At 36.9% G+C, this 72089-nt stretch overlaps 2 protein-coding genes and 1 long non-coding RNA gene across 3 annotated transcripts; 1 reads left to right on the forward strand and 2 right to left on the reverse strand.

Annotated features, from left to right (window-relative positions):
* Window positions 1–21129: 21129 nt before the first annotated feature.
* On the reverse strand, window positions 21130–23488 carry LOC113781369. The gene is made up of 4 exons (XM_027327288.1): window positions 23386–23488; window positions 21725–22968; window positions 21581–21619; window positions 21130–21447 (listed from the first exon to the last, which is right to left on the reverse strand). Exon 2 carries the CDS (start codon window positions 22774–22776, stop codon window positions 21742–21744), a length of 1035 nt encoding a protein of 344 aa, XP_027183089.1. The 5' UTR covers window positions 22777–22968; window positions 23386–23488; the 3' UTR covers window positions 21130–21447; window positions 21581–21619; window positions 21725–21741.
* A 2952-nt stretch (window positions 23489–26440) lies between these two features.
* On the reverse strand, window positions 26441–43896 carry LOC113780371 (benzyl alcohol O-benzoyltransferase-like). The gene is made up of 5 exons (XM_027326178.1): window positions 43741–43896; window positions 30311–30751; window positions 27818–27843; window positions 26680–26850; window positions 26441–26528 (listed from the first exon to the last, which is right to left on the reverse strand). Exons 1-5 carry the CDS (start codon window positions 43894–43896, stop codon window positions 26441–26443), a joined length of 882 nt encoding a protein of 293 aa, XP_027181979.1.
* A 1983-nt stretch (window positions 43897–45879) lies between these two features.
* LOC113781576 lies at window positions 45880–49844 on the forward strand. Its single transcript, XR_003469635.1, has 3 exons — window positions 45880–46397; window positions 48830–48889; window positions 49668–49844. It is a non-coding gene; the product is annotated as an uncharacterized LOC113781576 (long non-coding RNA).
* The last annotated feature ends 22245 nt before the right edge of the window (window positions 49845–72089 follow it).

Genomic DNA, 72089 nt, shown 5'->3' on the forward strand with positions numbered 1-72089 from the left:
TTACACTTGAATCTTGGAACCTTAGTTTTGATATTTTTCTGTGAAATGAGTGAAGTTTTGGATATGTTTGACTCTATTAGTTTGAAAGAATGTGAATACTCTTGGTATCCTAAAGTTTGGACGAGAAATTTAAAGTTTTGGGAAATGAAAATCATTTATCCCTTTTCCTGATTTTCGTGCCAAAAGTGAAGTTGGTATTTTCTTTTGGAATTGAGGTTTACTTACCGTGACATGAGTCAAAAATGACTTTTGAGTTCTCTTTGAACATTATTCCAACATTTTAACGAGAAAAGCTCCAGAATTGAAGGATTGGTCACTTGAACTTTCTCAAGATAACGGCACGAAAGTTCACTTCTTGAAATCCCTTATTAATAGTAAGGAGCCAAGGACAATTCCCTTTCAAACCCTTGGCAGGTGGATCGTACACGGAGATGCACATTGGGGGCCCTTCCTTGAGACTTAGTGGTGCAATCAGTTACATCGAGAATTACTGGGAGTGGTTGGAGGATATTCTCGACAGGAGCAAACAAGTGCTTCATGAAAATTACTTTCTTGACACCTTATATACTTCACTTTTCACATACGATAGGAATCTCCATGTACTTAGGGCATTCTACGAGGGGTAGTGCCTGGATACTAATACCTTGCATACATCTGCCGGGAAATTGTCTCTCTCACTTTGGGATTTGCACAAGTTAGGAGGACTTCCAATCATCGGGGGTATCTATGAAGAGGTAATCCCATGCGCAAAGGAGCTAACTAGAGTTAATGAAAAAAAATTAAGGCACATTCCACAAAATTGCAAGTATTTGTTCGCGGTCTTGCATCACCTTCAACATGGAGAATCCAACAAAGCTGGAGTTTCTGCTAACCAATGGATTACCGTTTGGTTTAAAGGTAAAATGAGATACTCAAAACCAAAACAACGAAGGATAAAGAGGGCCTCTCGTACTCAAACGACCCAAAATCCGGATGAAGAAATTGGACAACCCCACAAGTTTTCAAGTCAAGACAATGGCATATTTGATACCATCGGAGTTAAATCTTACTTGTGAGAAGAGACCTATCTTGCAGCAATTATATCTTATTGGCTCTGTGTTTTTGCTTTATCAGGGGAGGATCTCTATTACATTAGACCATCTACTTTCAAAATGGCTAGTATGATGGCTGCCAATCGTAAGACTTGCCTTACTGTTCCTGTCTTGCTAAATATCTATCATGGACTCAATAAAATTTCAAATTCATCTACCCCAGGGTGTGCGCGTGCGGCTTTTTCGGTACACTACGTATGTGCTTGGCTAATGAATTACTTCTCTACCCATTATTTAACTCCAAATACCATGCCTGGACCAACATTGACCAATTGTTTTGGAGAGGGCGGTGCACGGTACTTTGATGAAAACAGTACTCGCGACCTCATTCATCGGGGAGACAAAGTAACTTGGGGGACGACTTCTCTTGTGAAGAATCAAAATGAACTTTTTGTTGATAATGGCAAGTTAGCGAATCCAGAACTAAGTTATTTTGTTAGCACCTGCTCAAATTACTTAGTTTTGCATGCTAATGGAGGCTTCCTTGTTGAGCTATATAGCCCCTATAGATTCGTGTGGCAATTCGGGTTTCATCAAGTTCCCCTACAGGAATTTGGAGCAGATGTTCGTTCCACAAATTACGACTTGAGTCGCATACTTTGGCGCACTGCTATCCGCAATAAAACAGAATCGAATGTGCTTTTTCCTAGTTATCCCTTGAATGCTAGCAAGCATACATCTTCAGGCTTTCAAACATGGTAGTCTATGGTGCATGATGATTGTAGACACCAAATTTTTGGTTTCGAATTTTATTTTTTAAATTAGTTTAATTTTGGATTTATTTGTTCAATTTTAGATTTATTTTGGTTGATTCCTGTCTCGTGTCTCTTATTGTATTTTAATTAGTTGTTTTTATTCAAATTCAATGTTTTCTTGAAAAAAAAAGGAAAAAGAGAAAAATGATGAAAAATGAAAAATGATGAAAAGAAAAAAAATGAAAAATTGCAATTTTTGCTATTTATTATTTCTAGTTTATTCATTTTTATCCGATGAATATTGTTGGTTTTCATTTAATTTTATTACATTTTTTATCTTAATTAGCATTTCTCCATTAGTTATTTTTTATTAATTAGTTATCTATATTTTTGTTAAGTTATTATTAAAAAAAAAAAAAAAAACCGCGGCATGCAAGCTGCGTATTTTCGCAGCTTGCAAAGGACAGATGCATGCCCATCGGATGGCCAAGAAAAGGGGTTGAGAGGAGATTGATTGCTGGCCATTGAGAGCAGGGTTTTAGGGTTGTGAACTTGATATAAAAACAAAAAGGAACAGCAGCCGCAAGAGGAGAGGATGGGGGAGAGAAAAACAGAAGGAGTTCTTTGGAGTGGACGGCTAAGAAAAACTGAAAAGCGAGAAAGAGCGAGAGAAAAGCAAGGTTGGAAGGGGCAGTTGACGGCGGTAGGAAGAAAAAGCTAAGGAAGAATGACGGCGGAAAAATCCTGAGTGAGTGAGAGCAAGAGGAAGAGTGAGAGAGGGCCGAGAAACAGAGAGTTTATCGAGAGTTTTCTGGGAAGAGAAAACAAAGGCAACGGGACAAGAAGAAACCAAACGGAAGGGGGTTGCGGCCAAGCAAGAGTGCGGTGACTTCAGGTCAAATCCAACAAAGGAGAGGAGTTTCGCCAGGGTATATCTCTTCCGGTAAAACCACTGTAAGGTTCTTTTCAGCCTTATTCTGTAGATAATTTTGAAAGCATGAAACTCTAATGAATCATGGGCTTGTTCGACATTGTATGGTTGTGTGTGTGAGTTATCATTTGGTTTGAGCCTATGTCAAGAATCGAGATGGTTGGCCCCCTCGCACTTGTGTATGATTATAGCCCAAAGCTAGGATCTTTTGCTGTTTGTGTGATACGGTTAGCGCAAAATGTTAGCTTTAAACAAGGAGATGACATTTCCATGGCTAGCTCATTCGAGAAGGCATCTGGGTTCTTATATTGCAGAAAGCTTCCAACTTTGGTTGGCGGTTTGTTTTAGACTGAGTTTTGAGGTAGAAATTTAGGATTATCGTTTGAGTTTGTGGCTTCTGTTCATGTGAGGAATGAGAGCAAAACCAGAAAACTGCAACAAGCTATTAGCTTTACGGTCTTCGTTGTGTCTGGTTCCTTAATGTTTCCCTGGTTGCCGTTTCTTTTATGGTTTTGCGATGTTGGTGATGGGTTTTGGCAATGAAAGGCTTAGATATCATGGTTTTTCCCTCTCCCCTTTGTCCCAAAGTCCAGCATGCGGATTAGGTTCTGGTTTGGGCCTTGGTATTTGTTGCATGAGGTTGCTAAAATCTAGAGGCACCAGAAATTGCAGGCGCTTCATCAGTTGCATGTCTACATTTCTGCTTAGCTCCTTTAGCTAGTATTTGATTGAAGTTTGATTAACCATGTCGATTTCCAGCTTCCTAATGTATAAAGAGCTCGCTGCCTATTCTTTCTTTGTTGCTGTCCTTTTGCTGCGATAATGTTGTTTCGTGCCTTTTGTTGCATTGTAAAGCAAGTAGATCAGGTGGTGGCTTGTTGTCTTGTACGAATTACATTCAGTTTGGGCTGTCAAATGTGTAAAGTTTGTTTGAGTTCTCACACACAAACATATCTGGGCTGAAATAGAAAAAGCTGTCGCATTTGTTCCTATACCTCTGCTGTTTCCTCCTCCACAGCAGCTCGTCAAGCGAGTTTGCCATCTAATGTGCTAATTAATCTTGTTCTGAAAAGGAAGAAATTGGATAAGTGTTGTTTAAGTTTGCATGCTTAGGGTCTAAAACACCTGAATCATGATTGAACACTTTGCTGAAAAGCAAACAAGCTGGCTGCCGAATCCTTTTGCATAAAGTTTATGTTTCCAGATATGCATGCCACCAGTTTCTTCTTTTTTCATTTTTGCTGCAATTTTTCACGCCTGTGGCAGCTGCGTTTTTAACTCTTAGTGGTTCCCACCAGAATCTGAGTTCATGTTTGATTATTTCTGGTTTTAATTTCGCATTTACTTCGGTCATACATGGCTGATTTCCCAGTCTCTTGTACTTTTAGTTTCTTTCCCACATTGTTGCTCCTATCCAGGTTGTAGTTTCTCTTTGGTTTCTTATTGTGCGGCAGATTTGCATGATGTCTTGCTAAGTTTTCTGTTTATTTGAGTGAAATTGGTTGCTTGGTTTGAATTTATGATATTGCTTTGGAAAAATCGAATCAAGGCTGTGATTAAGAAATTTGAGTTTGAGAAGAAAATGCAGCAGATTCCATTTCGTTTGTTAGAATACATAAACATTGCAGAAACAAGTCTCTTACGTGGGATTGCATGAAGAATAACTTTCAGATTTAGCACTTTGACCCCCCAAGTCTCCCCTCGTTCTACTATGACCCAATCAATTGCATGATTTTCTCAATTTGGTCCTTGATAGCTTGTAATTTTACAATTTCATTGCTTGTTTGCTTCAATTGACTACTATGCTTTGTTCCAATTGCACTTAAGTCATGACTTTAGGGGCTTTATGATCAAGTGAGCTTTGTATTTGCACATTTCTTTTAATTTTTCTCAATTAAAGTGGTACCTTGACCTTTTTGTTGTTTTGAAGCCATTTTTCTTTCATTTGGACACCATTCCAAGGGAGGTATAATTTCTTTTAGTTTTTTTTTGTCTCTCCCCTATGTGATCCAACGTGCTAAGTGAGAATTGCATGTCTACTTTGTTTTCCTTACTTTTCCTTAATGCCTTTCATTTATTTCAATTACTTTTGCTTTTATCAAAGTCATTCTTTTATGGGGTATGTGTATACCTCTTGGCTTGTAATAGATAGGGCTTGGCGAGCATTTTGTCCAATTTTCCCTTCCCCCTTTTGTTTTAGTTAGCAAATGTAATAGGTTCATTGCTTGCTTTTGTTGCTACGTGTTTAATCGCTTTATTAGGCCCTTGCATCTAGTCGAGCATGCTAAGTGTTATGTGCTACGTGTTTATAGATGATTTACATGCCTACTTGCTTTCTATAGTCATAAATGAACTTGATGGATGAATGTACGTCCACACACTAGTCCAACGCTAGTTGTGGCTCATCGTTCCGTATTCCACTAGTCCAACGCTAGTAGGAATTCATAGAAAGGGCTAGTCCAACGCTAGACCCAATAGGCCGTCCTCCTTTCGTTAGTGCATACTTGCATGTTCACTACATTTCATGCATTTCTCTTAGTTTTTTAGCATTTGGCATGCCCCTCCAACCTTTTCCCCCTCATTTTAGGCTTTTGCATTCTCATGCTAGTTATAGGGTCCATTTGCTTGAGGGTCCCCTTTTGGTAAGGGAAACGAGCGAGTGTGGCTACAAAATAGCCTTAGCACGCTAGTTCTTCCTTCTAATCAAAGGGAAAATTAAAGTCGTGGAATTAGGAGTCATTCCCGTACCCGACTTGATGCATTCCTCTAGGTTCATGCATTCTCATTCTTATCATGTCACTTCCTCACTCTTTTGTCCACATTTTTCCACTATTTATATTTTTCGCAATCCACATGCCATGCTCACACACTTGCCCTATCACTTATTCATTTTCTATTTCACAAATTGCACCCAATCGCACTTATATGCATTTACTACTATTGTATCATATTTTTCATCCACTTGCACACAAACACCTTTATTTTCCCAATTTGCACACATGCACTTGTCTTACATTCGCACACATGCATGTTTTCTTACATTTTCACACTTACACTCATATTTGAGTCCTCATTTGCATCATTCGCGACCTCCATGAGGGCTTTCCTTATTGGCCACCACAACTCATGTGGTTGGGACCAAAAAGCCTCATAAGAGACATTTAGAATTAGGATTGCATTATTCTCACATTCATTAGCCCCATCCAACATGCGACGCATACTTTGGGTAGAAAATTGGGAAAAGAAGGGCTAAGTCACGCAACTAGCTTTGGCTAGGGTAAGGGAGTGCCTTAGGCTTTGCCTTTGCCTTCTCCCTTATTAAATGTGACCCTCGATCCCTCGCTTTGGTTACGTAGACCTAAAAGTTCTTAAAAAGGGGTTTGTTTACTTTGCTTTTCCAAAAAATCACTTTTTGGGTGACTTGGTACACCCTAACTCTATACCAAGTGGCGACTCCATTTTTCATTCAAAAACCCTTTTTGAACTTCGTTTGGCCAAATCGTCGCATTTTCAAGTCCCATGGCCTTCTATTTTCATTTTACACACGTTCACATACACATCTCACACACTACTTTCACATACTCAAAAAGTGGGGCGCGACAATGATCATCTCCTCAAAGGGCGTGATGCTTTGATTTAGAGTATCTAATCAAATGGGGAGCAGAAGAAATCAAAAGGAAAGGAATTTGCAAACTTGAACAATCCTTCCAAGGTTGGCATTAGTCTTGAGATGAAACAAAAGGTTGTGAGAAGCGAGAAGGAAATTTTGAAGAGTTCAAACAACAAGGCTGTGACCCCTGAGAACCTTACCCCTAATGAAGAATTTTCGAAGGGTACTTCATTTCATCTTCCTTCAAACATTGTGAAGGCTATTGATCATAATTCTTGCAATTCACATGAGAAGAAGAGGAGCGAGCCTTTTGATGAAGAGGATGAACAATCCACCAGCACAAACCAGCATTGGAAGTGCAAGAAGTCCAAGGTAACGACTCTCCCTTTGGATAATATTGGTTTAGATCCTAAAGAACTCTTTAAAGATATTTCGGATATATCTGTGCCTGGTATAAGCCGTGCCAATATTGTAAGGACCCTCCTTGCCTACTTTAATTTAGCATTTGAAATTTGCTCGTTAATTTCATATTCATGATTTGTCTCATGACATTTTTCCTACAGTTGATTGATCAAGACTTGATCTTTATTGATGATGGAGAACCAAGCCAAGCATCAGTTGAAGGACCTACTGCATTTGAACTTTTGGCCAGACAAGTGGTTAGTTCTACCCAACAAAAGAATGCTAGTGAGAATTCCAAAAAGTCAGTAGAGGATGAAAATGTGATCCAGTAAATCACGCTATAGAAGGTAAAACATATGACTCCATCGGCCAAAAAGAAACTCAAAATCTTTGATCCACCATCGTGGCAAGTGTCTGAATTTTGCCCCCAAAGTGTAATCTCAACATGTCATAGAGACTACATTCAAATGCTGTGGAATAACTTGAGGGTCATGATATCTCAAACAGGCCTGGAGCGCATGCCTGCTCTTGAAATGAAAGCAAACGAAATCATGGAGGAAATGCAAATTTTCAATGCCACCGATAGCTCAAATTTGCAAGGCCTTTTAAAGGCTTTCTTTGCAAATGCAACTCGTTACGTCGCAATGAAATCTTCTCTCTCAAATAAAATGTCAGCTGAATCATATAATGAGTTGCTTTCTATGGCCACCCAACATCTTAGAGATGCTTAGTGTAAGGAGAAACAACAAGCGGAAAAGATCTCAACGCACATATTGAAACTTAAGGAGATTGATCGCGAGGAAGTAGAGTTGAGGAAGCGACTTGAGTTCTTGGATACTCACAGGAAGGAGACGCTTTCACTGTTACGAGAAAAGCAAGATGAGCTTACCCGAGTGCAAGGCGTGATGGTCGACTTACGAAATGAAGTTCGAAAGATTGAGAATTCCTCGCTTCTACTTGTTGAGAAGAGCCAAACTTTGGACAAGATGCAAGCATTACTTGAAAGCAACTGAAAGGAACTGTCGTCATTTGAATTCTAGGAATAGTTGCAATCTTTTACTTTGTTTCAAATTTCATTATTTGTTAATCGCTCAAAGCGTGTAGCTATGAGCACAAACATTTCATAATGAAACTTGATCTTTTTTTTTTCTTCATCATATTCTTGCAGACGTCCTCGTTTTTCCGTATTATTTTAATAGCCACCATTTTAGGCTATCAATCGTAGTACAAACAATTCCAGCTTTGCCTAACCTTGATCACACTTGAAAAGATAACTGTCCAAATAATTTTGATAATTTGAACAACACATTTTCAAGTGTATGCTGCAAAATAATTTGAATTGTCCTAAAGAGGAACTTTTTTTTTGCAACAAAAGAATCATCCGGGCAAAGACTTTAGTTTTATAGGGTTATAACTGAACTTAGAATTTATCCTCTAAACTGCCTACGTATCCCAGAAGGGAATCAAGTCACACGTAGTTCCTACCGTTCACAGTTTAGACTCTTGCGGGTCAGGAGTATCCATTTATTTACCACCTTAGATTTGATAGAGTGTTTCAGCAGTTTAACCACGTACTACACTATTGGTGGTTGTTATCCACAGTTTTAACTCATGCGGGTTTGGAGCAACATGCAGTTTAGACTCATGCATCATGGAGTACTTCATTTCTTTTTTATGGCAAATATAACTTCATGAATTTTTTATTTATAGGACCAACTTTTACGCCATCTTTGTCCACCAGTTTATACGCGCTATTCGTGTAGACTTCTCGAACAACATATGGCCCATCCCATTTGGAGACGAATTTGTCTTTAGTGCAATGAATCATAACTATTGGCCTTCGAACAACAAGCACCATGTCCCTGACTTTAAAGGAGCGGCGCTGAACTTTCTTAGCATTCGAGATTTTGTTGGACCTCCAATCTCTTTTCAGCTAAAACTTCCAATTCTTCAAGGTGCAGGCGAATATTTTCTTCCTCCGTGAGCTCTTCTTGGATAGCAATTCTCAAAAAGGAATTTGTTGCTCAAGGGACAGGACAGCTTCTACACCATAGACTAAAGCATATGGTGTAGATTGCGTTGGAGTTCGATATGTGGTGTGATAAGCTCAAAGAGTTTCGCCTATCCTTTCGTGCCAATCCTTCTTTGATTTGGCCACCATTTTCTTCAACAAGTTACACACAATTTTGTTGAATGCCTCTGCGAGGCCATTGGCGGGGGCATTATACATGGAGGACTTGCGTTGTTTGAGTTTAAATTTCTCACACAAGTTATCCATTAAGCTATTGGAGAAGGATTTTTCATTATCAGTGATAATGTACCGAGGAACTCCATAACGGTAAATAATATTCACACGAATAAAATTCACCACATCTTCCTTTCTAACTTGCTTGAGTGGCATGGCTTTGGCCTATTTAGAAAAGTAATCGGTCACAGCCAATATGTATAAATATTGACCGGACGACTTTGGTAATGGTCCCACAACATCAAGGCCCCAAACATCAAAAGGCCAAGAAACAACGGTCGAGTGTAATGGCTCAGGTGGTTGATGGATGTAATTTGCATGAAATTGACAATCTTGACATTTTTGAGCATATTCTATGCAATCTTTGACCATAGTAGGCCAGTAGTAGCCCATCCTTTTAATTCGAAAATGCAACTTGGGACCGGATTGATGAGTTTCACATATTCCAGAATGTGCCTCGTGCATTGTCCGATATGCCTCGTCTTCGCTCAGACAGCGCAACAGTACACCTTCAAATGATTTTCGGTACAGCGTATCTTTGTACAAGATAAAACGAGGGGCACGACAACGGATGTCAGTTCTCCTACATTGCTCCTCAGGTAATTTTTGATACTTGAGATAATCGACGAGGGGTTGTCTCCAATCTTCTTTGTCAATTTCATAAGTTGAGACCACATGAGCATCGCCTCCTTCAATACCCTAATCATCAACTAGTGATGGAACTACCCACTTTTGGCATATACAAACTTGTATCTCATGATTCGACATGGTAAGTGAAGAGACTAGCACAGCTAATGCGTCAGTTTGCTTATTTTCTCTTCTAAGAACATGCTTAATACTTGCACCCCCAAGCCGACTCATGAGTCGCGTTGCATATTTGTGATACGAAATTAATTCGGACTTTTTGACCTCATAACTTTCCAAGAGTTGGTTAACCACTAATTGAGAGTCACCATAAACTTGAAGTTCCAGCTGTTCCATGTCGACAGCTATTTCAAGTCCGAGTATAAGAGCTTGATACTTAGCGACATTGTTTGAACAATGTTGGTTTACAGTAAAAGAATATAACAATATCCCTCTATCAGGAGTTATGAATACAATACCCGCTTCAACTCCATGACGATGAGCCGCACCATCAAAATACATCTTTCATGGTGGACGAATCTCAATAAGGAGTACATCCTCGTCTGGTAGGTCATCATTTAACTCCCATTCAGCAGGTATCGGGTGATCAGTAAGAAAATCTGTCAGAATTTGTCCTTTCATAGCCTTTTGAGGCACATAAATAATTTCAAATTGTTGTAGCTGAAGATACCATCTCACTAGACGGTCGGATAGTACTGGTCTGCTCATCACGTATTTTATTAGATTCGTTCTGGAAATGAGCCTCACACTATGTGCTTGAAAATAGTGTTTTAACTTTTGTATTGCAAAAATAAGGGCTAAACACAACTTTTCAATTGGTGAATAGTTTAGTTCATTGGGAGTCATCATTCTGCTTAAATATTAAAGAGTAACCTCTTTTCCTTCATTATTTTCTTGTGCAAGCAATGCCTCCACTGAGCGTTCCTGGGCAGCAATATAAAGAAGTAACGGCTTTCCATGAATAGATGCAGCCAAAACAAGTGCTTTCATAAGATAAGACTTAATGCTGTTGAATGCATTACTACATGCCTCATTCCATTAAAATGGTACATCTTTCTTCATAAAACGACTAAATGATTGACACCTCCCTACTAAATTTGAGATAAATCTCCGCAAATAAGCTAATTGTCCCTGAAGACTTTTCAATTCATGAATGTCACGAGGTTCAGGCATCTTCAATATAGCATCAATTTTGGCCGGATCAAATACCTCGATGACGAACCACAAAGCCAAGAAATTTTCCCGATGTGACTCCAAATGCACATTTGAGAGGGTTCATTTTGAGTTGATACCTTCTCAATCGATCAAAAACTTGTCTCAAATCCTCCAAGTGATTACTTCTTTTTTTTTGATTTAACAACTAAATCATCCACATAACACTCGATATTTTTATGCAGCATGTCGTCAAAGATATTTTACATCGCTCTTAGATATGTGGCTCCTACATTTTTGAGACCAAAGGGCATTACTTTATAGCAATAAATAATTTTAAGAGTACGGAATGCAGTGAACTCCTCATCCTCAGGCGCCAGTCGAATTTGATTATATCCAAAAGAGCTATCCATAAATGACAGAACTTCATGCCCAATAGTTGCATCAATCATGAGTTCAGCGATAGGTAAAGGAAAATCATCTTTGGGACAAGCATTGTTAAGATCCCTTAAATCGACGCAGATGCGAATTTGCCCATTCTTCTTACACACAGGTATGATACTCGAAATCCATGTGGGATATTTAACCTCACGAATAAATCCAGTTTCAATGAGTTTATTAACTTTAATATCAATCAAAGGGATCAAATCGGGTCTAAATCGTCGTTGTGCTTGTTTTACAGGTCGACCTCCCTTTTTTTTAGCCAAATGGTGGACGACCATTTTTGGATCTAGACCCGGCATTTCTTTATAAGTCCAGGCAAAAATATCTCGATACTCTTACAAGAGGTCAACATATGCCTTCTCTTCGTTAGGACTCAGTGAAACACTTACATATATTGGACGCGGGTCCTCTGAAGTACCAAGATTGATCTCCTTTAGATCATCTATAGTGGCCTTAACACCTTCTTCCAATTCAGGTGGACCGTCTTCAGCATCTTCTTCTTCTTCAGGAGAGTCACCGTCAATTATAGTTATATGATTGCATGAAACAACACTCTCTTCATCATTCTCTTTTGATCTTGTGTACACCACGGTATGCTCCCTGACCTTCAACTTAGTCTCACATTTTATTACAAGATCTGTGCATATTCTCATTCTTGAAGGAATGATGCTACCAAATCTATGAGGACAATCAGAAGGTTCTTCAAAATTTTGCAATGACTTTGCCATTTTTCCTTTACTCTTATGAGAGTTTTGAGGTTTTTGTTTTCTTTGCAGTCCTAACCTCTTAAAAATAGATACCCGTGGAGTTTTATTCTCCGTTTTGTGAAAAGTTTGAATTTATCAGCTATTTGAGAAGACTCATCTTCCACAGTAATATATTAGCTACTAACTCTATTGATCTTGATGCGGATTGGTGTAGGAGAGGAATAGCCAAGACCAAATTTGGAACTTTTAACGACATATCCTTTTTCCTTCAACATCTTTTGGGTAGGATTTAACCCATGAATCATGTCACTAGTAGATTGAGATGGTGGAATGTTTATCATTGCAGATTCTTTGAAATCATATCCAGCCTTAGCTAGAAGCTTATAAGTAATAGGATCAAAACCTTCTCTGATTCTTGACTTTGGTATGGTGTCTTGTTTGATTTCAGGTTCTTTGCTCAAAAGATTAGACCTTTTAAGTGGAGGGAATGACACATTCTTTGTGTCAAGATAAGTCACAGGAAGAGTCAAATCTTTCAAAGCTTCATGCTGAATTGTAGGTGACTGTCCCAGTTTCATTCTTGACTTGGGAAGGCAGCGAAAGACAACTGATTCATTATTTGGTAATGAAACATCAGTTTCTTCATGAACTTCCTTTTTTTATTTTAAAATTATCACTTTCTCCCCTTTTGCACTTGAAGATTCGGGGTTCTGGATTTTGACCACGGATAGAGGTTGCTCAGACTCATCCCTCACGTTGTACCTTTTGATATAAAATTTGGCATCTGCGATATATGCTTCTACTTCAGTGAAGGGATTATCATCGATTTTCACACTTCTTGCCACCTCATTTCGGCAATATTTGAAACATTGATGAAGAGTTGAAGGTACAACTCCATTTTCACGAATCCAGGGCCTTCCCAATAGCACATTGTATGTGGTTTTAGTATCTATCACGTACAACAGTGCTTTGGACGACATGTCATCAATAACTATCTCCAAATTATGAATCAAGAAGCTCTTTCCCTCCCTTGATTGAAGCACTTGGAATCATTTCAGTTAGCTATTGGAGAGTTTATCAACAGGGATGCCAAATTCTTTCGGAATTTTTAAAAGAAGAATATTGACTGCGAAACCTCCATCTATCAAAATTCTATTCACTTGTTGCTCCTTTGCATAACCAATCACAAACAAATGGCGATTATGCGGTGCTGACACAAGTAACAAGTCTTCACTAGTAAAAGTGATACTTGTGACGTTCACCTCTTCATTGCCGATAGGCACACGACCTTCTTCATTGCCGGTAGGCACACGGGCTATCTCATAGAGAGATTCGCGAGTATCATCTTTTTGTTTATTGATATGATCTACTCGCGTTGTGTGACTTGCGACCACATCAACATCAAAGAATTCTTTTGGCATGAATTCTTTTAGAGTGACAGGAGTTAGCGCCATTTGCTTGAAGACTCGACTTCGTTGAAATTTACAATAGTCATTATTTTTCTTTATGTCCTTTTCTTTCTCTTTCCAGACTACCACACTTTTTGTTAAGGCCTTGTTCGCCTTATTAGATGGACAAAATTTTCGCCTCCTTCTTCGCGTGACTAGAGTCCATCCTTCATCATCCATATCAGACTGTAACGCTTTCTCATCTTTATATGCATGTTCTTGAAGAATTGAAGGAGCAACTTCTTGTTTGATTTCTATGGGATCGAATGATCCAAATTGAATTATTGGCAATACAGGTACGGTGATCTTTTCAACTTCCTTGGTAATCTTTTTGACCTCCATGGACTGAAAGGAATCAATGGACGTTTGGTTCAAGCTAGCCTTGTCTTCTTCAAGAAGAATTTTTCCTTGTCTCGCTAATTCCATTACTTTATCTTTGAAGACAAAGCATTTTTGAATGGGATGCCCAACCAAGCGGTAATACTTATAATAATTTAGATCATCAGTGTTCCTAACCTCATCAGGTCGCTTCATATCAGGAAGCGTGATCAAATTTATACTCAACAGATCGTCAAACATACCAGGGACATCAGAATCAAGGAAAGGGTATTCCTTATCTTGCATCTTCTTGAGAGTTGGTTTCCTCTTTCCTTGATCTTGATGTGCATTGATCTTCCTGTCTTCTCTCCTGGCAGTTTTGGGAACAATCTTAAAAGGCATTATACTTGTGGCCATAGCTTCCTTCTTTTCATTTTTGGTTGGTAGCTTGCCCTCTTTCTTCACTTCTTGCCTCTCCTTGGCCTTGTGAGGGTCAGAAACTGGCGGTTCTTGTCCATCAAGATTAATTTTCAACTTGCGGGCTTTTGTGGATAGTTCATCAAATGTTTCTGGTTGCACACCTTGCAAGATGTATTTGAATCTCCAGTGCATACCTTGAATACACATCTCGATCGCAGAAGATTCAGAAATTCGATCTTTGCAATTTAAGCTCAAATTCCTCCAGCGATCAACAAAATCCATGACAGGTTCATTCTTCCATTGACGTGTATTAGAGAGTTCAGTCATGCTGACAATTCTCGTTGTGCTATCGAAGCGACTAAGAAATTCATATTCTAATTGCTCTTAACTGTCAATGGTTCCAGACTCCAGATCTGTATACCAATCAAATGCATTACCCTTCAACGAGCGAACAAATTGCTTAACGAGCAAGTCACCATCAGTGCCAGCATTGTTACAGGTTTCCACGAAGTGTGCAATAAGTTGTTTAGTGTTACCCTTGCTATCAAATTGTTAAAATTTTGGAAGTTGATATCCCGCAGGCATCTTCAAACTTTCCACTCTAGCGGTGTAAGGTTTGATACAACCGCTATATGACTTGGTACTTCCACCAATCTTGTCCTTGATTGTACCTTCGATAAACTCTTTCAGATTACCAACGTGAATGGTGCCATCGGAGGAGATTGAAAACTCCTTCATTGTTTGTGGCTTGGTATCCTCTTTTTCATTCTCCCTTGATGATGAGTCACATTCATCTTGCATTTTGGCTTTTTGTTTGGACATACTAAGGCTATTTTTGCCTATATTTTTCACTATAGCCATTAGTTTGACTATTTTGGCATCTTGACCTTGCGCATGCACTACTAGCCCTTCGACAATTATGGCTAGATTCGAAATTTGATCTTTCATAGTCGTGGTGTTGATCATCATGACGGGCATCACCAGAGAGGCAGCCGAACCACTTGAGCTATCGATAGATCCATCATGGACTCCTTTCTTGTTGGGAAGCACCTCGAGGTTTGTTTCTTCAGTTGCAACATTCACCTTAGCCTTCTCTGCTAATTTCCTGGCTTTGCTTCTTGTCAGAGGTACAGTATACTGCATTTCTTGAGTTGTTGAGGTATCGGTAACTAAGCTTTCAAGAGAAAAGTTCACTTTCTTGAACTCCATTAAATTTTGAAATTGGTAAGTTGTTGGAAGAAAAGAGATGAGAGGCAGAGATGGTCCTATTGGGCGTGCCAGAAATTTGTTTGCACAAATTTCGTTGCCTGAAATAAAAGACAAGAAAACTTGCACAAATATTGAATTTATTAAATCAAACAACAAGTAGGTTACAACCTCTGAAAATTCTTGAACCAAAGAAATTAATCCCCTGATTCTTCTCTTCGAATGGCTTCAATTGAAGGGTCGAAAAGGCTTGTTCTTCAATCGAAAGAATATTTCCTACAACTTTGATGTAGAAAATGATTGATTTGATGATGGCGTAAAATACTTGGGACCTTAAGTTTTCAACACCGATAGTAGGAGGATTTGTTCGACTTGATTTGGACTTGAATTTGAGAGAGAAAGCTCTTGAGAGAATTTGACAGAGTTTCTCCGAAGTTTAGGAAATTTTTCTATCTCTTTGTCTTGAGGGAAGACCTTTATTTATAGCCAAAATATGTAGGTTAAATCTCCAAGAAAAATCCTTAGAACCTCCCTGCATTTTGGGTAACTTGTGCCTCAAGAAATTCATTTAATTTGGGCTTAAATAGTGGGCCAACCCAAAGAGTTCATGGTGAACTAATAAATCAATTAATTCACCCCAACTTAAATGGGCATTATAAGTTTAATTTGATTTAATAACCCATATAATATTGGCCCAATTTGACGGTCCAAAACATAATGGACTTCTGCAATTTAATTTAATTTAATGAAGATTAATTCAATTTATTTAATCTTGACTAAATAAAATTAAATAAATTTTCTTTGTCTACACCAAGAGATGAAGGATTGAAACAGAAATTATTAAAGGAGGCACACAATTCAAGATTCTCAATTCACCTTGGTGGGACTAAAATGTATCGAGACTTGAAAAGAAATTATTGATAGAATGGTATGAAACCAGAAATAGCAGAATATGTGATTAAATATTTGGTATGCCAACAAGTAAAGGCCGAGCACCAAAGAGCTACCGGCTTATTCCAACCCCTAGAAATTTTGCAATAGAAATGAGAACATGTGACCATGGATTTCGTGGTAAGTTTGCCTCGAACAATTAGGAACACTAATGTCATCTGGGTTATAGTTGACCATCTAACCAAGTCTGCCCGCTTCTTATCAATATCGAATTGAGTAACAATGGAGATATTAGTAGAGATGTATACGGAGGAAATCGTGTATCTTCATGGTGTCCCAGTGAATATAGTGTCGGATAGGGACTCTAAATTCACGTCTAGATTTTGGTCGACTTACCAAAAGGTTATGGGGCCTGATTTGAGAGTAAGTACCGCCTTCCATCCTCAAATGGATGGACAGTTGGAAAGGACCATACAGACACTGGTGGATATGCAGAGAGCTTGTACTCTAGACTTCTCGGATAGTTGGGATAAACTAATGAAATTCTCGTACAATAATAGCTAACATAGCGGGATAGGTATGGTATTGTTTGAGACGTTGTATGGGCAAAAGTGTAGAACTCCTTGATATTAGGATGAAGTAGGTGAGAAGCTGATCATTGGCCCCAATTTGTGGAAAGAACCTTCGAGAAGATTAAGAATATTCGAGAAAGACTAAAGGTAGCTCAAAATCAAAATAAGAGTTGGGTAGATTTAAAGAAGAGACCTTTAGAATTTCAACAAGGAGTGATCGTATATTTGAAGGTATCCCCTACCAAGGGAGGGATGAGGTTTTGTAAGAAGTGGTAAGTTAAATCCAAGGTATATGGGACCTTATGAAATATTGGAGAGAGTTGGACCTCTAACATATTGACTGGCCCTTCCACCTGCTCTATGGAGGATACATAATGTTTTTCATGTCTCTTAACTAAGGAAGTATGTAGCAGATCTGAGCCATATTTTGGAGAATCAACCTGTCGGGATGAGGGAGAACTTGTCAGTGAAGGAAATTCCTTTGAAAATCATAGATTGGAAGGATCAAGTTCTAAGGAGAATGATCATACCCTACGTGAAGGTTCAATGGACGAACCATATACTGCGAGAGGCAACATAGGAGTTAGATGAAGACATGCGGAATAAATATCCTTATTTTTTTTATCAAGGTACATAAGTTTCAAGGATGAAACTTTTTGTAAGGGGGAAAGAATGTAAAATCCATGTTTTCTTTGTCTCATTAATTAAGTGATAAATTTCTATGAATAAAAATAAAAATATATATATTTGTAGAGTTGGTTAAAGGGTAAATTGGGGGTTTAAGGAAGAGATAAGTTAGGGTAATTTAGAGTCCTAAACTACTACTACTACTACAAATGGAAACTTTCCAATTTTTGAGACTTTAAGTTACTCTAGTACTACTACTACTACTCTACAAAAATAGAAACTTTTCAATTTAGGAAACTTTACAAAAATAGAAACTGTCCAATTTAGGAAAACATTGCTAAGGTTCGTATAATGGTCTAGACATGAATTTTAGACTTATTTAGAGTTTGTATATTTATGCATCTATAAGAAATATCAACTAATTAGGAAACCTATGCATTTGATAGGTATGACACAAGTTTAATAGATCTAAGGTAACCCCACTTAAGCAACCAGATAAAAGTAAGTGGTACTTAACCTTTTGAGATTTCAAAAGTTCAAAATGAAATTTTTATTGTTAATCATAGTTTGATGTGTTAACTTGAAATGTATATTTGATTAAATGATTTACTTGAATATTTATGCAAGTTCTATTTTTGGTATACAAATATGGACCATGTGACTTATTTGAAGTATTTTAATATGTTATTATATACCAAATGAGTGGTATCTCTTATGAAATCAAAGAGCTATGCACATGATTTGTGAAATGAATTTATGTCAAATAAAACTCAAAACAATTATGGAATAGATGGTCGGGGTTATAGTCCTGCCTAATGGTCATGGTAGTCTGGTATAAAATCTGGTCTATTGACAAGGTCATGGTAGTTCGGTATAGAGTCCAGTCAATTGACCCATGTATGTAATGAGACCAATCGGTAGTCATGAAACCTATTGGTCACCCACGTATAAGGGGTTTAATTTCTAGGCTAAGTATTCAAAAACCGGTCATTGCATGTACTTGTTATGAGTTGATATGAAATGATTTATGACTTTATGGCTTTCATGTATGGTTATGAATAAGATATTCATCAATTATTGTATCACTTATTATTACTGACTGTATTACGAATAACATTTTTTCAATATTTATGCATGTGAATGGTGTGCAAATAATTTGATATGTATATGTATATGTAAAACTATTGTGAGGACTTGGAAAATTTGTTTATATTTTCTTAAAATTCTCTTTTTATTTTGAATAAGTTAATTTATAATTCCTTTACCACTAATTTACTCCCTTCATAGTTGTATTAAATAATAGAGTCAAGAGTTTTACTTTTACTTTTAAAGTTAGAGTAAATTAGGGTTTTGGTGTATTTTAGTAGTGTGATCGATTGGTGAGGTGTGTGCACTAAATTTGGTGGATAAGAGTGAGTATTAGGTAAGAGAAAGTGTATGATTAGAAGTGCTAATAATAAGTTAGTAAATCATAAGTTAAAACAAAAGTACAAGGGAGTTAAGGGAAATAGGCTTGAACCGACGTGCACTGTTTGTTACCGGTTGAGTACACCGCTTGACCAATACTTTCTTACCCTATCTCCTTGTTTTTATTTCATTTAATTTTCCCAAAATTAACCCTTAAGTCAGCCACTATTATTGACTAAGGAAAAGGAAAAGAAAGACAAAATAGTTGGGTGACACTTGTCAACCATCAAGCCAATTTTGACCAAAGACCATTCTAGTATTTATCTTGTAAATTTTCCTCAAAACCTATTCATTTTCTTCCTTCTTTGGCCGATCCTTAGAGAGAAAAAAGAGAGGAGAAAGTTTACAAATCATCTTGATCTTGCCTTGATTTAGTAAGAAATCAACAAGAACCACAAATCTAATCCGAACAAAGGTGCAACAAGGTGACAAAGAAGCTTGAGGTGGAGTGATTTTGCATAGGCAGCCTTGGTTTTGTATTTTTCCTTGAGGGTTGAAGGTATTAAGCTAAGAAACTCTCCTTCCCTGTCTTATGTTGCATTTTATTGGATAGATGACTTGAATATGAAAGTTTTATGGAAGATATCATGAATTTGTGAAGTTAGTAGAATTTTTCATCTTAGGGTTTCAAAATTCCAGCTTGGGTATATTTGTTTATATATCAAGTATATGTTGAATTTGGCTAGTCTTTGCTATCTAGAATATGTTCCAATTGTCTCCTATAATTTGTGAGCTTGATTTGGGGCTGTTATACTATGAGATTGTAGCCTTGAAAATGGCTGGAAAAAATTGATAAACACAAAGGAAGTGCTGCTGAAATTTTTCCCGCAGGAGACTCTGTGCAGTCTTGGAAAATCTGTCATATCTTGGTGTAGAAAAATCCAAATTGAGTTTTACTTATTGCGTTTGAAACTAGATTCAGAGTACTTTCTACCATGAAAATTGTAGAAATTTCATCAATTCCTATGAATATCTGTGATTTACCAAAGTTGATTGAATTTCTATTCCTGTTCTGTCTTTCTACTAGATAAAGCAGCCACTTGAGATTGAATTTTGACTGATTTGTAGACAGAATCTTGCAAAGGTTCTTCTGGGAAATTGTCACTCTTTGAATCTATTTTCCAACGGTATCAATTTTATAAATTGTGGACTTAAGAAGCTTGAGATATCATTTTTCAAATAGCATCGCACAAAATTGGAAAAATTCTGTTTTCCTAAAACTGTCCTTACTTCTATTTCCAACTTTAAGTTGGAGTTGTTAAACCATTTTGAGCTTGGTTTATGATTGGAATGAGAAAATTCTTGGTTACTCATGTCCCTTGGGTCTAAATGTTCTCTTTTCACTCCAAAATCATATTTGCACCTTTGTATTAGTAGTTATTCGGATTTTCTTTGGTTCACCTAAACTTTGGATGGTTGAACCATAATATTTTCCCTTGGTTATTCTTAAGGTTTGTCGGTGATCAAGAGCATAATCTAGAAGCAAACTTTTGACGTTATTTTGCTTAAACTGGTGAGTGTTCTTTGCATGTTGTGCTTCCAATGACTATGTGGATTGTTGTGAATGTTTGCTTAAATGTTACTCCCTCCGTCCCATTGATAGTGTCATACTTTCCTTTTTGGGCTGTCCCAAAATATTTGTCATGTTTGACATTTCAAACTATTTTAAGCTATGAATATTTCTGCCCTCATTAATGGTGTGATAATGCATGTGCTAGTTGGCCCACAAATTGATGTGTGGTCCCAAAGGACGTCCAAATATTCCAACTTGTACCATATTTGACTTTCGGCTCCAGCAACAAAGTTCCGACTCCAGCCAAATTCATCATGAAGAATGTGCACATGGCTCTTTTAAACTTCAATTGAAAACTGGTTTTGTTATCAAGAGGATCATTTCGATTTTTTGCAGGAAATAGAATATCGAGATGATTTAATTAGTGATTTTCTTTTGAAAGCTTTCAAATTTTAAATTATTTTCATACGCACTAATTTGTTAAGAATGATCAACTTTCACAAAATAAATTCATATTGAAAGCAAGAAAAAAGTGTAAAAAATAGGTGAATAATTTTAGATTGATCCAAAAACTAAATGAGCAAAATAATAAGGCATGTTACTCTACTTGGAGAAAAAAAACTACACTTACTACCAAATTTAATTTAAACGTAGTCTATGGAAGTGTCAGTTCCTTTCTTTTTTTTTAATGTTTCAAAACTCAAAAATGCAAAAACAGATATTCTACTACCAAATAGCAAAAGAATGCAAACCAATATGCACTATTTTCACTTTATAGAATAATGCTATTGACAGTTTCAAAAACTCCAACAAAAGTAGTGTTTCAATGTTTATACATGTACATAGCTTCACTCAGCATTGCACATTTTCCCTTTTGTACAAAAATCAGCACTACTACTACTAACGTCAAGCTAACTTTACTGAGCTATTCTAAAATCTTGTAAAGTGAAATAAAAGCAGTCAATGAAAAACCACTAGTACATAAAAGTGCTTCTATATTCTTTGCCCAATCAAAAGCTTGCACCACAAAATCAAAAGGGTTGGATTGCTTGACTTCAACCATCTGCCAAAAGATGAGATAGGACACAATTTAGTGATAAACAACAAATAAAGATGCTCCAGAGCAAAGTGAACAAGAATAGCTAGACAAATGAACATTGAGTACATGTACATTTTGCACATTAGAACACCCATACCATTTTGTTCAAAACACATGATTAGTAAAGTTTAAGTACCTACAAATATGAAAATAAGGAACACTAGTTAGTTTAAACAACCATACACACAAGAAATTAGAGATAAAAAATCTTAAAAAACAAAAAAGCTTTATAAAATCTTACCTGTCCAATGAAGATAATCACGCTTGCATATGACTTAGAACTTGATTCACAAGTTCTTTTTCACATTCTATTTGCAGTGGAAGACAACTTTCTTTCATTAAATGGTGCTTCCCAATGTGTGGCACTTTATAGTTATTTCCCCCAAGATTTTTCATCACCTCTACCATACATGATTGCAATGTTAAGAAAACATTGTTTAGACTTTCACTTGATAATTGATCAAATGACTTTTCCACAGCAAGAATTAGCTCATCAATTGACAAGGGTGCTTCTTGATGTTGCAAGGATTGTATAGCTCTAAAATATCCCAAGTCAAGAACATTCATGTCCGGACTGTTAGGAGGCTGAAATGACAAGTGAATATCAAATCCATCTCTAGAAGCAGCTTCAATAAATACAGGATCAGTGGGATTAATATGTGGTTTTGCATTATCCTGTTGGATCAAAATTTCAGTAACACTACCACCATCCCGTGGCCATTTAGCATGTATTGCAGGCAAAACCTGTTCAATTAAACATCTCCTATATACTTCCTTGGTCACTGACAATATTGGCTTAGTTTCTAATGTACCTGCCATACGATTTTTACTACTCCTCTTTGCTGGTTCTTTGAATACAAAAGGAAAAATCCCAATTTTCCCATCAAATGTTGGGTTACCAGAGCAGTCAAAACGTGGTCGAGCAACAGCAGCTAGGAACATAACTTTCACAATGAACTTTTTGCTCTTACATGTCCTAAGAGGTTCTTCTTCTTGAGGATGAAGATAATATTTTTCACATTCTTTAGTCATGTAAAACCACTTTTCATCAATATGCACAACATTGAACATACTCATAAATGTTGGATTGCTGTTGAGACTTTCTGGTTCAAGCATTGACAAGCAAAAGTTAAGCCTTACTTGCTTATTCTGATCTGTCAATTGTGGTTTGAGTGCATTTGAGTGTGGCCTTATAGCACCTTCTTTAATTCGTCGGTGAAGGGTTGATTTGGACACTTTCATTTCACTGGAAAGTGACCTGATATTTGTCCGGCGCCGGAGAGGAATTGCCATGATCAAAGTAAAATCAATATCCACTCGTTTTCTTCCGCATCTTTTAGGAAACCTGCGTGATACATCAACTCTTCCATCTGTAGAAGTAATTGCTGCTAGCTTCCAAATTCTCTGAACTGTCCTAACACTTGTTTTAAATAGGCTTGCAATGTTCCTGATGGTTCCCCTTTTCAATTTACCGCCATTACTTTCCTGTAATAAAGCTTCAAAAATCATTTGCCTTTCTTGATTAGTTAATCTCTTCGTAGAATTATTAGTTTCAACATCATTAAAAGTATCCATATTTCTTTTAAGAGTCACCTTTGAAACATGGTGTAAAAAAAAAAAGAAACAGAGTGTTAAAACAAAACAAACGGACTGCATATATAGAGGTACAAGTCAGTGTACAATTCCATTAAATATTTTAAAATAGGCATTTCAAGACTTATTTTTGGAGTAATCCGCCAAAATCCAAATTTTCAGTAAATAATTTGGCGGCAAATCTTTAAGAAATTATAGACAAAATAATCAATAAATAAACATTACAAAAGTTTAAAAGATCCAGCCTGTCTTACATGAGAAAAGAGAAAAAAACCATTAAAAAGAAAGAATAAAAGACTGTTAACTAACCTTTTAATCTCATTTGTTATCAACTATGGATTAGCAATCAACTTCATATCCTTCCAATGCTTCTCTCTTGAACTGGAGCACCAATATTGTAATCAAAGGTGAAAACTTTCAAGCGAATATGGAGTATGAGAAGACGGAATTTGTAGTTATTCCAGAGAAATTATCGTAGCTTAAATTTGCAGCAATTGAAGAATGGCTAACGATGGAGAATCAGAGAAGATTTTAGTAGTAGGCGGTGATGAATGTCTGCTAGAAGAAGGAAACAGTTTCTGTGGCAGCAATTGATAAGGAAACGGTTTTTGTGGCTGAAACAAAGGATTGGTTTTTGGTGGGTCCCATTTTGACCCATTTGCTTTGGATGAAGAAGATTTTGATAAGGAAATGAGTTTTTGTTTTTGGTAGCCGAAACAATGGAATGCTTTTGATGGGTCCCTCTTTGACCCATTTATTTCTTGAGTCTGTCGGTGAATGTGAAGGGCAAATTTGGAACCCATGAGTTTACAAACAAGTGGATTTTACTGTGCATAAAAAGCGCTGCTTCCCAAGCGCGACAGAGTTTACGGGACGGAGGGAGTAAATGTTTTCAATGATTGTGAAATGAATTTTTGATAGGTGAGTGTGTACTTTATCGCACTCGACCTAAGTGAATGTGAAATTTTCAATGATTAAATGATTGAATGCTACTTGTGCATGAATCTAAGCCTTTTGGCTGAACTGGACCCTTGCCCTTCGTTGCCAGTCGACTCGCGCCAGAAGCGGACTCGGTCGGGGAGCTGGTGACCCTGCGACAATGTTTGGTATACTCGAGTATTATCACGAAATCTGGTGGAGAACTGGCCAGTGAATTCAATGCAATGATATCAATGAATGAATGACAAGATCACTGAAAGAGTTTTCACTTACAAACGTTTTCTAATGTCGGAGGGATAAGAAAAATGGTTAGCGAATGAATGAATGAATGATTTGAATGAATGACTCCAAGTGAGCACGTATCCTTCCAATGATTGAGTGTTTATTTCTTGAATGACTGGATATTACTGTGCAAAGTATGCAAATTGTTAAATGTAATGTTTCCATGGTTTTCCTACCTGATTGCTTGTTTAGGAACCTCATTGGGATTTTAGTTCATTCCTTTAGTTTTTGTTTTCCTTACAGGAATGGAAGTCCGAAACAATTGAATGTGAACTAGAGTGTGTAACCCTCTTGTACCTATACTTTTTAGTTGACAGGATATATTTTGACATTTGATGTTGTATCATATGTTTGACTTTTGGGATTGTAAATAAGTTTACATTTTGATTGAATTGTAGAACTTAAATGTTATTTTGGAGGCTTGAATGATTAATCTTGAGAGTTGATTGAGTGAGTAAATGAGTCCTGGCGAGAGATGGGCAGGCGGTCCGCCAAACTCTCGGGTACACCCTAGGGGAGAGGTGGAGTCGTCACAACTATGATTGCATGGTCCAACAGATGGGGTAGATATTACCTATTGAGCAAATTTGTCACTCAACCCAAATTTTTACCACTTTTACAGATTTTGAAGAGTATGAGTTGACTTACGTAGAAGACCTTGAAGATGATTTTTATTAGCTCTAAGTGCATGCAAATTAGCAATTTAGCTGCTTTTAACTGTTAGTTTTGTTTAATTTCCTTTCCTGTTGTTTCAACCAGAGGATAAATGTATGAACTTATTGGATACTCGTAAACTACATGTCATTTGAAATTTGTATCATACTTTATTTAGTTATACTATTTTGTATTTTTTAAGTTTAATCTAGTTTAATGTTATCTTGTATTCTTGAGCGGGACTTAAGAATACGGCGAATGTCACGTGACTGGTACGTGCTGATTAGGTGCGTGACATGAATGGTCACGTCTTGTGCATGGATAACATTCCATTAGACTTACTAGCAAAGTTAGCTTAAATTATCCTTGTTGTTTTACAAATCAATCAGCTACAAGCAGGTTTATTACTAGTGAAGTTTGCTCCAGAAAACTCAGATGCTTTTCCCATGGATGAATGGCCACGTTTTCTGCAAGGGCAACATTCCATCAGACTTACTGGCAAAGTTAGCTTATATTATCCCTGCTGTTTTCCAAATCAATTAGTTACAAGCAGGTTTATTACTAGTAAAGTTAGCTCAATTTTGCCTAGGAAATTTTGACAATGACTTAAGTAGTTCCTTACGTGCTAACGAAAACAAAGCGGCTAAAATTTTAGATTTTGACCAAAAGAGTTCTTGAAGAGTTTAACAATAACAAATCTAATGATCTCAAATTTAATTGCCTACGTTATGAGAATCAAACCAGTTGATATAACAACACAGGTATTCAGAGTAGTATGCTGCATTGCAAAGAAGAAGAGTAAAAGTAAAGAAGTAGGAAAGAAAGTTAAAAAAATGTGAGGCGGAAATTGCAAAAAATTTGATTTATGAGAAATCAACTAGAAAATGAATTTTCAAAAAATTATTTCTATATATATTTGTAAAAACAAAATAAAAATACCGATATTTTCTTTAATTCGGTATGCAAATAAAAATATTAGTGCAAATAATGCCAAAAACTATACAACCACAAATGAATATTACACACGTCCTTAGGTCAAAATATAAAAGCTATGGTTTGTGCATGTACATGCCCTAGATATTTGCAGAAGGAAAATCTTATATTCTTCTCAAATAATGAAGGTAAATTATAAAATGAGAAAGTATCATTTAACCACCGATTATTGCAACCTGTCCCCTATGGCGAAAGGTATTAATCTTTTTAATTATTTTAAATTACATTGCACGTCATTTCAAGAAATGTAAATTCAAAGGTATAAAAATTTTTTATTTAGAAGTGGTATTAGAGTTTAGCCACACAAATCTTGGTGTACACCACTTGTTCCCAATCGATTCGTTTCACTTTATCGTAAGATTTTTATTGTTCTAAAAGCAAAAAAAGATAATTAGAAGCTTAATATATGAAAACGAAATTCGACATTTTTTTATTGCATTAGAGACTAGATATAATTCTAGCATGCCCAATTTTGTTGCATTCGTCCATTGGCCCCTTAGATCATTTTCTCCATCTCCTCCTGAAACTTATCCATGGCTGCAAAAGGCAAGCATAGTGGCATCACAAAACCATCCTCTCCTTGGCTATTCGGAAATTGTGAATAAAATGTCATGTTAGAAAATGATTCCCCATCCATAGTTCCACCATGAATTGGCTTTCCCCAGCCAAAATCTACCTCCTCAATTCCAGTTTTTATTGCATCAGAAACAGATATTCTTTAACAACTTAGAGTACCCTGGTTTTCCATCCAAGGCACTATAATCAATGGCTGATTTGATGAAGTCTTCAGTTACTTGTTCTTTCGCTTTCTTCACTAGCCCCAATGCATACCCTAATGGATTATTGCATAATTTCTCCACTTTTAAGACTGTTGCAAGAGTGACAAATCCATTGCCATGATAACCACTAAGTGTGAGGACCCGGATTTTTATTTATTTATTTATTTCACTGGTTTATCTAATTATTTATTTATTCATTTGCTCCAATTAATTTATTTCATTCATTTTAATTGCACTTGCATGGTACATTGCTCTAAATTATATTTTAGCACATTTGTCTTTAAAGTTAATTTTTCTTCTGCTTGATTAGTGAGAATTAGTGAAAATACATTTTTCGAGATAATATTTGGTCCGAGAGTGCAGTGGTCTTGGAGAATTAAGGGTGATCAATTATAGACTAAGAAAAGTTAAGTGAGGGATTAGAGGTGAGTGAGTTGAATTAAGCTCAATTTGGAGCACTAATGGGTCACTATTCATTTGTTGACTTTTGCACCAAAGATAGCTTTATGTCATTTCATCTTTCTCATCAAATCACTTCACACAAAAAACACCCAAACCCTCTCTTCTTCCTTCCCCTTTTGCCGGCCACCCCTCTCCATTTTTAGCCAAAAATTTCAGCTTCATCTTCTTCCTTGGTGGTTTAGAGTTTGAATTCTTGTGGTTTGGTCTACTACTCTTGGAGGAAAGGTAACTCTCCAAAACCCTCATTTTTCTTCCAACTTATGGTTAGTTTTTAGTTAGTTTTAACTAGTTAAACTTGGGTTGTTTATGGGTTCTATGAATCTTGACTTTAGGTAGATGTCTTGAGGTGGATTCTTAGGTAGTGGCCTTGAGGATTCAATGTTTGTTTGGTTGTTGTTTTGGTGATTTATAGTTTGGTTTTCGTATGAAGATTTGAAAAGAAAATTTGAAGAGGAAATGGTGTAAGAACTGTCCGATTTTTGCTGGTTCATTTCCCTTATGTTAATTCAAATTTTGTGGTTATATTGATGCCAAAATGCTTGTTATATGTTGGGGCATATGTGTGTAAATTATCTCCCAAAAAGCATTTCATTTGGTTGAGTTAAAGTTAGGTTAAAGGGAGGAAAGCAAACCTGGAATTTCTGATCAGTGCCGCCGTCTAGTACGCACTCAACAGCCCATAATTTTTCATTCAGGAGTCAAAATCAAGTGCCGTTTATGGCATATGAAACTAGACTCCGAGGAATTTCTAATGGTATAAAATGTACCTGCTAGGTCATTTTCTATGAGCTGTAGTGAACCGGCAAAATTGACTGTTTTTCTTCACTGTTCTAACCGAGAAACAAGCATAGCTGCAGTTTGTAGCTCGTTTTCACTCATCTTACAAAATGAATTTGAAGACAGTTTTTTCTAGTGATTTTTAGCATTTTAAATCTAGTTTTCAATGCCATAAACCTCACTAATTTTGAACTTGTGTAGCCTTAGTTATGGCCTGATTTCGACTATGTCAAGTGCTCCAAAGCTGGAATTCCGTGAACCAGGTTTCAAAAATTAGCTTTCATAAAGCTGTTGTATCTTGGTATACAAAGATCCAAATTGAGTTCTGTTTATTGCGTTTGAAACTAGACTTGGAGTTTTTTCAGTGGTATAAATTTCAAGGGCTGATTCGATTCCTGTGACCTTTGCCAAATTTTCAAAGTTCACTAAAATTCAAAACTGTTTTGCTCTATTCTTGCTGAAATAGTGAGTCGGAGCTAAAATTTGATTAATTTTGGATTTGAATCTGGAAAAAGTGTCATATAAAAAGTTTTAGTTCATTGAGTCTATTTTCCAATGGTATAAGATTTGCTAATTTTGAACTTATGAAACTCAAGTTATGATTTTTCAAAAAAAGTTGCCCAAAACTGAATTTTTCCTTGGAAAGTGATAACACTCCAAAGTCACTTGGAAACATTTTCTAAGTTTCAAGCCTAACTTTCTTGGTTATTTGCATTTCATTTCATACTTGAAAAATGGATTTCACCTCCTAATCTTATGTCCTTGGTTTTCATGAAATTGAACCATAAAATGGAGCGTTTTAACTAGAGTAACTCTTGAGGAGTTACACTGGTTTTATATTCGAAACTTGGAACCTTTAACTTCAACCTTTGCTATGAAATGAGTAGCATTTTGCTGGAATTTGACTCCATAAGATTAGAAAATTGAAAACCATCTTTCTTTTTCTCGATTTTCGTGTCAAAAATTAAGTAGAGGATTTTCTTTTTAGAACCAAGATTTCTTTCCACGACTTGACTCGAAAATGACTTTTGAGTTCTCTTTGAGTATTATTTCAATGATTAAGTGAGGAAGTCTCTTTTAATTCGACTTGAACATGTGGTTTTCAAGCGTGGGTAGCAAGAGGATATTCTTCTTATTAACCTTGGTCGAGTACCTAGGCAACAGTGGTTGTGCATTTCTCAGGTAGTCTCGTGGACGCCGAGTAGCTTGTCTGACCTCTTGCTTTTGTTCTTGCTTTGCTCTTGACTTTTGGTGTGTGTCAAGTATATGTTTCATGTTACTATGATTGAAATGATAATTGTACAAGTGCTATGTGATTCGTGAACTTGCCGAAGCGAGGGTGTATTTTACCGCCCTTGTCCTCTCTCCCTCTTGATTAATTGATACTTGTTACATGAATGTTTATGACTTGCACTTGTACTTGAACATGTTTTAACTCATGACCACTGAGCGGCAGCATGTACCACACCCTATTCGAGTGAGAGGTGCCTCTCATACCAACTCAGTGCTATGAACGATTCTAAGTCGATTGGAGTATTGTCTTATCGACCAATCATGCTTGTAGGAATGCCCTAACCCATTGGCTAACCTCGTAACTCCAACCGGCAAGGGTTTGGTCGAGAAGCTTGGTGAATCTTGGGAAATGTTATAGCTTGATCTGTTGAGATCTAGCTTGGCATACTCGAATAGTATTACCACCTCATGCTTGTTTGGTTCTGGATCCGAATGGGTATTATGTTGGATAGAGGAAATAAGTGGAGCGCTATGGTCATGTTGCTACTTGAGGTGACGGAGAGTCAACCTTGGATGGCTTGAATCGGTCGAGATGTGGAAATAGCTCCTCTGAGAGCTTCTGTATCCTTCCACTTGTGTTTATTTCCTAGTTGTGCACTTTAATGAAATTCATGTTAAAGTTGCTTTTCAGTGTGCTATTTGATTTAATTTATACTACTTGCTTGCTTGCTTGATTTTCTTGGTCTCACTGAGTGTTAGCTCACCCCAAGTTGTTTTCCTTAACAGGCTTTGGAGATGGAAGTTGGAGATTCTAGACTAGCGGCTTTTGGTTGAAGCTAGTGTATCTTTGTATGATATTGGAAACTTTTAAAGTGTAAATTTTGTTATATTTAGGGAATCTGGATTGTAATTTGTAAATGCTAGCCTTAGGAGTTGTGGCTTGTATATTTGAAGTATTCCTTAATCCTAAGTCTATGATTGGCTTGTGGATCTCTATTAAGGTTGAATGAGTGCGTGAGTCCTGACGAGAGTGGGCAGGCGTTCCACTGACACCCTAGGGTTCGCCCTAGGAAGAAGTGGGGGCGTCACACTATGCAAATTTAGGTTATTCTTACCACACAAGCAAGACTAACAATCTCTTCTAGATCCAATTGTAAGGCTATTGATCTTGATCTCCATAAAAATGCAGCCCCTAAATCAAATCTTGATGTATAGCAAATTTTTGGGGCAAGATATTTCTTGATAGCTTTTATCTCTTGCGGTCTAAAAAAGAAGCCTTTGCGTGGGAGGTTGGCTGCAGGGTCCAAAATTGTCAACTTAGCGCAACTATTACTATTTTTCTCTACTTCATATTCATTGTGCACACATGTAACACATGGAGGATTTCTTGCACTTAGAAGCTCTCTTTGCCACACAAGCAGTGGAGAAGGTGTCGATGATGGATATTTGGCTATTTGGCTAACTGCATTCAGAAATTGGACCAAGCCAATTGCATCACCAATTAAATGGTTTAAGTGAACAGCAAAGACAAGTCCTCCATAGATCAAGTGGGTCACCTGAATTTTGGCCCAGAAAAATGAAAATTAAAATAAGAAAGTTTGCTGCTAAAGTTTGTAAATAAGTAGGAATCCTGGAAGGTATAACTTTAGCTCAAACCAAAATTGATCTATAAAAATCTTCATTCCAAAAGTTCCACAGCATTGTGAGAAAGTTCATTTTAATGATCCTTTTTTTATACAACTTTATCTACCTAAAGCTTGCCATGTGGAAGTGGAGAAATTTATAATGTTCTCATGACACTAACTAGTGTAAACTGAACAGGGAAGGACGGTCACTTTCTTGGAAATTATTATGCAAGTGCTACAAGAAATTTTGAGAAATTGAGGGAAAATTTATGACTAGGCCTAAAATAAACGGTTTGGTGCGAAAAACCTGAAAAAATTTTTGTCTGCATAAAAATTGCTGATCAAATATATAGTCAGCATGGTTTGTAATATATGGGATAGATACAGTACGGAATATTATATATACATATGCATATTTCATTTTTTTAAGTACGATTGAAAATTCATTGCCCAAATATCGGTTCAGAAAAATTATGCATATAAATCTTGCGCAAAATAGATTTAAAAGTTTCCGACATATAAACATGTGAGACCCCGTAAATTTTCTTATTTTCTAGGTTTTATTCTATTTAATTGCATGCTTTTCTGCATTTTCTTTATTAGGAAAATTTTCCAGATAATTTTTATGAGTAAATATAGTTTTTAAATGATTTTTCTAGTATCGGTTAGTTTTTGAGAAATTAAGAGCGTATACCGGACGTGGGACCCGCTAGTGCGGAAAGTTCGGTAAAATTCGGCCAGTTAGGTTAAGTGTTGGATACCGGATTTATTTTAGCAGGTGTTAAGAGATAATTAGAGGATACCAAATGGATGAGAGTTGGTGAGACAAAAGGATAGCCATGTATTAATGAGGGGGACATGTGTCAATTGGTGATTTAATCTTGATTTTTGACCACTATTCACCACTTTACCAATTAAACAAAAATTGACCAAGAATCTTCATTTTTCTTCACTCCTTGGCCGGCCTCTCAAGAAGAAAAAGAAAGGGAAAAGCTCTCAAATTTCTTGCTCCAATCTAGCAAACCAACCGTTTAAATTTCCAATTTCTCCATAAAAATCCTTAGTTTAGTGATTGTGAGGTGGTTAGTGAAGTGGTTTGGAAGACTAAGGTGCTAAGTTATCTCCTTTCTTTGGTTGCAAGGTGAGTAGCTAAGGAATCTCTCTCTTATGCCTAATAATGTTAAAATAATGGCTTGTGGTAGCCTAAGAGGTGATTTTGTGGGCAATTTCATGACTTTTGGTTGAGATTGGTGAATTTTTCTATTTATCCATGATTTTTTCTGTTTTTATATGTTTAATATTGTGTGGCCATAGATGATGGTTGGAAATGGTCTAGAATGAAGTTATAGTGCGTAAATTGTAGCGAATTGCGGAAAATTTCCACTTTGTGCGGAAAATTCCAGATTAGGGTTTCCATTTTTCCCCATTCTTCCTGGTACTTTTTCTCTTAGTTAGAGGCTGAATTGGCCTTAGTGTAAAACATGAAAGTTGTATAGAATGATGTTTTATAGTTTCTTACAAAATTTCAACCCAATCGAAGCAACGTAACCTGTGAAAAGACCGAAATACTCCTGCTGCCCTGTTTCTGTCCAAAACTGATAATCAGTTTCTGTAATTGGTTAGTTTGACTGGGAACACTACTGATTTGGTTGTCGATGTCTTCTTAAGAATTATATTCTGGTATCTTAGATTTCAAATGGATTTGGAATCACTTGAATTGGAGTTGTATGTGCTGAGATATGATTGAATGAATCAGGACTGCTAGATGAATTTTGCAGTAAACTTCAAACTGGAAAATCTAGGGTTGTTTTGGTAAATTTGACCTAGATACATTGTAAACTGGACTGAGTATCCTTCATCAAAGTTGTAGCCCTCTGTCTTAGCTTCGAAGCAGTATAAATTATACATCCATCCGATAATCGTAGCGCCGGTTGTGTCCAATACGCTAAACAACGTCAAAACTTTTTTTGGGCTTTAGGGCTTAACTTTCATTTCCGGACTTTCCCTAGCTTACTTTGGTATTTATATGTTCTAATGGAGCCTTATTTTTAGTAGTATATGGATTCGGTTTATGACTCGTATTCGAGTCTCATTGTGCTTATTTGAATGTTTTAGGGCGTGACGGTGATTCAAGACGCTCTTTGGGCGGAAGTGTATGAAATTTCATTTGCTTGCTTGGTGAGTGTACCACTCACTTGCTTGTTACTATGTGGCTTTGTTACACTTGAAATTGATGCCTTGAATGCTTATTTGCAACGTTGAAATTGGTTCAAGCGAGGGTGTACTTGATTACTCTCACCCTTTATGTCTTACATATGACTGTTTACTGTGTTACTTGAATGGTATATGAAATATTGGAATTGGTGTCGTTTGGACGAGTATCCAACGGCCATTACTGTTCTCACTGAGCTCAACCCCATTGGTGGTCAATTGAATCGAGTCGGCAAGGGTTTGGTCGTGAAAATTGACGAGCCATGGGGACTGTTATATGGAATCTTGTAGTATGAGACTCTCGATTCCGGTATACTCGAGTATTGCCAATTTTCTACTGTCTGGAGTTCGGGCCCGGTAGAGGTATGTGAGGGGGATGGAAAGTGGAGAAAGTGGGGTCTACGGTATTGGTTACTCCTTTAAGCGTTGACGGAGGATCAACGGGGCGAGATCAAGTACGGCAAGCGAGGATAAGGGCTCTTGAGAGCCGTCCGTATCCTTTTATTGAATTTAAATGTAATGTTAGTTCGGATTACTTGTTGAACGTTTGGACTGAGCAACTATGTGCTTATGTGAATTTTACTAATTTGCATGAGTGTACCTCACTGGGCGTAAGCTCACTCCATTAAATTTTGTTTTCCTTACAGGGAACCACTTTTGGGGACTATGATGTTTTGAAGCACGAATTGAGCTAGTTTTAATATATTTTGTAAAGCTCCTCGATAGTTGGGAAAAACCCTAAATGTCTTTTGATCTAATTATTTTTCTTTTGTTTTGTAAATTACAAACGTATGTGTATAACATTGTTTAACCCTGTTTATGTGTCCTATTTGGTTTGGAAATGTTTTTCAGAGTTATATGACATGGCACCCACTATTCATCGACGGTTTTGATTTTCGTTTGGCTATTTTGCAATTTTGACTTGTTTGAGCGTGCTTTTATTTTTCCGGAACGTTTTAGATCGTGTTTAACTGCACCGTTAGTCCTGGCGAGAGTTGGGCAGGCAGTCCGCTAACCTCTTTGGTTCGCCTTAGGGGAAGGTGGGGCTGTCACAAAACACATGTATAGTTATTATGTTTACATGTATAAATTTAGGATAAAATACAAAAAAAAACCTCATGTGGTTATGGTAACGTACGGAAAAGTTTCTTATGATTTCAAAACATACGTTCCGACCATTCACGGTTTGAACTAATTTGAAATAACAATAGAAATTATCAAAATTAATGAAAGCATATGAGATGGCACAATTGTCCTAATATATATATAGGCGTAATAAAAGATTGTAACAAATATCTTGATTAAGTATACTTATGAAAAACCATATGTGATTAAACTAATCTGTGGAAAAGTCCCATATGGTTATCTATTGCTGGCACCACCACCATCCACCTTCAACTATCACCCTCCCCTACTTCTAATCCTCCTCCCTCTCTTTTTCCTTCTCTCCCTTCCTCCTCCCTCTTCCTTCTTCTTTCCCTCCCTTGCATCTACATTCCCTCTCTTTGCGGCTCCTTTCTAGCACCTCTTCACCTCGTTCTTGTGACCAAATTTGTACTAGAAGGGAGGGGAAGGGGGTGCGAAAAAGGGGTGATTTAGTCACAACCCCTTCCCTATACCCTCTCCTCTCTCTCTCTCTCTCTCTCTCTCTCTCTCTCTCTTGTAACTAACTATGGTCATTGGAAGGAAGGAGGGTGCAGGGAAATTACTATGAGGAGATGAGAAGGAGTGGGGTGCAGGGGATGGAGAGGGAAGAGAGATAAGGAAGAAGGAGAGAGAAGGAGTGGTGATGAATGGGAGGGTGGTGATGGGAGGTGGACAGTGGTGATGGCAAGAGGTGGGGGTGGTGGCGGAGGAAAAGATAATGATGTTATTTTATTTTTATTTAGTTATTTTGTATAAAAAAATAAGGTGAGTTGTATTTGAGAGTTTTTATTTATTTATTTTATGTATAGAAATAAAATGAGTTGTATTTGAGAGTTTGTATTATTTATTTATTTTGTGTATAGAAATAAGGCGTGTTGTATTTGAGAATTTTTATTTATTTATTTTATGTAGAGAAATTAGGTGAGTTGTTTTTGGAAATTTTGAGCGGTTTTTGAGAATTTTATGAGCTTTATGGCATTTAATAGATATATTAGTTAAAAATTTTATTTAAAACATTATTTTTCAAGTCAAGCACTTGTAATAGAGGCTCATTTACCTCAAACTCATTAATTTAAATAATTTTTGTCGATCTTTCATGTTAGTCCATACCATGAGGAACAAAAATGTATAATTGGAAATTGTAGGGGACTCTTTCTGTTGGTTTGGGGCTTTTATGTATTTTACCCTTTTATTTAATAGGCATATCAATTAAAAATTATTTATTTCCAATACAAATACTCACAAAAGAGGTGTGTGTATCACATAATCCATTAATTCAGATGATGTTTATCACCTTTTAAAAATTAGTACAAATCACGAAATACCAGAATATATGTTTTGAAATTAGATGGAGTTTTTTCCATAGGTTTATTTAACCATAGAGGGCTTTCCTATATTTTACCCACTATGATATGTCCTTGCTATTTTTTTTTATATAACATGGAAGATATATCATTGTCCTTATACAAATTTTATTTTTAAAAAAATTTGAAGTATAATCCACAAAATATTATATGCTAAACCCTGTTATATGTATTCTACGGTTATTTGAAATGCACATTATTTTTTATAAGAATATATTTTATGTATTTTTAGTGTGCTTTATTAGTTAGTTTTTGGTGTGTCTTAATGTGAGTTGTATAGCTAATTAGTTAGGGTTTTAGTAAAAATACACATTTTGTGGTTTAAGTGGCAAAAGCTGCATTCCTATAGATTTTAATGGTAAAAACCTCATGTTTTAATAGGTTTTATGATTCAATCATCAAACAGCATGAATTGAGAAGACAATTGGATGATTATTGATGATTTGAAGGGGTTAAAAGAAGACATGAAGTGTAAAACATTCAAAGGAAGAAATGCAAGTGAAGGTAGCTTTTGACACCTTATTGTATTTCGGCAATTTCTCGATCTACATGCATCAGATTGAGGTTATCTTTATATCATTCTAAAGCTAAGAGATAGATCTACATTTGGTATGTAGACATCAAAATCCAGTTCAATCATTTTCCTTGTCAAAAAGTCAAAATACAAAAGCTCATTTACACGGTCGAGAGCTGAAATAGGGGATTGACAAGTCAAGGGTATTTTAGTCATTTACCAGTCCACAGAGCTCCAAATTGGATGATTCTTAAAGCATTGGAAAGTAACTCAAAGGGATACAGCTTTCATGTTTTGAACAAGAGCTAATTCGGCCTCCAGCATGGAGAAAATAATGGTTGAAGTGAAGCCAAATACACAGAAGTGAATACGTGGCATATGAAAACGTGACTTGTAGTCGCGTATTCTATAGTTGCTTATTGTAGCCAGATTTTTGTAACTTTTTCAGCCACTTGCTCTATTTTCACACTACTTTCCAACTATACTCCACACAAGAATTTCAGTTGTGCTTCAGACTCCAAAAGGAAAAGAAAATGAGCTTTATGTCTTGTCCAAAAAATAACTTTTTGACTCTCTTAACAATTGGAGATGTGAGTATGATTAGAAAGGAAAGAGTAGGGCATTTAGGAGGGAGTGTGAGAACCCGTATTGCCCTAATATTTTTCCTAGGGTTTATTACCCCTTAATTACATAATTTTTTTGCATTTTCTGGCTTAGAAAAATTTCTTGGTGGAATTTTATGAGCAATTATAGTTTTTAGATGTTTTTTCTAGCATTGGTGAATTTTTAGAAAATTAAGATTATCTATTGGATGTGGGACCCACTAGTGTGAAAAGTTCGGAAAAATTCGGCCAATAAGGTCAAGTTTCGGATACTGTGAAAAATTTATCGGGTGTTAAGAGATAAGTAGAGAGTGAGATTTGATTGATGAGAGAGAGAAAAGAAAGGATAGGAATGCATTTATGATAGTGACAAGTGTCACAAGATCATTGGAGTTGACTTAAGAAATACTATTCACATTTTTGACTTTTTTGACCAAAGGATTATATATCTCAAAAAAATCACAAAATTCACCATTTTTCTTCTCATTGTGGCCGAACCTCTCACTTGCAAGAAGGAAGAAAATTCTTCAACATTTCAAGCTTCCAACTTGTCCAAATCCACCAAATCAAGTGTTTAACTTAGTTTTTACTCCATACAATCTTTCCTTCTAGTGATAGTAAGGGTATTAGTGAAGTTTGTTTGAAGCTCTAAGGTGGCCAACACCTCTCTACATCTCTTGATACTTGGTAAGTGATGCTTGAACCTCTACTACACCTAATGATGGTTATAGTATGCTTAGAAGTGGCTTGAGTGTTGGAATATATGATTTATTTCTTGGTTTGGCTTGATTTAGTTAAGTTTTCCATTTTATGATGAATTTTCTGGTTTCATATGATCTTGATGGTGTGGTTGTTTTTGATGGTTGGTAATAAGGGGCTTTAGCTCTAGTAGGTGCATATGATAGGAAATTGCAATCAATTTTGAATTTGGAAGAATTTCTGGAAAATTAGGGTTCTTGGTTGAACATTCTGTCCGAAATTTTAGGTCATAGCTAGAGGCCGAATTGGACTTTGATCAAAACATGAAAGTTGTAGGTATTGATGAGTTTGAAGTGTCTGCAAAATTTCAGGGCATTTGGAGTAGTGTAGAGTGAGTTATTCCGTTTTTACTGTTGCTGTTTTTGGTGAACAGAATGTGCGGAACTGCGATAGTAATTTCCTATTTTGACTGGATTTGGTTTGGATTTTGAAGTTGGTGTCTTCTGATGAAATGTTACTGGATGTCTTAGCTATCATATTCCTTTGGAATTTCGGCATTTGGACTTGTATAGACTGAGTTATAGTAATTACAGTTTTGTGTGATTTGCAAACCTGTTTTGGGAATTCTGGTTTAGTATTTGGCACATTTGACCTAGTTGTGCTAGGATTTGGACTGATAGGCCTTCTACATTGTTGTAGCCCTGTCTTTTAGCTTCGAGATGGTGGGTCTTACGCCCTCATCCGATAAGCGTAGCTCATTTTGTGCCATTACCGCATACGGAGGCCAAACCTGTTTTTGTTGATTGATCAAATGAGTTATATTTTCTGATTTTCTGGTTTGCTATTATGCTTATTTATGCATATGAGACCCTATTGGGGTTGTGTTCAGCATTGTTTTATGACTCGTCGTCGAGTCTCTCTTAGGGCTTGCTTTCATTTTGGTTGTTTCCTAGCTAACTTTTGTACTTGTACCACTTTGAGCCCTGTACGGCTTTTGGGAAATGAGATGACCTTTGGTGTGAAATGTTGGGGCTGATTTGAGGAAATAATGAAGCCTTAATGGCTGGAAAAGTAAGAAATTTAGGGGAAGTGCTGCCCGATTTTCTAGGCCGTTTGGTTCCTTTAAGTTGGATTTGCCTTTTTGTGGAAATGAAAGGCTTTTGGGTTGTTTGCGCCTAAGTCTTCATGTTACCTTTTCGTTTCTAAGAAAATCATGTTTTGCACCCTTGCATTAGTAACTATTTGGCAAGGCGTACGACGTGTAGTCGAGCCTCACATGTGCATTCTGTTTACTCGATTCTGGAAGTAAAACCTTCAATTGGTTTATTTTGGTTATTTTAGGGTTTCTTGGCGATTAAGGCCAATCTGAAGTGAAAACTTTTGAAGTTCAGCCGGTGAGTGTACCACTCCCCTCCATTGCTGTTTAACTTGATTTCTGCTCTGCAATCTGTTTATTTGTTCGAGACGAGGGTGTACTTTATCACACTCGTTCTCTTGTCTGTTCATATGCCAATTTACTATGCAAAATTTGAATCTGTTATCTGTGTCTGCAAAATTTGAATCTGTTATCTGTGTCTGCATCTGTTCGGATTTCTATGACCTATGAGCTCAATCCTGTGGCTAAGTTATTCGAGTCGGGCCGGCAAAGGCCTGGACGATTAGATAACGAACCACGGTAGTCTGTTCGGGGATTTTGGGTATTGAGACCCTTGATTCCGGGTATACTCGAGTATTACCATTTTGTTCGTTTGAGGTGAGCGGGCCCGGTAAAGGGGTGTTTGGTGGACGGAATTCGGTGATAAGAGGGGTCTACGGACGCATTGGTTCTATATACGTTGACGGAGAGTCAACCGGTTTGGATCAAGTATTGCACTGGAAATTTGGCTCCTGAGAGCCACCCGTATCCTTCTGATTTGAATCATTGGTTCCTTTGCTTTACATCTGACATGTGTATCTGATTTGTTAAATGTGAAATGCCATGATTTTAATGCTATCTGTTTGGTACCTCATTGAGCGCAAGCTCACCCCTTTCTGTTCCTTTTGTTTTCCTTACAGGAAAATAAACCCTTTTGGTCTGGATTTGACAAATGGCTGCCAAATTGAGCTAGTTGAACATATCTTTTGTATAGCTCATGTATTAAAACCCTAAGTGTACTTTTGGGGCGTTTTCTCTTTTGATTTGGCAAACCGTGTATATGTATTAACTTTTGAAAACTTTTGTATGTCCTTTTGGATTGTAATCGCTAAAGTTCAGATGTGAATGTTTGCGTGCTCTTTCGGTTGGGTTTTGACGGATCGGTTACTATTCATGACCGACTCCGGATTTCATTTTTTTATTTTGGGTTATTTTACCATTTTGACCTGTTTACGCTCGTTTGTAAGTTCCGGATCGCAATAGATAGCTCTAATCTAATCCGTAGTCCTGGCGAGAGCTGGGCAGGCAGTCCGCTAACCCCTTTGGTTCGCCTTAGGGGAAAGTGGGGCTGTTACAGGGAGATTATCAAATTTTATCATTAGAACTTAGTGGAGAGTCTTGTCTTGTTCTCTAGTTAGAACTTTTGTGAGAACAATTGGAGACTTTATTGCACAACCATTTTGTTGAAGAAATTGAAGATCATTGGGAGCTTCTTCATTATTTTGGCTAAGCTTTCTTTATCTATCTTTTACTTGTGATGTAATAAGTGTTCATGTAATGAAGCCATGTTCTTTCTTGTTATATCTTATATGAGTAACTAAATTTTTAGATCTAAAGAGTAGATAAAACTATTGGCTACTTGATATGAAGTGAATATGATTTACACTTGTTACACCTTGTATTAACTTGTCTATTTATGCCTACTTATCACTTGTTGTTGCTTGATCACTAATAACAAGCTTATAGTTGTTATTATTTAATGAAAGTTAGATATAATGATAGAACAACATAAATAGAGTTTAAGTAGTAGACTCATGAGAATGGAGATACACTTAAGTGGATCAAACTTGCATTTTATGAAGTAAACAAGAGTAGACTGACAGGTGTCGTGCTTGTATAATAATAAATACCTACTCGAGAAAAATATAAATTTTGTATATAGTGGTGAGCAAGGTTGAATCCACAGGGACTAATGATAATTCGTTTCTTCCAGAGTCCGAAGTATGGGGGAGGGTTTGGAGAATATAAAATAACTAATTAACTAACTAATGAAACAACAAATAGAAATAAACAATAATTAATCAATAACCAATACGACTCTAGTCAAAAGTGCAACTTTTTAGACACTGTCCATTCAACTGATTTTCGATGCAAATATAATTCAATTACTCATTAATAGATTGGTTATAGTTGTCATACATGCGATAAACAACCAGCCTTTCGTTACTTTATCGATAGTCAAGATACGACTATTAACTAATTTCCTAACCAAGAAATAACTCTAGGTACGACCATAAGATTTAATTTCTCAATTGCAATAAGAATTAGAAATGCCAACCCCAACCAACAAACATGCTACGAGAGTTTGTTTAAGTTAGATCATACGTTTCCCTAACATAAAATCAATCACGCTAGTCGCCACTAGTATTAATCAATTGAACAATTATGGATTCAATCAATTAATCTGGTAGTAGATTATTAGGTTAATTCGAATATCGGGCCCTTGACATTCAAATAACATAACAATCATAAGAAGTTAAACCAGGAAATGTATAAATACCAATGAATAAAAGAAATAAGTAAAATAATTCGATCTCACAGATGTTTGGAATCGAGTCCTCAAATTGACCTTCAACTAGAAAACGGAGATTTAGCTACACATCCTTAAGGGAAATCCATGAAATTTCCTTGAAGCCATTCGCACGAATATTCCACCGAAAGAAAGAAAAAATGCAGAGATCAGCCAAGCGATCGTCTCCTCTTTTTTTGTTCCCTGGCCATGGTAGTAATCACGCGGGATTCCGGCCTTTTCTTTCTCTTTTTATTTTTTAATTGATTAGTTTTCTAATACCAATCAAATTCTTAAAAAAAAGTCCTATTACAAATCAATTTCCTCAAGCTTTCCTTTTTCTTGAGAGTGACTATGACAGCCCCACCTTCCCTTAGGGCTTCTTCCTTCAAAATCACTCTACCAAAACCTTTAATCCTCCTTAGTGAGCAACTTTTATGGAGTAGTTTGCACAAACTATGGCTGGAACTCAAGATTCAAGCAAGAAGTGAGGTGCAAGATGAAGTTTTCTCTCCTTTTCCTCCTCTCCAATTTCGGCCAGGCTAGGAAGAAAAATAAAGACATCTTGATCAAATTTGGTTGTTAGTAAAGATAAGAAAGGTTGGTCAAAATCCAACTTTCAATGGTGTCGCGACAAATGGCGCCTTAGGGTTTAATCTCATTCTCTTGTCTTCCAGTGGTTAATCTTTCTAGCTAACCTCTAATTATCCCTTAACACCTTATAAACTAATATCCCTTTATGCAAAATTCACCTAGTCATCAAAAATTTATCGCACTTACCGTACTAGCGGGTCCCACATCCATAATGCACTTCAAATTTAACATGAACTAACTTATACTAGAAAAATGATTCAAAAACTATACTCACTTATAAAAATATCTAGAAAATTAAGATAACACAATAAAGTAAAGAAAATGTATGCAAAGAATTAAAATAAAAAATATAAATCCTCACACTCTCTTCCCCTTAAAAGAATTTCGTTCTCGAAATTTCTCACCTTGATTAACAAATAGCTTAAGGTATTTCTTTTCCATTTTCTCTTTCACTTCTCAGGTTGTCTCTTCTACTCCGTGATTTCTCCACAAGATTTTCACCAATGAAATTTTCTTGTTTCTCAGTTCCTTAACTTTTCGGTCGAGCAACTGCACGGGTTTCTCCTCATAGGTGAGAGATTCATCTATCTCAATTTCCTCTGGTTGTAGGATGTGAGTCGGATCAGGATGATATTTCTTGAGTATCGAGACATGGAAGACGTCATGAATTCTAGATAAACTCGATGGTAGCTCGAGTCGGTATGCCACTTTTCCAACTCTTTAGAGAATTTTGAAGGGTCCTACAAATCTTGGTTGAAGTTTCTTTCCTTTACCCGTCGTGACACTTCGCAACGGTGTGATATTAAGAAATACAAGATCTCCAACCTCAAACTCCAAAATCCTTCCTTCGATTGTCTGCGTAACTTTTTTGCCGACTTTGAGCTGTTTGATGTCTTTGACGTATCAATTTAACCTTCTCATGAGTATCCTCCATCCAAGTTACGGTTGTTGGATCTAAAATCTTCTTTTTCCCTATTTCATCCCAATAAATCGGTGATCGGCACTTCCTTCCATACAGAGCTTTATATGGTGCAAACTCTATTAACGTGTTGGCCTTAAATCTCTCCAAAATCTAAGATACAAGTCCTTAACATATTCTCGAGGGTTTGAATGGTTTTTTCTGATTGTCCATCTATCTGGGGGTGATATGTGGTACTAAAGTTTAGTTTGGTTCCTAAGGTTTCTTGTAATTTCTGTCAAAATCGAGATACGAATCGAGAATCCCTATCCGAGACTATACTCACTGGAACTCCATGTAACCTTATAATTTCATTCATATACAACTGAGCCAACTTTTTCATACAATACTTCATCTTCACGAGCAAGAAATGGGCCGATTTGATTAACCTATCGATGATTACCCAAATGGCATCATGACCTTTTTGCGTCCGTGGCAAACTTGAGACAAAGTCCATCGTGATGTTTTCCCGCTTCCATTCGGGTATCTCGAGAGGTTGTAACAAACTAGATGATTTTTATGTTCAGCTTTAACTTGTTGACAGATGAAACAAGTTTGCATATATTGGGGAATTTCCTTCTTCATGTTGTCCCACTAATATAACCCTCTTAAATCCTAGTACATCTTACTACTACTTGGACGGATAGTATACTTGGACCGATGAGTTTTCTCTAAAATTTTCTTTTTCAATGTTTCATTCTTTGGTACCACCACTCGTTTCCGGTACCTCAAAATTCCTTCAGGAGTCAAATTGAAATCAGGTAATTCCCCCTTTCGCACCTTCTCCACCCACCTTTGTACTACCGGATCTTCCTTCTGGGCCTCTTTGATTCGATCTAATAGAGTGGATGTCACCCTAATATTTCCAAAAATCACCTTCTGACGCTCAAGACAAGGGTTCCACTCACTAATTCTTTCTAACATCTTCTATTCTTTAACCATTAACCTAGCCACTTGAGCCGTTCGACTTATGGCATCTACTACGATGTTAGCCTTCCCAGGATGGTAGTTAATTGTACAATCATAATCCTCTAAAAATTCCATCCATTGACGCTGCCTCATGTTTAACTCCTTTTGAGAAAATAGGTACTTAAAGCTCTTATGGTCAGAGTAAATCTCAAAAGTTACCCCATACAGATAATATCTCCACTTTTTCAGGGCAAAGACAACAGCTGCTAATTCCAAGTCGTGGGTTGGATAGTTTTGCTCGTGAGGTTTCAACTTCTTATAATCAAAGGCAATCACATTCTTATTTTCCATTAGCACGCACCCCAATCCTTCCATCGAGGCATCGGTATATATAGTGAAACTATCCTTTCCGTTATGCAAAGTTAGAATTGGTGCCATGGTCAACTTTTTCTTCAATTCTTAAAAACTACCTTCACACCTAGCATCCCACATAAAATGACCATTCTTCTTCGTCAAATCGGTTAAAGGATCGGCAAGTTTTGAGAAGTCCTTAATAAACTGACGATAGTATCCTGCTAATCCTAGAAAACTACGAATCTCAGTGGGGTTTTCTAGCCTCTTCCATTCAGTTACTGTCTCTACTTTCGCCGGATCTATGGTGATACCTTCTTTTGAAATCACGTGCCTTAAGAAAGAGATTTTCTCCAGCCAAAATTCACACTTACTAAACTTGGCATATAACTGGTGTTCTCTCAGGGTTTGTAAGACGATTTTCAAATACTGCTCATGCTCCTTTCGAATTTTAGAGTAGACTAGGATGCCATCGATAAACACAACTACAAATCGATCCAAGTAGGGTTTGAAAATCTGATGCATTAGATTCATAAATACGGCAAAAACATTGGTCAATCTAAAGGGCATGACTGTAAATTCGAAATGTCCATATCTAGAATTAAATGCAGTCTTTGGTACATCCTCCTTCCTAATTCGCAATTGGTAGTACCCTTGTCGGAGGTCTAATTTCGAAAATACCACTGCTCTCTGCAGCTGGTCAAACAATTCATCAATGTAGAGCAGTAGGTATTTATTCTTAATTGTAACATTGTTCAATCCCCGGTAGTCTATACATAGCCTTAAACTCCCGTCTTTCTTTTTAACAAAAAGTACCGGAGTTCCCCATGGAGATCCGCTTTTTCAAATAAACCCTCGCTCTAGTAAGTCTTGCAACTACAATTTCAATTCCTTAAATTCAACAGGGGCCATCTGATATGGGATTTTAGAGATAGGTGATGTCCCCGGTAACAAGTCAATCTTAAATTCTATTTCTCTTTCCGGAGGTAAAGTCACTAATTCATTAGGAAACACATCCGGATATTCCTTCACCACCGGTACATCTTGTACCCTCAACTTATCGGTTGGAGTATTGATTAGAAAAGCTAAGAAACCTTGTGCTCATTTACTCAATAATTTCCTAGCCCGGATGTCTAAAATCAATGCAGACGAGGCTAATCTACCCCTTACATCTAGCCTTAAAGTCGCCTCCCCAGGTAAGCGAAATTCTACCACTTTTCTCTTGCAATCTAATTGAGCATCATATCGAGCTAACCAATCCATATCTAAGATAACATCGTACCCCTTAATGGCTAAACTTATTAGATCCCCCAACAGTTTTCTCGCTGCTACCCAAATTTCGCAATTCTTATACACCATACTAGTAATCAAACGTTGGTCACCCGTAGGAGTACTAACTTCTAGATCATATGACAATCTAAAAGACTTCACATCAATTCCACACATAAAATTGGTGTTGACAAAGAAATGAGTAGCACTAGGATCTACTAAAATCTTAGCTAAACGGTGGAATACAGGAATCGTACCTTCTACGACCTCAGACGAATCAGGGACCTGATGTTGCTCTAGGGAGTATACCCAGGAAACATGGGGAGTGGCTGCCGAACCTCCCTGTGGGACACCTTTTTGTCCTCGCCTGACCTGACCACCTCTTGATGGGGCTCCTCTTGACACCCCTGGAAGTCTTAGTCCTTCAGTTTCTCTCCCAAACTTGGGAGGTATACTCTTATCCCCTTGCCCCAAGCTATTTCCAGGGATACTCCGTTTCTTCGGTTGAAAGGTTCTAACTTGTAGCCTCGCACTTTCAACTCGCAGAGCTTTCTCCATAACATCACTAAAAGTATTGATTTGGGCTACCACTAGACCCTTTTGAATCTCAACATTTAACCCCTGAACAAATCGCCGTATCCTCCTTTGTTCAGTCACAATTAGTTCGGGAGCGAACTTAGACAATCTAATAAATTGGCTTTCATATTCAGCTACAGTTTGAGCTCCTGCTATGCCTGGGTAATAATTCCTTGGGATGAACTAGAACTGAGAAAGGAAGGAATTCACCGATAAAAGTTGTTCAAAGCTGGAAAATTCTGTTCAAAGTTATTGCATGCCACCCGATGATAAAAAGCTGCAATTTTTGAGTCATTTCTCCTTCAAAATGTGTTAGATTATGTCTTCATGCATTATATATATTCCATAGTATACATATCTTGAACTTGGTGCAGTACTTGACCTGAACTCAAGTGGAATGAGTGTAAAATATGAAGAAACTTTGCTGAATTTCTGTTTGGACACTACATGAAGGATCATAAGATGAAGCTGGAAATTTCCAGCTTTATCTCTAGAAAATTTTGTTAGTTTAGTCAAAAACTCACTTCATATAACTGCCATCTTCCTAATCCAGTCATCCATGTGTTATTTGAGGAGCTAAAAGCAAGAAAAGATTGACTTCAAAGCAATCTCAAAAGCTGGAATTTTCTGCATAGCAAATCGAGAGGGAAAAGCTGCAATTTTGGTTATTTCTCTAAAAGGTTTGCTAAATTGTGACTGGAACTCACGTATTATGATCTGTCTCATGTTTAATATGATTGCAAGTTAGATTTGAGAGCATAATGGAAAAACTAATGGCAAAATTCTGATTAAAGCTGATGGAACCTGCTAGGAAGGCCGAGAGAGAGAGAAAAGGACTTTTAATCAATCTTCCTTCGAATTTTAGTTGTAAACCTCATATGTTCTGTTTAAGGCTACTTTGTAGCTTGATAAGATATGTTTTATACTTCTAGTTGGAGCATGAACCTGAAAGGAAATATTTGAGAAAACATCAAAGTTGAACTGTTATACTGCTAGAAAACTTCGTTGAATGATGCAACAGCTGATGACAGATTTTGTGTGTGATTTTGGCCGAACAACATGCTGAAATTATGAGTTACTCATCTTGTATATGCTGGACTGAATATACCTTAAGTATTTAGAGCTTTAAGCAAGTGAAAGAATAGAGTTTTGACAAAATTTGAAGTAACGACACTGGATTAATTTTGTGGTTGCTGTCCGAGAGAGTGAAGCAGGATGTGTTTCTGTCCGGCCATTTTTGACCCTGAAAATATGAGAACTGGGTGTTGGTGTCTTCATAAAAAATATAGGTCTATATCTTAGCTTAGAAACGCTATAAAGTTTGCCTCAATCTGATAAGCATAGCTCTAGTTATGATTGAAATACCAGAGGATGGCAAAGCTGACTTCCTCGTTGCCTTTCCTTTTGTTTCACATGCATGCAGCTTTGATGATGCCGTGAGGAAACCAACTTTTAACTAACATTTCTTCTAATTTCCAATCTTGTAAGCTTTCATAAATGATAGCTATGATTGTTCTCAGATTTAATGGATATACCTAGTTCCACGAGTAGGGTTAAACTAACGCGATTGAGTGGAAAGTTACGATAGTTATATACGTAAAGTGGCTTCTAATGATGTAATATTGTGTTCATGACTATTTTTAAAGACTATTAATGTGAGGGGCTGGTGTAGTGGAACAAAACCCAAACTACAAACAACTTAGAATCTGGTTTAGCTTAAATGGAACAAATGAAGAGTTCATTTGCCTTAATCCTTGAATATTGGATAGAAAATGATTTAATCTTAGTCTAAACATCTTACAAGACTTTAAACTTGGAATATATGTATATTTCTTTGGTTTCTATTGAAATTTGACGCTTAAATTATGTTAAAATTACTGGTATGAATGTCATACTTAAATGTATGGACGGTTTGAATAAAAGTCTTGTGGTTTTAAAAGAGAAAAAGGAGTTTTTCACAAGTGAAAAATGAGTTTTCAGATTTTTGGATTTCACGGACCAGTCTCAGTAAAATACTTATATCTTGGTGTAGGAAAATCCGATTGAGGTACTGTCAGTGGCATTTGAAACTAGAATCATGGGCCTTTGTTCTGTAAAAATTTCATATTTTTCCTCCATGTGTACTGCTTTCCGTGACTCCTCAAAGTAGGCTGTCCTGCTTGAATGTCCCGTTTCTTCAGGAAAATGAATTTTTGACTTGGATCGAATATTTGGCCTATTTGTGATTTGAATCTTTGAAAAGTGTTTTCTGGGATGTGATAATACTAAAAATCTATTTTACAACAGTATAACTTTCATAATTGTTTGATTTGTGGAACTCGAGTTGCGAATTTTTAAAGTTTACTGTTACTATTCATCTCCGTAGATTCCTGAAGCATAGAAACGGGCTTCTTGACTTTAAAACCTCAGACGGCCTACTTCCAACCTCTCACCTTGATTTTTCCACTTCCTTGACATCAAAGATATCCCTATTGAACTTCTCTCGCTAATGTATCTCTCATTTCCTCAAAGTTTTACTCTTTTAACAAGTTACCTTAATTAAAGCGGTCAAGACTTGTACTTAGCTTTTAGCCACCATTTCTGAATTTCCAAGTGAAGCTTACATGCTAAAATTGTCTTGTGTGTGGATGACATTGAGCCTAGTGAAAGGCTATTGTGGTAAGATTATTTGTGTGTGATTTTAGGGCTGAATTGAGAAAAATAATGAAGCCATAAATGGCTGGAAAATAGCTAAATACAAAGGGGAATGCTGCCCAAATTTTCACTCGAAGGTGAGACGTGTATACTCGTAGTTTGAGCGAAGATTTGAGGTCGAATTGAACTCGAATCATCTAGGGTATTCAAGTCTTCGCTCATAGAGGTATATAAGTTAGAATTCGGCCAAACCTTGTAACCTTGGAAAAATGAAAGTAACGACTAATAGAAACACATTTTCCTCCTCTCTTCGACTCAAATGGGAATTTCAAAGTTTAATCGCTTCAAAGTTTCAAAGTTTTAAGAGCGAGCATGAGTTTTACGAATATTCCCCAAATGACTTTCAATTACTTGATTTTCTTTAAAAGAAACTTGAACCCTAATTGATTTCAAGTTCTTAAATGACGTTTTATCGTAGAGTTGAACTCCACACAAGGAGTAATACCTGACCGTGATCCGTAAAGGCACTACATCTTTGGTGAGTGTTCCACTTCTTGCTACCCGTTATGTGAAATATCTGAATATCTGAAATACTTGATTTATGACGGTTGGAGCCAAATACTGTTTTGATAAAATGGAGGCGAGCGTGTACTTTATCGCACTCGACCTCTCTTGTTTTCCAATGAGCCTCTGTATACTGTTATTATGAGATGAGATTTCGCTATATACATGACTGTGTTTGAGTTGTTTGGGTGATATCCCATCAACTACTGCTACTGTTTGGGTACCCAACCTCTTAGGTGAGTCGGTTGTATCGATCCAGTAAGGGCTTGGTCAAGAAGGCCGATAAACCTTGGGGACTGATGTTTGGAGGTCCCTGGTGAAGTATAGCCATTGAGCTTGCTTGTTGTGTTGCCCAACACCACCAGTGGTAAAATCCTCGACTTGATTCTGTTTCTTTGGAATCTTGGATTCCTGGAATACTTGAGTATTACCAAACTACTGTTTGTGACGTGCGGGCCCGGTAGGGGGTTAATTGGTGGACGGAGATTGGTGAAAGCGGTGTTCTACGGACTTGCATTTTATGAATACAAACGTTAACGGAGAGTCAACGGATCCAGTTATGATCAAGCTCCAGTGGTTATTGGCTTTTGAAAGCCACCCGTATCCTTTAATTGAACTGTGATTAAATTACTGTCTTACTGTACGGAGTTTATTTGATTATTTTGTGACCTTATTTGGCTATGTGTTTAATCATTTTACTTGGAACCTTACTGGGCGTTAGCTCACCGCACTCCCTTTGTTTTCCTTAACAGATCGGGGATGGATTTGATCAAGAGCTTTCTTAGCTTTACATTGTTTTGGACTTGTATTTGAGAGTGTAACCTTTTACTTAAGTAGACCTTACTTTTGACTCCTGTAAGTTTAAACCTATAAGTTCAACTCTTGTTATGTAAGTTGACTTTTGGTTATAGGTATACTAAGCTTTTGGAGAATTGGTGAAGTGATTATATTTTATTTTGGGTTACACTCCCTTGCATGGAAGATGTTTCGTCCGCTTCATTTGAGTTATTAGTACTTTGATCGACTGAGCCCCGGCGAGAGCTGGGCAGGCAGTCCGCTGATACCCTAGGTTTGCCCTAGGGAGAGGTGGGGTTGTCACACTATCGGCTATCGGACGCATAAAAGGACCATATCGGATGGCCGACAATCATTGAGTAACTTCGGACGCATGAAGAACTCACGCTCGGACGTCCGAAAATAATAAGCCAAATCTTCTATGATCAATGACCTCGATCGGACACTTAATACCTCAGTACCGGACATCCGAAAAATATTGCGGTACTTCGGACACAATATACTGGGAGTATCGGACGTCCAAAAGAAATAAAGAAGGATCTGCAAAGTTTACATCTTACCTTCGGACGTATATTGTGGAAGGACCGGACGTCCTAAGAATCTCAAAAAAATGTTCTGAACTCACTGCCTTCGTTCGGACGCAGAAAATCAGTGTACCGGACGTCCGACACCACCAACGGCTAGTTGACTCTTCAACTGCCCTCTATCCGTTGACAGCATTTATTGAAGACTTTTTTGTCCCCTATAAATAGTAAATAGTCAACTACTTCAGAATTAACGTTTACACTTTAAGTTTACATCAGATCTTGAGTGATTCAAGTAAAAGAATACTCCAAAAAGAAGTTTTGTACTCTTAGTTGTGTAATCCTCATTTAGCTTTTCAAGTGTGATTCAGTTTCTTCAATAGTGTAGCCTTGTGAGGGTTATCCGAGTGATTGTAAAACTTTCTTGCTTGATTAAGTGAGACTTGAGGCAAGGAGGAAGTGATCCTTCCGTTGTACACAAGAGATTGGTTGTAAATTGATCACTTGAAGAAGCTTAGTATATAAAGTGATATTCAAACTTAAGTCAAGTTTGAAACTTGGTTTGCCTTTCTATCCCTTTACTTACTGTTTTGCAATATACATTGCTTATTTTCTCTACTTACAAATCTCTTGTGCTAGTCCATTAATTGTTTCTTTGTGAGGACCTTTAGAAAAAGGAAGCAAGCTCTAGAAATAGTGACTCATATCTCGGCCAGTTTTTAAAGAACCTAATTCACCCCCCCTCTTAGGTTGTCTTCAATCCTTACAATTGGTATCAGAGTTTGGTCACCTAGAGATTAAGCTCAATCGGCTTGGGAGTAAAAATGACAACTAACAATGCCATGTTCTTTGAGGGACAATCTATCACCAGACCTCCTATATTCAATGGGTCAAACTATGTGAGTTGGAAGGAGAGGATGATCATTTTCTTACAATCTATTGATATTGAGTTATGGTTTATTGTTAATGAGGGTCCATATGATGCTTTTATTATTAATGATGATACTCATAGGCCGAGACCGAAAACAAGAAGTAAGTTGACTGCTGAAAATAGAACTCATCTTACTCTAAATGCCAAGGCTATGAATGTATTATATAGTGCTCTAGATTCAAATGAGTCCATTAGAGTCAAAGGCTGCAGATCTGCGAAAGAAATTTGGGATAAATTTAGAGAAATCCATGAAGGAAGCGAGAATGTGAGAGAGCAAAAGAAGTCCATCCTGATCACTAAGTATGAATCTTTTATGATGGAACCTCATGAAAATATTGACAAGATGTACTGCAGATTCAATGATCTTATCAAGGATCTAGAAGTGCTTGAGAAAAACTACTCTCTAGGTGAGAAAACCAGAAAAATTCTAATTGCCTTATCAAAGGATTGGAAGAGCAAGGTGACTGCCATAGAGGCAACTAAAGATCTGAATATCCTATCTATTGAATCTCTTATTAACTCTCTAATCTCTTATGAGTTGAAACTAAAATTCAAGGTGCAGAAAGAAGAAGACACAAAGATGAGGAGGAGTATTACTTTTAAAGCTTCACAAGATGAAGAGGATACAGCCTCCCTGGATGGAGAAGACATGGAAGGTGATGACAATGACATTGCACTCATCACAAGAAATTTCAAAAGAATACTCAACAAGAGGAGATTCAGAAAAGGTGGCCTGAGCAATTCCTTCCAGAATCAGTCCAACAACCTAAGAAATAAAGGGAAACCAGAATTTAACAAAAAGTAAACTGATAAGTGTTTTGAATGCGGCCAACCTGGATATTATGCAAATGAGTGTCCAACAAAAAGGAAGAATGAAAGCAAAGTTGAACGAAAACCAAGGTTCAACAATTTTCAGATCACCTGGAATGACTGCAATTCAGAAGGTGAAGTCGAAGAAGAAGAGGAATCTGCCCAAGTAGCCTTCATGGCCATTGGCGATGAAGAGGTAACTACGTGTAACTCTCTAACTGATAGTGACAGTGAATCTGTTGACGATGTTAATTCATTTTTAGAAAAAATGCACAATAGTTTGAAAGAATCTTATGTCAGAAACAAGGAACTAAAACAGAAGATCAGCTTTCTAATTCAAGACAATGCAAATCTTTATCGACAAAACAAACACTTGAAAAATGAAAATGAGAATTTGAAAAGGATTGAATTAGATTTGCATGCTAAACTCGAAAGAAAAATAAATTTCTGTGACATACTAAAAAATGAACAAAATTATTTGAAAAGAAGAATGAATGATCTTGACCAGTGGCTTCAATATCAGAAACAGAATTACCTTCAAAGGAATGATGAAAAGTCTCACTTTAGCACTCATCAAAACAAGTTAAATTATCATGCAAATGAGTTTACCATCCATAGGAGATGTCAAGTCAGTTTTGTTAAATCTGTTCATTTGAATGATCCATCAACAATGTGCAACTTTTGTTGTCAATTCGGTCACATGAATAGCAACTGTTATGTTAAGAAAAATATGAGAAATGGTATGAGATGCATGTGGATAGTTAGACATAATGCTAACTCTCAAGGACCCAAAAAGTAATGGGTACCAAATATTATCTCGTAGACTTTTGTGTAGGTGAACTTGGTAAACATTGTTAAAGAATCAAAGTGGTTCATAGATAGTGGATACTCAAGATATATGACCGGTAATGCATCACAGTTCATCAAGCTCGAGCCAAAAGCAAGTGGAAATGTTAATTTTGGAGATGATAATAAAGCCAAAACTGTTGGAATTGGTGATGTTGGTAAGAATGGTCAAACTTTTGTTCATAATGTCCTTTTAGTTGACAACCTGAGCTATAACTTGCTAAGTGTCAGTCAATTATGTGATAAGAATCTGTTTGTGTTATTTAAAAAACATGAATGTCTTGTTCTTGACTCAAAGTTCAACACTGTTTTCAAAGAAAAAAGAGTTAATGACATTTATGCAGTTATTCTTGAGAAAGTTGATTCTTCCAGCCTCAGTTGTCTCAAAGTAGCAAATGAGGATCCCTGATTGTGGCACATAAGGCTTTGTCATTTCAATATGGATATGCTAAAAGAGATTTTCAAAAAGGAACTGGTTAGAGAGCTTCCAAAACTTAACTTTTGTAAAGACCATATTTGTGATGCTTGCCAATTTGAAAAACAAGTCAAGGTATCTTTTAAACCCAAGAAATGTGTTTCTACTTCAAAACCCTTAGAACTCTTACATCTTGATCTTTTTTGTCCTACTCAAACCACAAGCCTAGGTGGCAAAAGATTCTGTTTTGTTGTTATTGATGACTTCTCTAGATAAACTTGGGTGATGTTTCTTGCACATAAGGATGATGCTTTCAAAAACTTTGTTTCTCTATTTGCTAAGGTTCAGAATCTGATTGGTCTAAAAATCATAAAAATTTGAAGTGACAATGGAATAGAATTTCATTTTTGTGGCTTTCCATAATTTTGTGACAACAATGGCATCACACATGAGTTTTTCATTGCTAGAGTTTCCCAGCAAAATAGAGTGGTTGAAAGGAAAAATAGAACTCTTCAAAAGGCTGCTAGAACCATGCTTAGTGAATGCAATTTACCAAAGTACTTTTGGGCTGAAACTATAAACACTGCCTGCTATACCATGAACAGAATTCTTTTAAGACCAATCTTGAACAAAATTTCGTATGAGCTGTTGTTTGATAAAAAATCTGTTGTTGGTTATTTTAAAGTCTTTGGTTGCAAATGCTTCATTCTAAACATCAAGGAGTATCTTGGTAAGTTTGATAAAAAATCTGATGAGGGGATCTTTTTGGGATATTGTGAAAATAAGAGAGGTTTTAGAGTCTATAATCATAGGACTTTGGTTATAGAGGAAGCTATACATATCACTTTCGATGAATCTAATGGTGACATTTCCATGAGTTGTGGTGAAGATGATGATGCAAGTGTTCAAGAAAAACTAAAGAAGCTGACAATCAGTAAGCAAGGCACAGTTTCATCAGAAAATGATTCAAAGGAAGGAGATAATCAAGACAGTCCAGCTGGGGAAGACAATGATAGAGACACTACCAATCCTAATGATCTTCCAAGAGTCTGAAAATTTGTCTAAAACCATCCTAAGGAACTTATTATTGGTGATCCATCCGAAAAGGTCAGAACACGTTCTTCTTCTAGACAACAAATAGATAATTTTGTATTGGTCTTATATTTTGAACCCAAAAATGTTGTTGATGCATTGAAAGATGAGAACTGGATTTTAGCCATGGAAGAGGAGTTAAATCAATTTGAAGGAAACAAGGTTTGGACATTAGTAGTTAGACCACAAGATCATCCTATCATTGGCACTAAGTGGGTATTTAGAAACAAAATGAATGACAAAGGTGAGGTAGTTAGAAATAAGCCAGATTGGTAGTTAAGGGATATACTCAAGAAGAATGAATAGATTTTGATGAATCATTTGCACCCGTAACTAGGTTAGAATCTATTAGGATGTTGTTGACTTTTGCATGTTTCAAGAATTTTAAATTATTACAAATGGATGTTAAAAGTGCTTTCTTAAATGGTTTTATAGATCAAGAAATTTATGTTGATCAACCTCCTGGTTTTGAAAATTAAATTATCCAAATCATGTTTTAAACTCTCAAAAGCTTTATATGGTTTAAAACAAACTCCAAGAGCATGGTATGAACGTTCGAGTGGTTTTTTGATTGAAAATGGCTTCAAAAGAGGTATGGTGGATACTACTCTTTTTACTAAACACAGTTCACGTGATATTCTAATTGTACAAATATATGTGGATGATATTATATTTGGTGCTACTAATGAGAGACTGTGCAAGGACTTTTCCAATATCATGCAAAAAGAGTTTGAAATGAGCATGATGGGAGAATTAAATTTCTTCCTTGGACTCCAAGTGACACAAACTCAAGATGGACCATTCATCAATCAAACCAAATACACCAAGGAACTGCTGAAAAGATTTGGAATGGAGGACTCAAAGCAAGTTGGAACACCCACGTGCACATCTACCAAGCTTGATAAAGATGAAGAAGGTACAAGAGTTGATGAAAAGAAATATAGAGGTATGATTGATAGTTTACTTTACTTAACAGCTAGTAGGCCTGATATCATGTTTGCTGTGTGCTTGTGTGCTCGTTTTCAGTCTTGTCCAAAGGAATCACATTTAAATGCGGTAAAAAGAATCTTTAAATATTTAAAAGGAACTTTGAACTTCGGTCTTTGGCATCCTAAGTGTCATGAACTTCCCTGGTGTGGATTCCCTGATGCTGATTTTGATGGCTGTAGAGTAGATAGAAAAAGTACAACTAGTATATGTAATTTTCTTGAAAATTGCTTAGTATCCTGGTTCAGCAAGAAACAGAATGCCATTTCATTGTCTATAACCGAAGTAGAATATATTGCTGTTGGTGTTTGTTGTGCTCAATTGTTGTGGATGAAAAGCACATTGAATGATTTTGATTTAGTGTATAATTGTGTGCCTATGTTTTGTGACAACACTAGTGCCATTAATTTAACAAAAAATCCCATTCAACATTCTAGGACCAAACACATAGACATTAAGTATCACTTCATTCGCGATCTTGTCCACAAGGGTGAAATTTGTGTTCAATATGTTTGTTCTAAAGATCAAATTGCTGATATCCTCACAAAAGCCCTTCCACTGGATCAATTTGTGTATCTGAGAACAAAACTGGGCGTTTCAGAAAAAATTCTCTAAGTTTTTCTTCGGTCACTTTTTATCGGACGTCCGATAGATTAGAATGGACATCCGACTGTGTTCTTCATCCTTTTTTTTCAGAAAAATTTGGGTTCGGACGGTTGCGTCGGACCTGCCATTTCGTTCGGCCGTCCGACACTCAAAAATTGCTTCATATAAGGAAGTCACCTACCTCATTAAGTTCATTTACCTTCTTAGTCTCGGACGCAACCCTTCAGTTTTCTCTCAAAATTCAAAATTCAAATTACTCTCTCCTCTAATCAGGTTCCAAGAAATTGATTCAATTGACACAACAACACTCCTATTGCCCGTTATCTGGTCATTATAATCTCTTCCAACTTTCAACTGCCTCATAATTCCCAATTCGCATCCGAAACCCTAAGCTTTCAAAACTAACTCCTTGTGGTTGGTTCTTGCATCAACATTAATTCATATTGCATTCTTCATCCATCTCATACACTCTGCACCACTTCCTACATCAACACCCAACTACATTATATCATGGTTAGAATTAGAGGTGGTTCAGCGGGGGTCAGACGCTCTTTTAGACTTAGGGATGAGGATATTCAAAATTGTGGAACCCTCCACCAAAGTATCCAAAAAGAAAACTGCAAATCGAGGTGAAAATGTGAAGCAAACTGCTCAAAGGCAGTGAGATGCTCCAACTGTTGAGCCATCTGATGAGCAGATGGAAGAGCATCACTCTGAAGAAAACCCAGTAAACAGGAATGCAGAAGAAATGGAAGAGCCCATCCAGGCTGAAGTAACTATCACAAAATCACCCGAGAGAAGAAAAATATCTGCCAAAAAGAGAAGCACTACTCAATCTAATGCAGAAAAAATTGTTGAGGATCAGCACACCCCTGAAACATCTACTAGAAAATCTCCACGAACAAGGTCTGAGGTTCAGAATACTGAGTCGTCTGCCAAGTAAACTACAAAAAGGAAATGTTCTGCAAAGAAACCAGAGACTTAGCCTACCAAGGAACCTACTCCTCTGCCAAAATTCATTGATGATGAGGTCAGAGACAGATTTGAGTTGGTCTCACAAAAAGGATTCATCACTCAAAGGACCATTTCTCCTTTTTAATTTCGTAAGTTTGACCTTGAACCTATCATTAAACTTTTTGAGTTCCAAAAATGGGTTCATCTTCTGTCCATTCCCAATACTTTTTACCCTGGTATGCTTCATCAATTCTTTGCTAATCTTAGAAAGGATAATTCACATACAAAACTTATCTCTAGGGTCAACTTTTGTAGATATCACATTAACTCCTGACATTGTGAACTCTGTTCTGAAAACAAAAATTGAAGATGGTTTTAAAGAAAAAGTTACAAATTTCTTTTCGTATGAGGAATATCCTTCTGCCTATCATCATTTTTACGTTGCTAAACTCATGACCTATTTTCGATCACACTTCAACATTCCTGCTGATGCAAGATTAGAAGATTTTAGCCCTCAGAACTTGATCACTTTTATCATCATTTCAAATCTGTTGGTGCCCACTGATGGCCACAGAACTGATGCGAACCAAATGGAGATTTATCTATTTTACTGTTTTGTTGAAAAAATCAGAATTGATTTTGGGTTTGTGATGTGCAAATTTCTGCTTAAGATTAGCACTGATAGTCGTAGGAAGCTCTCTTATGGAAAATTTCTGACTCCCATCTTTGCCCATTTTAAAATTCCTTTTACTGGAAAATCACCCAAAGCCAGTGCCTCAACAGTTTTCTCACAAGCATATTTTGAAAGAAAGAATCTGAAATTTTTTGAGGGTCATTGGTGTTATAAGGAGACTGTTGCAGAAACTAGGAGAAAGAATCTTCATGAAACCCCCGTCACTCCTAAGACTCCTCGTGATCAGTCCATGTATGTCTCTCCATTCACCATCCACCCTAGAAAATCAGTCAGCAAGTCACTCTCTTCCAATTCTGAGGTCATCTCCTTGCTTGAGGATCTCAAACAACATGTTATGCTCAATGAAGATGGTCTCATGATGACCATGTCCCCTGCCCAGCAGTCTACTTTTATTGAAAAAAGGAATCTCCTTGTGCCTCCAATCCCAGAATTCAATGAAAGTGCTCATCAAAAAGAGTCAAGATCTCAGCCCACAGAACATACTCTTAGTACTGAAGCCACTCCAGAGGCACATGCTTCTAACTCTCAGCTCACAGATAAAGGCAAGGCTCCTGTAACCGAGGAGACAACTGAAGAAGATGATGAAGAGACTGAGGAAGAAGACCAAGTGAATCCTGAGTAGTTTCGTCTAACCAGGAGAAGGCCCGGATCGTCTAAAATCACCATATAGGCACTGCTAGGACACTGCACTCCATCATTAGGACAATAGTTCATCTTTTGCACTGAAAATCCTTTAGTATGCTATGTATTAAGGATCATATTCCTCTTTTGGTCTGTAAAACTGGTACTACTCTATTAGCTTATATTTTTATGATTTTTTTTCTATGAATGGATGACTTTATCATGTTCTGTGATTCTAGTTGGTTTGTTTGCTGAATACTGCTTGTTTGTATCTTGCTGATTCTGGATAGAAGCTGATAATGTTGCTAATATTATTGATAATTCCTACTGAATATTGACAAATCTGTCAGGTACAAATTTTGATCATATGGCTGTTTTATGATGACAAAAAGGGGGAGATGGTATGAATTGATATGGAATGGATCCTATAAGTGAAGGGGAGTTGCAAATACTCTCGATATGGAATGGATCATATAAGTGAGGGGGAGTTGCAAATACTCTCGACATGGAATCTATAAGTAATGGGGAGTATTATGCAAGGGGGAGCCTGAAATTAATTTTTTTTGCTCCATCCAATGTTTTGTCATCATCAAAAAGGGGGAGATTGTATATTTCAATCCATAACTTTTGATGATTACAAAACAACTGGATGTTACTAATATTCTTTAAAGAGATTGTTTCAGGATATTAGAACAAAAAAAAGGTCAAAGACTTGGAAGCCAAAACAGGATCAAAAGATTGGCAAATTGCTGAAATAGTTGTCAGACGCATAAAAGGACCATATCAAACGGCCGACAATCATTGAGTAACTTCGGACGCATGAAGAACTCACGCTCGGACGTCTGAAGATAATAAGCCAAATCTTCTATGATCAATGACCTCGATCGGACACTCAATACCTCAGTACCGGACATCCGACAAACGTTGCGGTACTTCGGACGCAATATACTGGGAGTACCAGACGTCCGAAAGAAATAAAGAAGGATATGCAAAGTTTACATCTTACCTTCGAACGTATATTGTGGAAGGACCGGACGTCCTAAGAATCTCAAGAAAATGTCCTGAACTCACTGCCTTCGTTCGAACGCAGAAAATCAGTGTACCGGACGTCCGACACCACCAACGGCTAGTTGACTTTTCAACTGCCCTCTATCCGTTGACAGCATTTATTGAAGACTTTTTTGTCCCCTATAAATAGTAAATAGTCAACTACTTCAGAATTAACATTTACACTTTAAGTTTACATCAGATCTTGAGTGATTCAAGTGAAAGAATACTCCAAAAAGAAGTTTTGTACTCTTAGTTGTATAATCTTCATTTAGCTTTTCAAGTGTGATTCAGTTTTTTCAATAGTGTAGCCTTGTGAGGGTTATCCGAGTGATTGTAAAACTTCTTTGCTTGATCAAGTGAGACTTGAGGAAAGGAGGAAGTGATCCTTCCGTTGTACACAAGAGATTGGTTGTAAATTGATCACTTGAAGAAGCTTGGTATATAAAGTGATATTCAAACTTAAGTCAAGTTTGAAACTTTGTTTGCCTTTCTATCCCTTTACTTACTGTTTTGCAATATACATTGCTTATTTCCTCTACTTACAAATCTCTTATGCTAGTTCATTAATTGTTTCTTTATGAGGACCTTTAGAAAAAGGAAGCAAGCTCTAGAAATAGTGACTCATATCTCGGCCAGTTTTTTAAGAACCTAATTCACCCCCCCTCTTAGATTGTCTTCGATTCTTACATCTTCTCCAACCACCTCTCGGCCACATTAGGGTCTGGTCCTTCAAGAAATTTTGGTGGGGAGAACTTTTGGAATCGTTCGAGAGCTCTATCCTCACCCTCTGCATGATTACCAGGGTTTCCAGGTTAAGTAATAGGGTTTTGCCTTGACGTTCCACGACATGGTCCAAAAGATCGGTCATGCGCTAGATAGCGACGGCTACCTGAGCATTAGGATCGACGCCCGGTTCAGGATTTGGTTCAGGCACTGGTTCACGAGTACCCTCTTCATTCAAAGGTTGTCTAGATTCGTGCCCACGGCCGCGTCCACTACGTTTACCCTCCATTTGTTTTACCAATTTAGGGTCGAAGTACAAATACAATATTAAAGATAGCTATATGAACCAGTTACAAGAAGTATACACAAATCAAAAGTCAAATATATATAACACAATTTTACCATACAAATCACACAGTAGCAATCAGATACAAACAAAAGGCATCCCATGAAAGTAGCGGGGTCATATCCAAAAATACAATGTACAAAACTATGTGCAAAAGTACAAAACTGCCAACTAAGAGCTTTCCTAATTACCCTTCACACGGGATCAAAACATGGCTCATAGGAGCTTTAACCTAGTTCCTAACGGAGCTAACGGGCTCTCCATCATGGTTAGAACTAGATACGTCTCCCTCTCCGGGGGCTCCGTCTCCCTCTCCGGGGGCTCCGTCGCCCTGAACCTCCACTTGTGCGTTAGCGCCAATCACTCCCTGGATTAGTACCTGACACTGGTCTATGATACCTCTGGACCGATCTCTAACCTCCCTAATCACCCTAGTTAGACGGTCATTAACTACCTGTAGCTGCCTCTATGTGCATTAGTCCTTTCTAGCTACTTTCTTGCATCGTCTAGTCCGACTAGCAGTACTCCAACGCCGGATCGGTTCTCCAGGCCTCTCCTCTTAATCGATGACGCGAAAGCGCCTCCGAGACGGCTCACCTCCACTCCTACTAGCTCCGTCCATAACCTACAAGGATAACCACATTTATAATTTAGACAGGATTAATCATACTAAAGGACACCCTAACACATCACCCAAAGTTCCTGAAAATCAAATCTAGTTCGCCCAAGTCATTTCTAACCTAGGCTCTGATACCAACTGTAATAGCTCCACCTTCTCTTAAGGCTTCTTCCTCCAAAATCACTCCATCAAAACCTTTAATCCTCCTTAGTGAGTAACTTTTATGGAGTAGTTTGCACAAACTATGGTTGGAACTCAAGATTCAAGCAAGATAGTGAGGTGTAAGATGAAGTTTTCTCTCATTTTCCTCCTCTCCAATTTCGGCCAAGCTAGGAAGAAAAATGAAGACATCTTGGTCAAATTTGGTTGTTAGTAAAGGTAAGAAAGGTTGGTCAAAGTCCAACTTTCAATAGTGTCGCGACAAATGACATCTTAGGGTTTAATCTCATCACCTTGTCTTCCAATGGTTAATCTTTCTAACTAACTTCTAATTATCCCTTAGTACCTTATAAATAACATCTCTTTATGCAAAATTCACCTAGTCGTAAAAAATTTATCGAACTTACCGCACTAGTGGGTCCCACGTCCATAATGTAAAAATTAACATGAACTAACTTATACTAGGAAAATGATTCAAAAACTATACTCACTTATAAAAATATCTAGAAAATTAAGGTAACAAAATAAAATAAAGAAAATGTATGCAAGGAATTAAAATAAAACATATAAAATATCAAAATTTTTTGGGTCCTCACAGCGACCCCGCGGAATAAGGAAGATCCTGGCAGCTAACAAATTAGGAAGTTGACTCGGTTTGGGAGACTGTCAAATATCAATCCCAACTTTTCGGCTTTGAGCAGTGAGTTTAGGCACGCCCACATGTAACCATTAGATGTTTTTCACTAGAAAATCTCCATTTAAGCACTTTTCATTCTTGTTTCTGAAATAAGTACAGAATACCAAATATAAGTAGAATCTGATAATTAAAACAATATTTGGCTAAAATCAAGGGAGAATAATTATAAATTTAGCAATAAATTATGACCTATCAATTTTTTTCACACCTAAACCATACTTATCCTCAAGCATGAGAACACAAATCAAGCAATTACATTCAAACAGTGGCTATTATTAGAATCTTCTATTGCCAAGATACAATTAAAATATATGTCAAGTAATAGTGGCAATTTTCAAGAAATATCTCTCCAGTTAGATTTCAAGATCAAGAACTCTTTCAATTTATGACTAACTAATCTAACAATACAAAATATTCAACCAGCATCCATAAGCAAAATCTTACTATTAAAATTCATGGATTAGCGGGCTAACAATTCACTCAAACACTTCCACATTTTTCACTATTAACACTTTTTTTTTTTGTAAAATATTCCCACACTTGATTGATTTTTTTTTTCAGGAGGAATGCTTAGTCTTTAGCCATTTAACCCTTTTGACGCGAACTCCGACATTGACCAAATGAAGGACCCCGATTACTCAGCAATCATCGCTTAAAAACCATATAGTCATAATTATCGTCGCTTTTTTATGCGAAAATCGACACTTGTGGTGAAAACTTTCGATTACTAAGCAACAATATTAGTGGAGTATAGCCGAATACTATTCATAAATAAGCACCAAATTAAAATTAAAAATTACACAAACCCACTTTATTTCTTAAATATGGAGAGCGAAGATTAATAGTTGAACCAATTTGCATAAAAAATACTAGATAAATATTTACAATATTTAGAGAAGTTAACCAAAAAGTACAAAAGTCACAAAATCTCAAATATTCACCAAAAGGATACCCTTAAATTTAACCATGTCGTACTTAACACCTTAGAGTGTAAAGTCTTAGCAATAAAAAAATTTGAAACATCTAACCATCGTTTATTAGGAACAATCACAAATATGCATAAAGATAGGCAAAAATTGGATAAAATTCGACAAAGTCAAACAAAAAATTACAACAAAAATGCCTATACTTGCACTTTTCTAATATATTATCAATATACTACGTTTCTCACACCTAAAATCTTACATTGTCCCCAATGTAAGAGATAAAGAATAGAATACGAAACAAAAGGGACAACGAAACTTCCCTGAGCACATAATGGAGGGTCTCGAGCAACTATGGCATATTTGAGAATGGTGGTGTGAAGCCAATATGGTGGACCTCCACTACCCCTAAATCAAAATCAGAGATGCCAACAGATAGTGGAAATGGAGATGGGCATGGGTGGTGGTTAGCGGCGGCAGCATGGTGTGGTAGCGACGGTGACGAGTAGAAACGCCGTAAGTAGCGGTGATGGCGTGCGAGCCGTGATTGACAACCACGTACATCGTTGGTTTTTTTTTTGAACCGTTGCATTATACGTGGGCACGTCTAACTGTCCTCGAGTCTTCTAACCAACTCTCAAAAATTAAATTCATTAAGCGTGATCACATGACGTGGTAACGCCTAACTAATGCTGAGTCTTCTGCCGAAGCAATGAAATTTTCATGCCTTAGGTGCGACCACCTGGCGTGGACACGTCTAACGATTGAAGAGTCTTCTGTCCGCAGATGAAAATTACTTTCCTTAGACGTGCCTAATTGGTGTGGGCACACCTAACTGGTAGGAAACTTGCTAATTATCAATAACGAAAATTTAAGCCACCAAATATGAAAAGTCTAAGAGAAACATATTGAAACATGTAATAAATAATAAAAAAATTAACAAACAACTAAAAAAAATGAATTGGATTGCCTCCCAATAAGCGTCTTTCTTTAATATCTTTGGTTAGACATTGCCATGTTTCTTCACGGAGGATAAAATCGTGTAACTCATTTCAGTGCTTCATCTTCTATGTAGTCCTGATATCCCTCATAAATAGAGTAATCATTGAGCTCATAAGGTATGGTTTCCATGGACTAGTAGATGGCGCCAAACAAATCAATAATAATCTGAATTCTTCACTCACTCCTCCATCACACGCACTTACTGGTTCAAGATAGTTTGCTATCGCCACTCTTAATTTATTCCTGTCATGAAATTCAAAATTTTCTAATATGATAAAGTCAATCTTGCTAACAGAAATTAAAGAATAAGAGTCGTGAGAATGTTGATTAAGGAATTGAGGAGATGTCACCGCATCTGGAGATTGTTCACTGGATTCATTTAGTTGAACAATCTGATATTGGGGTCCTATTTCTTGCACTTCAATTCCCTTTTCAACTGCATCTTTAGATCTTTTTCTTAAGACTCTTGCAGTTCCATGACACTTGGTAGGATAATTATACTCTCATCTTCTTTAAAATTGATGTTGGTATGTGAGGGTAATTCTTCATAAATTGGAGAAATCAATTTGCTCATTGTAGATGCCAATTCACGCCTTCCATCTTCCATCCTTTTAATCATCTTTTGTGTGTGCTGTTGAAAATAATATGTGTTAGTAGCTAGTAATTCAATTATTTTTTTCAAGAAACATACTTGACATGGATGATGGTTGTTGAGATTCTTACTGTTGAAATTTATTGGCTTTTGTTCATAATTAAGATTGAAATTATCCCACTATCCTTGATCATACCCATTTGAATAAGGGTCATACCACGTTTGATATTGAAGTGGAAAATCTCCAAAAGTATGGATTGGAGCACTTAGGCTATCTTGAAATATGGGGTATATGTCGGTTGAATGATCCGAGACAAAATAATTTTCACAATTTGCAACAGCCAATTGATCATTAGAAAAAGCATGAGTCTCATAACCCCTTCTAGAAATAAAATCTAGTCTATCACCAAAATACGGAATGTTAGCAGCTATAAACTATATAAAAAAATAATAGAAAAATAAAAAAAAAAGAAAATAAGATAAACTAAAAAAGAAACAAATTAATCAGGCACCAGCCCCCGGCAACAGCGCCAAAAATTGACAGGTGTTGACACTGTGCAATAATAAATATACTCGAGGAAAATACAAATTTTGTATATAGCGGTGAGCAACGTCGAATCCACAGGGATTGGAGATAATTCGTTTCTTCTAGAGTCCGAAATAGGAAAATTTTTGGAGAATATAAAATAACTAATTAATTAACTAATGAAATAACTAATAGAAATAAACAGGAATTAATCAATAACCAATATGACTCTAATCAAATGTGTAACTTTTCAGACACGGTCCATTCAACTGATCATCGATGTAAAGATAATTCAATTACTCATTAATAGATTAGTTATAGTTGTCATATACGCGATAAACAACCAATCTTTCCTTACTTTTTCTATAATCAAGGTATGACTATTAATTAATTTTCTAACCAAAAAATAACCCTAGGTACAATCATAGGATTTAATTTTTCAATTGCAATAAGAATTAGAAAAGTCCAATCCTAACCAACAAACACGCTACGAGGGTTCGTTTAAATTAGATCATATGTTTCCCTAACATGAAACTAATCACGCTAGTCGCCACTGGTATTAATCAATTGAACAATTACGGATTCAATCAATTAATCTGCCAGTAGATTATTAGATTAATTCGAATATTAGCCCTTTGACATTCAAATAACATAACAATCATAAGAAGTTAAATCAGAAAACGTACAAATACCAATGAATAAAATAAATAAGTAAAATAATTCGATCTCACAGATGTTTGGAACCAAGTCCTCCAATTGACCCTCGACTAGAAAACGGAGATTTAGCTACACATCCTCAAGGGAAATTCACGAAATTCCCTTGAAGCCATTCGTACGAGTATTCCATCGAAAGGAAGAAAAAATGCAGAGATCAGCCAAGCGGCCGTCTCCTCTTTTCTTGTTCCCTAGCCAAGGTAGCAATCATGTGGGATTCCGACCTTTTCTTCCTCTTTTTACTTCTTAATTGATTGGTTTTCTAATACCAATCAAATTCCTAAAGGAAAGTCCTATTAAAAATCAATTTCCTCAAACTTTCCTTTTTCTTGAGAGCGACCCTGCGGAATAAGGAAGGTCCTGGCAGCTAAAAAATTAGGAAGTTGACTCAGCCTGGGAAACTGCCAAATATCAATCCCGACTTTCCGACTTTGAGCAGTGAGTTTAGGTGCGCTCACGTGCAACTATTAGATGTTTTTCACTAGAAAATCTCCATTTAAGCACTTTTTATTCCCGTTCCTGAAATAAGCACAAAATACCAAATATAAGTAAAATTCGATAATTAAAACAATATTTGGCTAAAATCAAGGAAAGAATTATTATAAATTTAGTAACAAATTATGACCTATCATAGACCTATTTATTCACCATGAGAATAGGAAAAACTAGTCTATTTTAGGCCATTTCATCATGAGAGTGAGATTTGGTAATATTGAAAATGAATCTCTAGTTAAACAAGAGTTGTAACAATAGGTATATCTATTTATTTACATCTTTTATGTCATAAGTAGAATCTATATCTCTAGACTCTAAGTGTTTAGTAAATTTTCTCCATTTTTACCTTGCAAATATCTAGTTATGACTAGTTAGGTAGTAGTAATTATAACTTCTTCTGCTCAAATTGATCATTAGTCTAAATAATAGAGTAAGTAAAGATCTAACACTTGCAAAGTCGCTCTCTGTGGGATCGACCCAATATTTGCCCTAAAACTACTAATTTGAACTGTATACTTGCAGTCAAAACGGGTATATTTCAGAATTAAATTTGTATTTATAACAAAAATTCATCAAGTTTTGGTGCTGTTGCTGGAGAGCGGCAATATTAGGACATCAATACCTATATTAATTTAGACATTATTTGTATTTATTAGTTAACTTGTTTATAGTTAAGTTAGAATTTTCATTAGTTTTTGTGATGTAATTACTACATAATCTCTTTTATTTTTGCTTGTAGTGTATGCACCGGATTTTGCGGGTAGACGCACCTTTTGATCCGAAAATTGAAGGACACTATTTAGATAAAGAAGGCATACACCACAACAACGAGAAAAAGAGATTCATCAAATAGAGGGAATCATGATAGAGTTACATTTCGAAGAAGAAATTATGGAAAATGAAGCAAATAGGGCTCTAAGGGATTTTGCTCTACCAGGAACTCAAGAATCTCAAATGAGTATGGCACGGTCGATGGTAAATGCTAATAATTTTGAGATTAAACCATCATTACTCCAAATGGTGCAATAATCTCAATTTGGAGGTAATGACGTAGAGGATTCTGATGCACATTTAACTACATTTTTGGAGATATGTGATACTATTAAAATGAATAGAGTTAGTGAAGATGCAATTAGGCTAATATTGTTCCCATTTTCATTAAGAGATAAGGCTAAAATTTGGTTACATTCTCATGCCCCTAATACTTTCACCACTTGGGATGATTTGTCTCAAGCATTTTTAAACAAATACTTTCCACTGAGAAAAACGGCTAAATTTAGAATAGATATTACTAGTTTTAGTCAATTGGATGGTGAATCATTATATGAAACATGAGAATGGCTAAGCTTAGAAGATTTAGAGATTTGCTTCGGAAATGTTCACACCATGGACTTTTCGATTGGTTTATTGTACAAATCTTCTATAATAGTTGTAGACACCAAATTTTTGTTTTCGAATTTTATTTTTTTAATTAGTTTAATTTTGGATTTATTTGTTCAATTTTAGATTTATTTTGGTTGGTTCCTGTCTCGTGTTTCTTATTGTATTTTTTATTAGTGTACAAGCATTTATTTTATCTACTAATTTGATTGAAAAAGAAAAAGAGAAAAGAAAAAAAATGGAAAGTGAAAAATGAAAAAGATTGAAAAGTGGCAACTTTGTTGTTTCTAGTTTGTATATTTTGATGTGATATTACTTAAATTATTGTTTTTATTATTATTTAGCTTTATTATAAATTTTGTTTAATTAATATTCCAAAACAAAACAAAAAAAAATGTCGCGGCATTCACGCTGCAATTTTTTGCAACGTGCAAAGGACAGCCACGGATGCCATTTGGAAGGCTGGATGTGAAGGCAAGGGTAAGCCCTTCATCCTCACCATTCGGGTGAGGGTTTAGAAGGTTGGTGAGTGGATATAAAAGGCAAGAAGAAAACAGTAGCCGCAAGAGAGGGGGGTTTTTTGGAGAGAACGGCAAAGAAAAGAAAAAACGACAGAAAACTTGACGGCTGGTGGAGAGAGATGAGTGACTAGGGTCTGAGAAGAAAAGAACGCAGCTTTTTGTGGTAGCTGGAAAGGGGATAAAGTGAGAGTTTGAGGGGCTAGTTGGCGGCGGAAAAAGAAAACAGAAGGAGAGAGGGCGACGGAAGGAAGCAAACAGAGGAAGAAAAAGGGAGAAAAGAACGAAAACAGCAAGGGTTGTGAAAAAGAAAAGGCAGCCAAGGGAGAGATTGAGGGAGAAAAAGGAGAGTTTTGGAGTTGACGGGAGAGAGTTTCTGAGGACGGCAAAAGGAAAACACAAAAGGCTGAGATTAGAGAGAGGGGAGTGAGAGTGAGGGACTGCATAGAGCAACCAGAAAAATAAGAAGAAGGAGAAGGTTTTTCTTTGGTAACAACTGCTGAGAGGAGTGGCGGCTGGGCAAAAGCTGCGATTTCTGGTCAAACCAAAAGAACAAGAGGGAGCTACGGAAGTTTGGTGGTTTCAGTCCAAGCTCAAGCTTTCTCTTTGCCATCGCTAACTCTACCGACATAGCATTGTAAGGTTCTTTTAACCCTGTCCTGTAGACAATCTCTGTTAATAACTCTTGCCTATGAGAGTTAAGGATTTACTTTACTTGATGTTTATCTTGGCTTTGAGTCGATGCGTATGGAAAAATCTGGTTGCAGTAGTTATCTCCTTACCGTTAGTTGTAAAGCTGCGGCCTTTTATTGTTGTGCTACATGATAAGCTTTGTTAGGGTGCCAAATCTGTTTGCCTTTGTTTTATTTTGTCCCCAAGCTGTGTTTTAGTGGCAAAGTTGTTAACTTTGAAAAGGAAATGACATTTCAGCAGCCTTGCACTTTCGGTTGGCTGAAGTTTTTGCATTGTTGAAGTGTGTGATTTGTTTGCCATGTGATTGGAATACCGTGTGCACGTATGCCATGAGGTAGAATCATGTTTTGAAGTAGAGTTCAGTTGCATGTTTGGGGGCTGAAATGTTTGGACAAGGATCAATTGCTTGCTGGAAAATGAATTTCAGATTGCCGAAAGCTTCATAGCTTGCTGAAATTTTGTTGCAGCATGTTACGTTGCTTGGCATGAATATTTCCTTGATTTCGCATCATTTCTCTCTGCGTTTTACTGGTTTGAATATCAAAGCTGTGTAGTTGAATCGGAAATTTAAGTTTGAAATCAAAGTGCAGCAATTTTCATTTTTCGGTTGTTGAAGCTTAGAAGTCAGTTGCACAAGTTTCTTGTCCTCGTTCATTGTAAGTCTTCCAAGAGTCCTGTTGTTAATGGGTGGCTAGCTATGTTTGTTTGGAAATGGTTTAAAGTCTTGCATGTTTCTTTGTTTGCCGAGAGTCTGCATGTTAGCAGAAAATTGCAGCTGGCTTTGGTGCTAAAAGTCTTCATGAATTATCGAAGCTTACTGTTGCAGAAACTCTCTTCGAATCTTGCATAAAGGTCTCATTAGAATTTGCATGATTTTCTGCTATGCTTTCGGTTGTTGTTTGTGAAAGCTTTGGCTTTGCTGTTTAGTTTGAAGTTCGGCTAAACCTCCACTTGCGAGATGGAAAATGCAGTAGATGTTCATTTGGGTAGCAGGGACTGTGTCCGTAGCTTTTGCATGAAGATTGCATGGAAAAATCCTCAAAAATTGCCTTTTAATCCCCCAAGTCTCTCCTTGTTCCACTAGGACCCACTCAATTAAATAATTTCATCAATTTGGTCCTTGGTAATTTTAACTTGTGCAACTTCATTGCTTGTTTGCTTCAATTAACTACCATGCCTTGTTTCAATTGCGCTTAAGTCATGACTTTAGGGACTTTACGATCAAGTGAGCTTTGTTTTGCACATTTCTTTTAATTTTTCTTAAATAAAGTGGTACCTTGACCTTTTTATTGTTTTGAAGCCATTTTTACTTCATTTGGTTACAAACGGGGGGAGGTACAACTTCTTTTATCCCTTTTTGTCTCTCCTATGTGATCCTACGTGTTATGTGAATATGCATGTCTACTTTGCTTTCCTTGCCTTTCTTTAATTCCTTTCATTTATTTCATTTACTTTTGCTCTTTCTTTAAGTTATTCATTATGGGGTATGCGTACACCTCTTGGCTTGTAATTGATAGGGCTTGGAGAGCATTTTATCCATTTCCCCTTCCCCTTTTGTTTTAGTTAGCAAATGTAATGGGTTTATTGCTTGTTTTTGTTGCTACGTGTTTAATCGCTTTATTAGGCCCTTGCATCTAGTCGAGCATGCTAAGTGTTATGTGCTACGTGTTTATAGATGATTTGCATGTCTACTTGCTTTCTATAGTCATGAATGAATGTGATGGATGAATGGACGTCACCACACTAGTCCAATGCTAGTTGTGGCCCCCTTTCTCGTCACCACACTAGTCCAACGCTAGTTGTGGTTCATTGTCCCGTTTTCCACTAGTCCAACGCTAGTAGGAAATTGTTAGAAAGGGCTAGTCCAACGCTAGACCCAATAGGCCGTCCCCCTTTCGTTAGTGCATATTTGCATGTTCACTACATTTCATGCATTTTTCTTAGTTTTTTATCATTTGGCATGCTCCTCGAACCCCTTTTCCCCTCATTTTAAGATTTTTACACCTCATGCTAGTTATAGGGTACATTTGCTTGAAGAGTCCCCCTTCGACAAGGGAAACGAGCGAGTGTGGCTCCACAAATAGCCTTAGCACGCTAGTTCCCCCTTCTAATCAAAGGGAAGATTAAAGTCACAAAGTTAGGACTCCCCGTTCCCGTCTTGATGCATTCCTATAGGATTCATGCATTTCATTTATTCGCTATCCTATACACTTCTACTTTATATTCTATCCCTTTTTCCACATTCTCACTTCACACTACTTTTGGACGTTTTCACTTAACTACTCACACTTTATACCATATCACTCGCACACACGCACTTTATGTTATTTTCACATTATCATTCTTTACTCACCTTACCTTGTAAATACATTTGCACACCTCCACTTACATCCTATTATTTTTATCACTTTTCTCACTTCACACAAACTCACATTTTCACATGGCATGCATTCCACTCATTTTTACGTCATTTAGGATTATGTGTGACCTCTCCAAAGGATCATTATTGGGCTTCACAATTAATGTGATTGACACCACTCAACCTTTGAAGAGAAATTTCTCCCATGTCCCCCTAGGTCTAGGTTTTTGCATTCATATAGTCATATCCAACACGCGATACATACCTTGGGTAGAAAAATTAGGAAAGGTGGGGCTAAATCACGCAACTAGCCTTGGCTAGGTCGAAGGGGTGCCTTGGATTTTTATCCTTGCCTTCCCCTTCGTCAAATGTGACTCCCAAACCTTTTTCGTTGGTTTACGTGGACTAGGAGTCGTTTAAAAGGGGTTTCTTTCTATCTTTCCTTTAGAAAATTTCTTTTTGGGTGACTTGGTACACCCTAACTCTATACCAAGTGGCGACTCCATTTTTCATTAAAAACCCCCTTTTGAACTTTGTTTGGCCAAATCGTCGCATTCTCAAGTCCCATGGCCTTTTACTTTTCATTTACACACATTCACATTCCACTACACACTTTCACCACAACTCATCAAAAAGTGGGGCGCGACAATAGTTTATCTTTGTCTACTAAAACTATTATTGATGCAGTCGCAGGTGGAGCTTTGATGGTTAAATCACCTCAAGAAGCTCAAAGTTTGATCGAAAAAATAGCGGCCAATAATTATCAATGGGCTAATGAAAGAGGTAATCCAAGGCGTCAGGCAGGTATGATCGAAATAAATGCTATCAATATGCTTAGTGCTCAAATGAATAATATGATGCACATGTTACGTCGTCAAGCCAGATGTGGTCCAACTTTTTCTTCCAATGCACATGTTGTTTGTTGCTCCATATGTGGAGGAGAACATGATACTAACGAGTGTGTTGATATTGAGTAGGTTCAATTTGCTAATAATTACAATAGGAATGCTCAAAATAATCCATACTCAAATACATACAATCCGCGATGGAGGAATCATCCCAATTTTGGGTGGAAAGAGTAAGGCAATCCTCAAGGGCCAAAT

Source organism: Coffea eugenioides, chromosome 8, assembly GCF_003713205.1.
Source record: "Coffea eugenioides isolate CCC68of chromosome 8, Ceug_1.0, whole genome shotgun sequence".
NCBI classification, from domain to species: Eukaryota; Viridiplantae; Streptophyta; class Magnoliopsida; order Gentianales; family Rubiaceae; genus Coffea; species Coffea eugenioides.

Bases quoted from the DNA above. Each gene is read 5' to 3' on its own strand.
- LOC113780371 (XM_027326178.1), bottom strand. From the start codon at position 43,896: ATGGAAGGATTGGGGTGCGTGCTAATGGAAAATAAGAATGTGATTGCC. The intron at 30,752-43,740 runs GTAACTTTTGAG...GCCAAAATTCAG, and splicing joins GGAGATATTATCTGTATGGG to GTGACCCACTTGATCTATGG. The intron at 26,851-27,817 runs GTTTGCTTTCCT...CCTCACACTTAG, and splicing joins GCACTGATCAGAAATTCCAG to TGGTTATCATGGCAATGGAT.
- LOC113781369 (XM_027327288.1), bottom strand. From the start codon at position 22,776: ATGGCAATTCCTCTCCGGCGCCGGACAAATATCAGGTCACTTTCCAGT.